General features: G+C 37.5%; 4 protein-coding genes and 1 long non-coding RNA gene across 7 annotated transcripts; 3 read left to right on the top strand and 2 right to left on the bottom strand.

Moving 5' to 3' along the window:
• Positions 1-23,495: 23,495 nt before the first annotated feature.
• Positions 23,496-24,627, top strand: LOC141641442 (uncharacterized). The gene is made up of 2 exons (XM_074450102.1): positions 23,496-24,561; positions 24,623-24,627. Exons 1-2 carry the CDS (start codon positions 23,496-23,498, stop codon positions 24,625-24,627), a joined length of 1,071 nt encoding a protein of 356 aa, XP_074306203.1.
• Positions 24,628-26,312: 1,685 nt separating this feature from the next.
• On the top strand, positions 26,313-33,988 carry LOC141643104 (peptidyl-prolyl cis-trans isomerase FKBP20-1). Of its 3 annotated transcripts, none has more exons than XM_074452134.1 (7): positions 26,317-26,462; positions 27,930-28,059; positions 28,443-28,576; positions 28,675-28,754; positions 29,046-29,138; positions 29,234-29,378; positions 33,779-33,988. In XM_074452134.1, exons 2-6 carry the CDS (start codon positions 27,951-27,953, stop codon positions 29,376-29,378), a joined length of 561 nt encoding a protein of 186 aa, XP_074308235.1. In that variant the 5' UTR covers positions 26,317-26,462; positions 27,930-27,950; the 3' UTR covers positions 33,779-33,988. The 3 variants fall into 3 exon arrangements, with proteins under 3 accessions (XP_074308233.1, XP_074308235.1, XP_074308234.1); XM_074452133.1 differs by lacking the exon at positions 33,779-33,988 and adding an exon at positions 29,644-29,991; XM_074452132.1 differs by lacking the exon at positions 33,779-33,988 and having other exon boundaries at positions 26,313-26,462; positions 29,234-29,613.
• LOC141643103 (laccase-17-like) lies at positions 30,395-33,456 on the bottom strand. The gene is made up of 6 exons (XM_074452130.1): positions 33,248-33,456; positions 32,993-33,144; positions 32,386-32,630; positions 32,102-32,230; positions 31,029-32,006; positions 30,395-30,830 (listed from the first exon to the last, which is right to left on the bottom strand). The coding sequence occupies exons 1-6, from the start codon at positions 33,359-33,361 to the stop codon at positions 30,700-30,702; spliced, it is 1,749 nt and encodes a 582-aa protein (XP_074308231.1). The 5' UTR covers positions 33,362-33,456; the 3' UTR covers positions 30,395-30,699.
• Positions 33,989-34,498: 510 nt separating the features above from the next.
• LOC141643102 (E3 ubiquitin-protein ligase SDIR1-like) lies at positions 34,499-37,003 on the bottom strand. Its single transcript, XM_074452129.1, has 8 exons — positions 36,831-37,003; positions 36,613-36,667; positions 36,399-36,451; positions 36,094-36,298; positions 35,937-36,012; positions 35,331-35,376; positions 35,062-35,190; positions 34,499-34,789 (listed from the first exon to the last, which is right to left on the bottom strand). Exons 1-8 carry the CDS (start codon positions 36,903-36,905, stop codon positions 34,685-34,687), a joined length of 744 nt encoding a protein of 247 aa, XP_074308230.1. The 5' UTR covers positions 36,906-37,003; the 3' UTR covers positions 34,499-34,684.
• A 30,937-nt stretch (positions 37,004-67,940) lies between these two features.
• Positions 67,941-69,105, top strand: LOC141630612 (uncharacterized). Its single transcript, XR_012537524.1, has 2 exons — positions 67,941-68,614; positions 68,825-69,105. It is a non-coding gene; the product is annotated as an uncharacterized LOC141630612 (long non-coding RNA).
• Positions 69,106-72,089: the final 2,984 nt, after the last annotated feature.

Genomic DNA, 72,089 nt, shown 5'->3' with positions numbered 1-72,089 from the left:
CGACCCGGAAGAAAACCCCTTAGACTGATTGTGGTTGCCTTTCTTGTGATTAGATTGGCCACCACCCTCGCTCTCAAACTTCCTTTTCTCACCACCTGACCTCTCCGAGCCATCTCCACCAACCTCTCGGCTCTCCCGGCCCTCTCATAAGCTTCCTTAACATCGCAAGGATTCCCACGGGTAACTTATCCATAATCTTAGGGGTCAACCCCTCTCAAACCTCAACGCCGATTCTCCTCACTCAAACCCATATCCTCGATACCTAGACTTCTCATTGAACCGCTGTAGTACTCAGTCACAGACATCTCAGCGGTCATCTTAAAACTGTCAAACTCCTCCCTCAACTTACTCCTCACATGCTCCGGTACGAACTTCTTTCTCACAGCCCTACGAAACTCCTCTCAAGGTATAGCAGGTAAACCTTGGTTTGTATATATCTCCTTAGCACTCACTTTCACTGTATCCCACCACTTGCCAGCTGCCTCCCTCAGATAGAACGCAGCTTTTTCCACCCTCATCTCATCAGGACAGTGAACCAAATCTAATATGTTCTCCATCTCTCTAAGCCAACTATCAAGAAGGTTAGGCTCCCCAACTCCCTTATACTCTTTCGGGTTAAACCTCGCTATATAGAGGCTGATTTTAGAATGATCAACCTCCTTCTCCTTATCCTTATCCTTATCTTTCCCCACAGTCTTTAAAGCCTCAGTAAGAGCATCCTGATGCTCCAACATCTTGACGATGTCATCCATGGTCATAAGCTCAGCTCTCGCATACAAAGCATTCTTCTTGGGCGGCATCTTGAAACTAAAAGAGGAAAAAGGGGTGGATATAAACATACGCGCCAAAACCTCAAAACAAGAAAACACGCTGCCCAGACCCTACTCGATCGAGTGCCCAAACATACTCGATCGAGTAACGGGCTACTCGATCGAGTGCCCACCATACTCGATCGAGTGCCCCAACATCAGACCCCAAACAGACCTTCTGATCTCTAACATACTCGACCGAGTAGCTAGGCTACTCGATCGAGTGACCCCCTACTCGATCGAGTGCCCGAGGTACTCGATCGAGTGCCCAAAAACACGATTCTGGACTCAAAATCGTCAAAAACCCACCCGATCAAGTCAGTCCCACTCGATCGAGTCATGCTAACTCAGAAACGCTACCCGCATGCTATATCATATGCTAACATGCTAAAACTTTATAAAACCAACATTGTATCATAACTAAGCATATAACGCTACGCATCTTTTCATACGATTCACGAAATCATTATATCATGTTATTAAACGCCACATTGTAAACATCCAACATGTTTTCATTCCAACAAGTCTACATATATCATCAACCTTCCTTTCATATTCTCAGCTTTCTACTTCTCCAACAGTTACACACACTTCATCACATTCACACACAAGTTAACCAAACAACACATACGACCTTGACACACCCCCCATGTGACCGGTTCAAAGTCGTAGGGCAAGTTCGCGACTTTAGGACGTCTCCCAAGCCTTTGCATTAGCTCCTACAACTTTTACCCCGGGTTCATTTTAATTGAATCCCTATGTTCATTAGGTTCATTGGTTACAGGTTTCAGGATCGTCTCTCTGATACCATTTGTAACACCCCCATACTCCAAGTGCCTTACCAGGACCACTCAGGTATGAAGATATTACCATCTCGGTTACCCGAGGCAATGATAATCAAATAAACAATGAAGAAACAACGTTTAAATATAAATACTTAGTGAAGGGTTACAATTCTCAAAATCAAAACCAAAAGTATAATACATGTTCTCAAACTGACTGTTTACTGTTCTAACTGAAATGTAAAAGAACTACTAAGCTACAGCGAAAGACTTCTATCATCATATCGTGGCAATCCCAGCTATCCCAGTACTCATTTCATACCTGCTCAATATCTGCTCACCATCCCCGAATGGATCACTGCAGGTTTACAAAACAACAGAACCGGGTCGGTACTAATCACACAACTCAATATATATCAACAATAAGATAAACAGACAAACTTAATCATCACACACACACACAAACCACACCAATTCCAATCATCTCAATCACCGATCGTCCACTTTGGACCCGCCACCACGATGGGGGACCGCAGCCGTACCCACCAAATCCCCGCTCAACATTATGAGAGATAACCATGTCCATTAATGTGCACATCCCTTCTGTGGCGGGTTCCACAGAAGGCGAAACTAGGGCGTGAAGCCACTCCCGCAAGTGACCCCACTCAGCCGAGGACACGCCTCGAGAAACACAGACAACAATCACAATCACAATCACAACCGTCACAATACAATTACTATATCAAAAAATCAATCTCAACACATCAACAATCGTCCCATTATGGGACTAATACAGAGTAGGAAATCCTACCTGGAAAGCACACAATCAGACGGTCTCTACTGCTGTATCCAAAAGCTTCCTCTATAAAACCTCCTCCTATCATACAACATACAAATGCTACCAAATCACATACTACTCAAAAACCCCCAAATCCCTATATTAGGGTTTAACCAAATCAAAGGAAAGACAATAAAAAGGGTACATAGATCTTACCCTCGACGCAAGGATCTCAACGGTATAACCAACGATGAGAACCGACCTTCCAAACTCCGGGAATTGCTAACGATGCGATTAGGATTAAGAACGTACTTGCTTTCTCTCTTTAACAGTAATTTAGGTTTTGCAAAAGTGTTTAGAATAATGACGACGAAGGTTATATATCTTAATCGCATAATTAACAAAACCCGAGAAAACTCCCCGTAAAACCGGCTACTCGATCGAGTAGCCAAGGTACTCGATCGAGTACCCCCTTACTCGATCGAGTATCCTAGTTACTCGATCGAGTACCCAACAGGTCAGAAACTTTTCTAAAACGCAACTTACCCTTACTCGACAGAGTAAGGCCTACTCGATAGAGTACCCAAAGACTCATAAATACGGAGTATTACACAAACTTTTTAACCATAAATCATAATCACCCTTGGTTCCATATACCATGACGGTTAAATCCGTGCCTCGGTGATATTAATTGGTTAATTATATTTTAAAGGAATTTCTATTCTTTTATTTACCATTTTAATTCATTTTTATGATACACATATTTTGACCATTATAAAAACTCGAGAAGGGATCTGAAACGAGGAAACAGAGTTGAGGATGTCTGAAGAAGATAATCAATTCTTGTTCCCCAGCCAAGCGGACCTTCTATCCAGGGATTTGATACGCGTTGCCACCCTTTCTTGGCTAGGAGTTGCACTTACATGTGCAAAAGTCTGTCAGAGTCACCCCTGTGTTGTGTCGACACTGACTTTGTGTCACATTCACGACTGCCCATTTGTCAGTCTGTCAGTGTGCGTCTGTGTGAGTCAGTATCGCAACTGTCACGTGTTGGGATATGTGTCCTCTGACAATAATGCGATCACAACTGTCGATCATGATGATCACATGTTTAAATCTCTTTTTAAGAATACATGTGGGAAGTAATATTTTACTGTCAACTGGTCCACACATATCGGTAATGATTGGCTGACTAGAGTTTGACATTACTGTCGTGCGACGGTGGTGACCAGTTGATCCCCTTAGGTCATACCTAAAGAGTGACACTCTTAATTGTTTATTTAATTGATCGTATATCGATACGAGTTAATTAAAATGCTTAAAATTGACGGATAATTTTGGAAGTAATATTTACGTGTCTTATTGTAATTTGATTATAATAAGATATGGTCTAAGTAATCGAATTGTTTTATTATTTAGATGAAATTGTTGTTTACGGAAACAGTTGAAACTGAATGAATAATTTATTATAAATACAAGACGTTGTGATTTATAATTGATAAACCGTTTTGGTACAAGTAATTATGAATTACTAAGTCGATTTTGTACATGACGTATTTTTATTAATACGTTGATTTTTAATATGTTAAAAATACATGACAATTTCACATGACTAATAACATGTGACAATTGACAAATGACAAATATAAAATGGACTTTCCATTTTATATAAGTGTCGAAATGGAGGGGGTATTAGGATAAAAATTGTGTTGATTATTTTTAAGTGGAAAACATGATCATTAAACCTAATATGTAGCCATGCACACCTAGTTGCTTTTGTGAAGAGTATCTTGGTCATGCATTGGCCCTTGCCACCCCCATACCCGGTTTTCTAAGGGTAATTATAGAGAGTTTTTCTCTCTAATTTATTCATTCACAACTTGAATAATTTTTCTAGTGTAAGAAAATATACAATACTCTCTACATCTTATGAATAATTAGATAGATAAAAATCTCCAAAAATCCTTCCTCTTGGCCGAAATACAAGAGGCAAAAACAAATAGTTTTGGGTCAATTTTAGCTAGATTAATATTGTTCTAGTACAAATAATATTAATCTATTAAGAGGTCATCTTGGGTATAAGTCTTTGGGAGGGATTCTAAGCTTCAATCCTTGTTCATCCAATATTAGGAAGCTCAAGAACAAGTAAGAAGGAGATCTTACTTGTGCCCAAAAATCCGAAATTTCTATTGTAAAAATGACGATTTCTTCTCTTGTCTTTTTAGTTTGCATTCATAAGATCTAGATTTAATTTTATGACTAAATTAAATTGTAATATATATGAATATGTCAAATAATGATATTAATAATTTCTAACAAGTGGTATCAGAGCCTTAGGTTGTTTGCATGCAAATCGGTTATTGTTTTTCCGAGTTATAAGATTAACAAACAAAACTTATAAATTTGTGTTTATTATGACATATCACGAAATTTATTTGCATGTTAAAGTTTCTGGTCCTAAAATGTATTTAGGATATTTTGGTTTATTTATGGATTTTATTGTTCATTTTATATAATAATGGCATTAAAATGTGATTTTTATGATAAAAATGTCATTTTTGGACTAAAAATAGCTAAACTTCGATTTTTTCAGTGGTTTTTGGATAGGGTTTCACATATATTATCTACTGATGGCCTGTAAATGTTCATGATAAAATGAGTTGTTATGCTCGAAATATGGATTTTTCAAGTTAAAATCGTATTTAAATGGGAAAATAGGTTAATATGAGTTATATTTCGAATCTGGTCATAGAAATTTAGTATCTTGTCACATGAAATTTTACAAGATGTGTATAAAATATTTGATTATAATGAAGTCTTTATGCATGATTTATGAATTTTTGATGAAAAATCACATAAATAATGACTTTAATTAGTAAAAATGGTAAAACATACTTCATGACTAAAGAAAAACGTCACATGTTTCATTTTATCATTTATTTCAGATCTAAAAGTGAAAAGTTGATAAAAATAATTTTTCTCATATTTTTATGGTAATAATTGATAAATCCGATAAACCGCAACATTGTTTTTCTCGATAAATTTTAGAAAGTTTTAACCTAAGTTTTTGAATATTATGAGTGTCATAGTATTTTTCCAGAATGTTCATGAGTTTAAATTTCAAAATTTGAAATTATTTGAAATTTTTATGATTTAATTTGAAGTTTATGGCATAATTTTGTATTTTAGGTCCATTTATGAACAATATTAAGAAATCTAGGTTAATTATTGTCAAAATGTTAGTGGAGACTAATTTTGAGTCCTAAGATGGTTAGGGTAATTAACTTGTACATAAATATGATTTTATGTAATTATTGTGATTTTAAAAGGTTAAATCACGCAAATCCGTAAAAACCGATTAATATACGATATTGGCTCCTTAAGGCGATTTAGCATAAAATTGGGCATGTTCATACATATTATAATGCTGCATTTTATTTATGATTGTCATATTTTAATTTTATGTAATTTTTGAATTATGTAATTTTACTTAGTATGGCCTTAGTTTTTAATTGATATTACCCGAAATGTATGGTAATATCGATTCGGTTGTAATTTATTGTGATCTCGTATCACTATTTTGTAATTTAATAGATTTATTTTATTTTAATTACAAATGTATAATAGGAAATTATGTAATTTATTATGTAATTTATTTATTCCGGAGTTCCTTGAAGACGGTGCCACTCAAGAAGGCGATTCATCGAAGAAAGTGTTGCCTTGAAATGCGTGCCAAGACCGAAGTTCAAGGGACCAATGGAGTTGGTTTCCGAATTTGTAATAGTTCATTAGATTTACTATTTTAGGAAGGCCATACTAGGATTTTATTTATGCTTTGCATTTTATTTATATGTTGCATGCATCGCTAAATCGCCATAACTAAAACATGCATTATCATTAAATCGAGTATATCGACCGTGTCAATTAAAATTATCATAGTTCACCGCTTTAGTTCACTTAAAACATGATAGATAATAAATTGACATGACCTCTCGCTTAAATAAACAATTGAGACTTAGCCTTACCAAAAAGTAGAAACCATGAAAACCTATTTCGTGAGGGAGTGCACTCGGCCTTACCGGGGTACAAACCTTGCTACGTAGGGGAAGTGGGTGATAAATGTCTATCCACCGAATTTATGTTAATGAAGAGTATTTCGGCACACCGTGCCCTAAGTTGATATGAATTTGGATCATGGACACATTTATTCGAAATTTGGGTTGAACTCAACGAAAGTATTCACGACGATTTTCGGATGTGTTTCGGGCTAGAGATAAATATTAATGTAATTTTATCGACCAAGAGTTCTAAAAGTAGAATCGATTAAAGAGTTAATCCACCAAGTTATGTTAATAAAGGGTATTTCGGCACACCGTGCCCCAAGTTAATATGAATTTCGATCTTGGAATCATTTATTATAGTTGGGTAGAGGTCACTATATAAATGTTCATATCTTGTTAAATTATTTACAAGTATGATTAAAAATGACAAATGTTAATATTTCCTTTTTTCCTCCATACTTGTAGTTCATTACAATGAATCCATCAAACGCTACTACACCGATAACTATTGAGTCTTGCCACAATATTTTTGACGACGTTTGCTTCAACAATGATTTCAACACTACTAGAGAACTTCATTTTGGGATAGGTTAGGATGGAAACATAAACTTCATCACTTCTTCTAAACCTCCTACTACAAAATCTCTTGTGAGCCGGTCTCAGGAAGACCGCCTCATAAAATCTATAGGATCTTTGTCTTTGGAAGAGAAAGATGCCAAAACTAGTGGGAGCTCAAGCAATCAAGTTCTTGCTTCCAAGGGCAAAAAGTTTAAGAAGAAGGGAAAGAAAGGGAAAAACTTCAAGCAAGTTGAAGATGAGTGCCATTATTGCTATGGCATGGGACATTGGCTTAGGAATTGTCCCGTATATTTGCGAAATATAAGGGAAGGAATCATCGTTCCAAAAGGTAAAATTCCTAAGGAAATTTATGTTATTGATGTAAATTATACTTCCACTACGACATGGGTACTGGATACCGGTTGTGGTTCTCACCTTTGTAATCATTTACAGGGGTTAAGAGACATGAAGAGGCTTAGCAAAGGAGATGTGGATCTACGCCTTGGAAATGGAGCTCGAGTAGCGGCCGAATCCAAGGGAACTTATGTATTAGCTTTGCCTAATGGATTTGAGTTGTATTTACATAATTGTTTTTATGTGCCTACACTTTCTAAAAACATTATTTCTATCGCTATGTTAGACATGGACGGTTTTTGTTTTGTCATTAAGAACAATCGTTGTACTATTTCAAGGAACGACTTGGTTATAGGCCAAGCTCCTTCCATTAATGGCATTTACATTTAGAAACCTCGAATCCGACTAATGACATCTACAACATTCAATCAAAGAAACTCAAATCAAGTGATCCAAATGAATCGTTCATTTGGCATTGTCGATTAGGTCACATAAACGAGAATCGCATCAAAAGATTAATTTCGACTAATGTGATTACACCATTTGATTATCAATCATATGGAACATGCGAATATTGCCTTCTTGGCAAAATGACTCGAAATCTTTATAGTGGTAAAGGGACACGAGCAAGTGAACTATTGGGACTCATACATACCGATGTATGTGGACCAATGAGTATCACCGCTCGAGGAAATTATGACTACTTCATAACCTTCACCGATGACTTGAGTAGATATGGGTATATCTATTTAATGAAGCATAAAAGTGAAGCTTTTGAGAAATTCAAGGAGTTTAAAAATGAAGTAGAGAACCAATTGAACAAAAGGATAAATGCACTACGATCCGATCGTGGTGGAGAATATCTTAGCCTTGAATTCGATTCACACTTGAAAGGTTGTGGTATTATATCACAACTTTCTCCTCCCAGAACACCACAACTCAATGGTGTTGCCGAAAGGAGAAATCGAACCCTACTTGATATGGTTCGATCTATGATGAGTCAAACCGAGTTACCGAACTCGTTTTGGGGATTTGCGATTCAAACCGCAATAAAATCTTTGAACGTAAGTCCAACCAAAGCAACTGAAAAGACTCCATATGAGATATGGAAAGGAAAGGTTCCAGTTCTATCCCATATAAAAATTTGGGGTTGTGATGCTTATGTCAAAATTAAAAATGACAATAAGTTGGCACCACGATCCGAAAAATGCATTTTTGTAGGATATCCTATGGCCTCCCGGGGCTATTACTTCTATAAGCCTCAAGAAAACAAAGTGTTTGTGTCTCGAGATGCTGTCTTCCTAGAAAGTGACTTTATTTCTAGGGGACAGAGTGGGAGAAATTTTGAACTTGATGAAGTTCAAGAGCCACAAACCGAGGTAGAGACGCAAGAAGATGTTCCTTCGTCGTCTAACACGGTTGTCCCTCCTCCACTTAGAAGAACGGGCCGAGTTATTCGCCATCCCGATCGATTTGTGGGACTTATCGAAGAAGATGGAACACTCGATGTGTTGCTTTTAGAAAATGACGAGCCCGCCTCCTACAAAGCCGCAATCTCTAGTCCAAATTCCTCCTTATGGCTTGAAGCCATGAAATCCGAGATGGATTCAATGCATGAAAACCAAGTTTGGAATTTGGTGGATTTGCCTAAAGGGGCAAGACCTCTTCAATGCAAATGGATTTTCAAGGTCAAGAATGGCATAAAAGGACATGATGATGTCTACAAAGCTAGGCTAGTGGCAAAAGGATTTACCCAAGTCTAAGGTCTCCATTATGATGAAACCTTCGCCCCCATAGCCATGCTAAGATCCATACGGATTTTGTTAGCGATTGCCGCATTTCATGATTATGAAATATGGCAAATGGATGTCAAAACCGCTTTTCTAAATGGGTATTTAGAAGAGGAGGTGTACATGATACAACCCGAAGGTTTTGTCGATTCTAAAAATCCTAACAAAGTGTGCAAACTTAAGAGATCCATTTATGGTCTTAAGCAAGCATCCAGAAGTTGGAATCATCGATTCGATCATGTGATAAAAGAGAATGGTTTCACTCGAAGTGTTGAGGAACCATGTTTATACATGAAATTTAGTGGGAGCAATGTTGTGTTCCTAATCTTGTATGTTGATGACATACTACTCATTGGAAATGATATTCCAATGTTGTCTTCCGTTAAGAAATGGTTAGGTAACCACTTCCAAATGAAGGATTTAGGAGAGGCACAACGCATATTAGGTATCCGGATCCATAGAGATAGATCCAAGAGGATATTGGCACTAAATCAAGAATCTTATGTTGATAAGATTCATTCTTCGACGTTTCAGCATGGACAAATAAAAAAGGGGATTGGTACCTATGGTAACTGGGACGATATTGAGCAAGTCTCAATCACCCTCCGAACCCCATGATGATGAACGCATGAAGTTGATCCCTTATGCTTCCGTTGTTGGATCAATCATGTACGCCATGATATGCACACGTCCTGATGTCTCGTATGCCTTGAGCATGATGAGTAGATATCAAGGAAATCCAGGTGAGAGTCACTGGATAGCCGTCAAGAACATCCTTAAGTACTTGAGAAGAACTAAGGATTCTATCTCAGTGTTTGGAGGAGACACCGAGCTCCGTGTTAATGGTTAAACGGACTCAAGTTTCCAAACGGATAGAGATGACATGAAATCACAAGCTGGTTTCGTTTTCATGCTCAATGGTGGTGCCGTTAGCTGGAGAAGCTTCAAGGAAGCTGTGATCATGGATTCAACAACGGAGGTGAGTACATTGCGGATCGAAGTCGCCAAGGAAGCAGTGTGGATCAGGCAATTCACGGAAGGTCTAAGAGTAGTACCTACCGCCAATGATCCTATCACTCTCTATTGTGATAATAGTGGGACAATCTTCCAAGCTAAAGAGCCAAAGTCTAGTAATAGATCTATACATGTACTTAGAAAATATCATGTAATTAGAGATTTCATTGAAAGAAAGGAAATTGCGAAATGTAAGGTTAGGAAGGATAATAACATAGCTAATCCGCTCACCAAGCCTTTATCGCAGGCTAAGCATGATGGACATGTTGCGTCCATGGGACTTAAACGAGTACCAAGTTTGTGTTATATTTTGAAATGAATTAAAAGTGTTATTTTGTTCCTGTTCATAATCGCATTTGTCTTTTATCTTTTCTTTATACATTGTTACATCCAAACGGTTTGTAGTGACAATTGAACCCCGTTAAAGTGAACACGGATTAACATAGTATTTGCCCATATTCACTTGTATGAGGTGACGTCTCGAAGTGAGTAGAGTGTGATGCGATTGATGGCAAGTTCAAGTACCATGAAGTCATGTGAGATGACTAGTCGATCACATAGGCAGACTGTTAGGAACACTTTGTCGGGCTAATGACCGCTTATAGAGTTCTGGCAAATTTATATAGCTTGGTCGTGGCGAGAGCTACTATAGTATTCTAATGAGTCGATTCTTTTGACTAAAGACTGTTCGCCTAAGATGGCACAGTTTCAGATTAACTTTGATTTATGTTACTACGACCTTCGTAAATGGAGTCAAATGGGCATATTTTGGGTTATGATGGTTGTGGCTAGTCGAAGGGAATGAGTGCGATAGGAATTGTCCACCCCTTGTCAGGGTTATAACAATATCTCAGGGCCACTCGAGGAGTAATGAACTAGAAATGTGTGGCCACGCTCGGAAGGTATCTATGGTAGATAATTTCGGTCAATCAGTTATTCTTCAGATCGAGGAAACCACTCTCGATATGAGCACTTGCAAGTACGACCTGAAAGACACCTTGAATTGAGTGGGAGATAGTAATAGGACAAGAGAATTGGTGACGCACACTTGTCGAGGACAAGTGGGAGATTGTTGGGATATGTGTCCTCCGACAATAATGCGATCACAACTGTCGATCATGATGATCACATATTTAAATCTCTTTTTAAGAATAATGTGGGAAGTAATATTTTACTGTCAACTGGTCCACACATATCGGTAATGATTGGCTTACTAGAGTTTGACATTACTGTCGTGCGACGGTGGTGACCAGTTGATCCCCTTAGGTCATACCTAAAGGGTGACACTCTTAATTGTTTATTTAATTGATCGTATGTCGATACGAGTTAATTAAATTGCTTAAAATTGACGGATAATTTTGGAAGTAATATTTACGTGTCTTATTGTAATTTTATTATAATAAGATACGGTCTAAGTAATCGAATTGTTTTATTACTTAGATGAAATTGTTGTTTACGGAAACAATTGGAACTGAATGAATAATTTATTATAAATACAAGACGTGATTTATAATTGATAAACCGTTTTGGTACAAGTAATTATGAATTACTAAGTCGATTTTGTACATGACGTATTTTTATTAATACGTTGATTTTTAATATGTTAAAAATACATGACAATTTCACATGACTAATAACATGTGACAATTGACAAATGACAAATATAAAATGGACTTTCCATTTTATATAAGTACCGAAATGGAGGGAGTATTAGGATAAAAATTGTGTTGATTATTTTTAAGTGGAAAACATGATCATTAAACCTAATATGTAGCCATGCACACCTAGTTGCTTTTGTGAAGAGTATCTTGGTCATGCATTGGCCCTTGCCACCCCCATACCCGGTTTTCTAAGGGTAATTATAGAGAGTTTTTCTCTCTAATTCATTCATTCACAACTTGAATAATTTTTCTAGTGTAAGAAAATATACAATACTCTCTACATCTTATGAATAATTAGAGAGATAAAAATCTCCAAAAATCCTTCCTCTTGGCCGAAATACAAGAGGCAAAAACAAATAGTTTTGGGTCAATTTTAGCTAGATTAATATTGTTCTAGTACAAATAATATTAATCTATTAAGAGGTCATCTTGGGTATAAGTGGGAGGGATTCTAAGCTTGAATCATTGTTCATCCAATATTAGGAAGCTCAAGAACAAGTAAGAAGGAGATCTTACTTATGCCCAAAAATCCGAAATTTCTATTGTAAGAATGACGATTTCTTCTCTTGTCTTTTTAGTTTGCATGCATAAGATCTAGATTTAATTTTATGACTAAATTAAATTATAACATATATGAATATGTCAAATAATGAGATTAATAATTTCTAACATCACGTGTCTCCAATCTGTCAAATCACATATCTACGAGTAATAAGACCCGCCTTTAAGCTTCGCAACATTCAAAACTTCTATCTCCCTTCGCGTGAGATATTACATGTTAGTTGTTTATATGCTAAATGATCACATGCTTATGTGTTTACGTGCTTATATGCTTGCATTCAACGTGCTTGTCTATGCGACTGCGGATTTGTGTGGTCACTAACCATGCAGATAATCTTGACAAGACAAACTCACTCCAACTGAATGTTGGGTTCTTCCCAACAAACGACGACCCAGCAAGTCCAAGGGCTTTAACCCCGTCGATTACATGGCATACGCTACCTCCCAGCGGGCAGCAACTCATATCCCCGGCGAGTCCTGAGAAGTTTCTAACTCCCCAGCGAGTGCCGGTTTTCAAATGGAAGTCACACAGGCTATTCTCCACAGTCGATTATTCGACCATGAATGGCTGGCGAGCCTCAACGCACTTTCAACATGGCTGGCGAGCCTCGGAACGCACCTTCAACATGGCTGGCAAGCCTCAGAACGCACCTTCAACATGGCTGGCGAGCCTTACACCGCACCATGGCTGGCGAGCCTTACAACGCACCGCGGCGGGCGAGCCCCTTCACATCCGCATCAAGCTGGCGAGCCTTTGTCCGCAAACAAGATGCAACTCAAGGACGTATCCCAAATATGTCTCGGGTACAAATCCTTATCACAGCTGGCGAGCCTTTGTCCGCAAACAAGATACAACTCAAGGAAGTATCCCGAAGATGCCTCGGGTACGACTCCTTATCGCGGTTGGCGAGCCTTTGCGTGCAAATGATTCAAGGACATATCCTGAAGATGCCTCAGGTATGACTCCTTCCTATGGCTAGCGAGCCTCAAAATGCACCGCCTTCAACACCGACTGGCGAGCCTTTGTGCGCAAAAGATTCAAGGACATATCCCGAAGATGCCTCAGGTATGACTCCTTCCTATGGCTGGCGAGCCTTTATACGTAGTCTAATGGACTTTAAACGACCCGAACCGGAAGTCGACAGACTCAAAACTGTTCCCAATGGCAGGTCCTTGACTCGAATCCCCGAGTCGCCTCGACGTCGCCCTTCCCGATGGCAGGTCCTTGGCTCAAACCTTTTTGAGTCGTCTCGATGTCGCAATGGTCTTCAGGTTGTAATCTTCGATTGATTTGGAGATCATACTTTGACTTTCGCTCTGTCCAAGCCTCAGTCAAAGTGGGGGCTCTGTAGATACCCAGTATTTGCACCTTCTAAAAACCACCCAATGATGATCGGACTATAACGTGTTTTTGATATGCGTGCGTGGATTGGCTATACATGAGACGGTTTAATGCACTACTCAAATATGAAAAATGATTTCAAAAGCTTTAAACTTCATTTGCATTAAAATAACACTATTTAGAGTTAAAACCGTCTTCGGACCCAAAACCGACTCAGAAACCCGCAACTCGAGTCAACCTAAGTCAAACCGAGTCAAACCAAATCTCGAATGTCAAAATAATGCCATGAATGTCTTTATCATGTCATTTGTATTAAAATGACCCTAATTAGAGTCAAAACTGACACCGGGCCAAAAACCGACTCCAAATTCAAATCCCGACTCACACGGGTCAAACCCGAGTCAAGCACACAAAACACCTACCTCAAGTAACACCTAAAATCATCTTATTAGATGCCCATATTGTTACACGACATCCTATTTGATTACCACAAATCAATAATGGATTGAGATTAGGCCACGTCCAAATTGAAAGGGACAGTACACCCCATTGAGTCACGGGGTGGCTCGCGCCTAAAGCAGGTGTCTGCTTAGCCTCTAAGCAAACACAACCGACCTACAATCCCACATTTCTCTATAAATACCCACCATCACACACCACAATCGTCACGCGAGAGTCCGCCCCCTCCTTCTCCCTTAAACTTCTAGAACCGACTTCCTAAGTCACAAAATCGACACGTGTTTACGACCTACCGATCGTAAACACAAGCCTTACACATATTGTTTGGTACCGTCGTCGTGCATTCGACCGACCCATTCGACCAACTCAACTACATGTTTTAATTAACATATTTTCAACTCATTTTCAAAACAAAATCCTTTTTTAAGGCACTCTTTTTAAACTTCTTGATCGTGAGTAGTCGCTACGAGAAAACATGTCTCTAAAGTCGTCTACGTCGCAAAATATCAATACACGTAAGTTTGAGGGTGTAAACAACTCACTTTATTTTATGTATTTACTGTTTTTATGAGTCTATAAGCATGAACATTGCATAACACGATTCAAATATAGGTTAGACGAGCCAAAACCGAGTTTTGGCCTGAGACAGGAGCTCCTTGCTATGCAGGGAGGTTCGCGCCTCATGTAGGTGTCCAGGTCAGACTCATCAGTGTTTGTTCTCATCTTTCCTCTTTATTTTATTTCTTATTTGCAATCGGTTTTTATCATTTCAAATGTTTTAAACCATTTCTATGACAAAATTTTTAACCATAAATCATAATCACCCTTGGTTCCATATACCATGACGGTTAAATCCGTGCCTCGGTGATATTAATTGGTTAATTACATTTTAAAGGAATTTCTATTCTTTTATTTACCATTTTAATTCATTTTTATGATAAACATATTTTGACCATTATAAAAATCATCCTTGGTTCTTTATACCATGACGGTTTATTCCGTGACTCGATGATATTAATGGTTAATTACATTTTAATGGGTATTTTAACCCCCTTTTATTTTATTTACCATTTTTCTCATTTGTTTACATTTGTAAATATATTAGTCATAATTCATAATCATCCTTGGTTCTTTATACCATGTAGGTTTAATCCGAGCACGATGACAAACTTGACTAATTACAAAGAAATGAACTTAACATGATTAGTTCAAGTCAAACATTTTACATTTTTATTTGTAAACTATGCTTTTCAAACTTGCAAATCCGACAACGAAAATTACTAATATAATAGTAATTATTCCGAGTCATGCAAATCATACTTGCAAATTATTAATCACAAAAAATGGTTTTAAACAACCTTTTTAACAACCAGGAAACGCCCTTTGGTTCGCCCCATGGCTTGCGCCCCAAGAGGCCCTCTGCTTTCATATTTCAAAACCTGGGCATAGCCCCTTACCTCGCCAATAGGCTCGCGCCTTAACAGGGCTACCTGGCACTGTTCTGCCTCGTTTTTATCACTTGTCTAGGACGATCCCGATTACGGTTAATCCGAATACATGACGGATCAGATTGACAAGCTTACGTTTTTACACTTTGTCATTTGACACCCTTTTTGAATAAATGGATCGTGTTAAGCATCATAACCCGAATTTGGTAAATGAATGTTTAATTTCCGTTCTCACATGCAAATCAACCATAAATCCAACTTGACATCTTATGCTTGATATTTGGATTAACAAACCGACTTAGAAAGCTCACATGTTAGGTTAACACTTTTGGATGTGCATTCATGCATTTACACCGTTTTATCAACTCTTGCACTTAAACAACCACGATCGATCAGTAGAGGCCGCTAACGCGGGCGGGATTGGGTGTCTGATTAAAGGGCTTCCCAATACGTACCCTCACCCCTTACTCAGAACCTTTGGATAGTGGATGGCCTTATCCATGGCGCACGAGAGTCATTTTAGGCATAGAATGCTAAAAGGGGGACGAGTCCTTATCTTTAGTACCTATGTCAAACCCTGCTTTGTGCTTCGTTTGGCCGAGGTATAAAGTGGATTTCGATCGGGTTCCAAGCATCCCACAAATGCTTGGTGGCGACTCCAAACATCTCTAATCGTTTCAAGACCTTTACCAAGACGAAACCGACCAATCTAAAACGATCTGTTCGAAAGCATTTTTACGCCGCCAAGCGTGGCTTTCAAAAGACCGCTACATGTCCACAAATTGGCCTAGCGTGCAGGTGGCCCGCGACTACGGACCGGTAGGTGGACCCCCAAATCCACAGACCGAGACGTGGCTCATGTCCACACATGTGGTGGCTTTACTACTTCAAATTATGGCCAGTTAGGATTAACAAGTGTTTCAAATTTATTTAGCTCTCAAACCAGTAAGGTATTTATATCATTGAGCCAACTCTCAGTCCATATTGGATATGGACTTCACTAAGGAAGAAACAAGCAACATAACGTTAGATAACCAGTAGAGAATTGTGACATTCTGAACCAAATACCAACAGCAAAAACCAATTCACAATAACAGAAACCAAATCCCAACAGACCCATCTCTCAGTACATAATGGACTTCACTAAGGAACAAACAACAAATATAACAGAAATCAAATCCCAATAGATACTCGTAATAACAGTCGTAAATTAAATATTTTCCTAACAGTTTAAAACAAATCACAGTAACAGAAATTAAATCCCAATAGATACTCGTAATAACAGTCGTAAATTAAACATTTTCCTAACAGTACATTACAAATCACAATAACAGAAATTAAATCCCAATAGATACTCGTAATAACAGTCGTAAATTAAACATTTTCCTAACCGTAGATTACAAATCACAATAATAGAAACCAAATCCCAACAGATACTCCTAACAACAGTCATAAAATAAACATTTTCCTAACAGCATACACCAAATCAGAACAATAGAATACCATACAAAATTTATGAACTAAGGAAAATCAAATAAAACAGAAACAAAATATTATCAAAAGTAAATGAATAACGATTTAGAAAAAGTACCTCCATATTTTGGCTTCGTACTATATTTGCAAGCATTCTCTTCTCAAAGTTTTTGAAGGCAATCGACTCCTCAACAACCCTAATAGGAACATCGACAGTCTCTTCAACCTTTAACCTCTTATTCTTCATTTTTTCAGTGAATCTCGCGACATAGTTATGGAATTTTATTGAGCTTGCTGATTGAGGCTCATTTTCAACTTTCAGAGGCGATCTCAGAGGAGATCTACAAACATCATCAACAGCAGCACCGACCTCACCGATCTCAGGGATCTCTTCATGGTCAAGCGTATTAGGAACACAGAAACCAAGATCGTCAAACTCAGTTTCCCCAACTTGAGTCCCTAAATCATCCGAACTCAAAGAATCAGAGACACAAGTTGTAGGGGGAGGTGAATTAGGAGGAGGTGACTCATCATGGTTAGGATTAGGTGAGTTAGGGACTGATTTGAACTACAAGAAAAATGAGTTTGGGCGACAAACCATTTTGTCGCACAAAATCCTATTTTCGTCGCCCATAACCTTCTGCAACGAAATTTTGGTCGTCGTGGGTTCGTCGCCCAATGCTCGACGCCCTTGATCATATGTGCAACGAGCATGTGTTTTGTCGCCCGTATGAATCTTTGGGCAACGAGCTTGAATTGTCGCCAATATAGGTACTTTGTGCAACGAATAGGGCTTGTTGCCCATGTATCCATTATGGGCAACAAAGTGTTTTGTCGCCCAAATGAATTTTTGTGCAACGAACACAACTTGTTGCTCATGTATCCATTATTGGCAACAAAGTATTTTGTCGCCCTTAATCGCAATTACTGCAACAAAAGCATGAATCCTTGTTGTAAAAGAAAACGTTGACTCAATATTTTCGTTGCCCTATGTATTCTTGCATATATGCTCAATTTTGTTCACATTAAAAATGCAATACACAATTCCTTTGCAGGACACGCACATTGTCGTTCATATTTCCGGTCGAACTCTAGCAAATTCATAAATACTTATATAACAATAATTAGAACAAAATATGATATGCTTCTTATACAAATTTGATTCACCTAAAAACAAAAATTAACGTACTAAAAAAAAACCCTCAAGGAAAGCCATAAATTTATGTTGATGCAATAGATCGAGTTTAACAAAATAGAATCCCAATGCTAGGGTGGTAAACCAAAAAAGAATTTGCAACGATGTCAATTCAGCCACCAACATCACTTGTCCAAAAAAATATCTGAAAGCTCCACGAAACCTTTGTGTTATACCATGAGCATTAACGCCTCCTCCTATTATAATAAGACGTAAAATATTACAATAAGTATTGTTTGATAGCACAAGTTAAGACATTGGCAATATATATTTCCTTATGCTATACATAGAATGAGATAAATGCACTTGTAGCAGATTTATTTCCTTATGCTACTGATTTTACATAATGCTCTAATAGGATTTCTCAAAATTAGCTGCTTCCACTAAATAAAATACTGGATAAGCACCTAAATATTTCCAGGGACATTTATGACAAAGGGATTCAATTGCTACTAGATAGCTTGTAAGTAGCTTTCTTCAAAGTGTGTGTCACTGTATGTGTGTGGGGGTGAGTGTTAAACTAGTTTCCTACCAAAAGAGTAGCTTCTGTTAAGCCTCCATTTGTGATCAACTTCAAAAACTTCCGATAACCAACATCGCACCATTTGCGACCATGGAGCAGTCTTTTAGATTCTGTGTCCTTGTGACAACACGGGCATGCAAGAGTTCCTTTTGTGCTCCAACCAGACAAATTAGCATAAGCTGGAAAGTCATTGATTGTCCACAACAACACTACTCGTATACTAAAAGTCGTTTTGGTATGAGCATCAAAAGTTTGTACACCATTATCCTACAATTCCTTAAGTTCGTCTATTAGAGGTTTCAAAAAAACATCGATATCATTTCCCGGAGCTTTAGGACCCGGAATTAACAAAGATAGCATAATGTTGTCACTTTTCATGCACATCCAAGGAGGTAAGTTATATGGCACAAGCATTACTGGCCATATACTATATCTTCAACTCATTCCTCCAGGATTAAATCCAAATCCATCAGTTGCTAAACCTAAGCGAACATTACGTGCATCAAGAGCGAAATCTGGGAATTGCTTATTAAAATCTTTCCATGTTTCTGAATCGGATGGGTGTCTCATTACCTCATCACCATCATTGTCATCATTACTGCCCCTATTTTTATGCCATCGCATATAAGTAGCTAACTTTGAAGAGATGAACATCCTTTGCAACCTTGGAATCAGAGGAAAATGGCGTAAAACCAATTGAGGTATACGAGTTATTTTTCAGATGTTGTCATCATCTGACCATTCATCACACCCTTGCACAACTTTCTCCTTCCATCTAGAGGCTAAACATTTAGGACATTTTTCTTCATTTGCAAATTCTTTTCGAAACAAAATGCAATGGTTGATACATGCATCAATCTTAACATAGTCTAACCCAAGTGCTTTTGTATACTTTTTTGCTTCATAGGCACTTTCTGGGAAATTTTTATCATAATTGAAAGCCCTATGTAACGCCTTTAATAACATTGAAAAAGAATTATCAGACCACTTATTTGAAACTTTGATATGTAATAATGAAACAATGAACTCCAATCTCTTATAAGTCTCACAGCCAGTATACAACATAGCCTCCATATCATCAACTAACTTATCGAACACCTTAGAAGCATCGACATCAGGTATAGAGGTCCCAACCTCAATGGTTTCCTCTTCTCCATCAACAGTAGGATGATATAGTTCCAATGATTTGTTGCATCAAATACCAATGGAGCCATGTCATCAAATGGCATTTCATCATCCTCACTACTTAAAATCTCCCCTTGATTTTCATCTTCACTACTATAATTTAACTCCTCACTTTTTCCGTGGCTAACCCACGGGTTATAACTAGGATTGATGCCATAAACTAGTAAGTGACATTGCATGGTCTTTCGATTATGGGCAAAACACAATCTACAGTTCAAACATGGGCATTTCGACATTGTTTCGACACTGTTATCCTTAAAAGCAAATTCTAGGAACTGGTCGACACCAGCTTTATACTCCGGTTTTCGCTTATCCTTTACCCCATTGTGATTCATCCAACTCCGATTTCTATTCATTCTTGACCCGAAAACAGAAAGCAAGTTAGTAAAAAAATATTGAATTGAGACTAATTAGAAAAGGAGAAAGCTTACTGACCAAAAAAAGCTAGGATAAAGGGTCCATTTTTGGGGACTACCCACAATAAAAAAATTGGTAACCAGTGAGTTGTATAATGAAACGGAAAGCCAAAAGCACAGAAATACAAGTGAAACTGTTAAAAAACTTTGTATTCAACAACAATATTAGTTTAGTACATTATGAATTATCTTTAACAAAAAAAAAAAAAAAAAAAAAAAAACAATCTACTGAGTTTTCAACTCCATTGGAAATTCTCTATACTTCTACTTATTTAATAGAATTAATCGCTGAAAGTGGCGACTCAAATCATGCCATTCTAAATATAAAATTGTGAAATTTTTTCGAGGCCGACAAAATGGTAGTATTAAATTACAACTTGTGACTAATAAATTACCTCTATATGAAACATTAAGTCAAACTACACAACAAAATTGACAATTAAAAAGATTAGGATTACAACAACAAATTTTAGATTGATTAACAACACAGCTTTGGACATACACATACACTTATATAATGGACCATTACTTTATTTTTTCCATTAAACACTTACTACTTTATTTTTTCCTTTTGTTTATCAGGATAACCACTAAACAATCGCCTCATACACATACATATACACTTATTTATTTATTTCAAGTATTTCATTTTTCCATTCTTGAATCTTAGTATTATTTGAACCAATTATTGTATAATGAATCCCTTATCAAATTCAGGGAACTGTTAAGTTGCTCAAATGGAGCTCCGAGATGTGACAATCGATGTGACGACGACAACAACAATGACAAAGATACAAACAATTCCCTTAGACACTACTACCAATAATTCAACTGGCAACAATCATAATAATAAAGAACAAACCTGCTAAATTAAGATAAGGAAGGAGATATTAGGGTGATCTGATGAAGAAATCGATAAAACGAATGGTAGATTCTAGAGAAGAGAAATTAGGGTTTTGAAATTTGGGGAAATTATTTAGGTGGGAATTCTTTGGGGGGAAATAAGGGGACTTATTTGGGTGTAGCGTAAATTATTTGGGTGGGAATTATTTGGGAGGAAATGTTTGCGCCATTTTTTTCACAGCAAAGGCGACAATTAAGTGTAAATTGCAGCCTATAAGAAGTTTAATGGCGACAAAAACTAATGTCGTCGCCGAAAATTTATAATAAGGCAACAACTATTTGTCTCGTTGCACAAAGGGTAGCTTTTAATGACGAAAATAAGTTCGTTGCCTATGTTAATATCATTGTGCAACAAGTTTAATATTTGTTGCCCATGTTAAACCATTTTGTCGCCCAAACCACTTTTTATTGTAGTGTTGGATTCATCAACTTCATCATCTGATGAACCAAAACGGTACCAGTCAAGAACACATTGCAAGCACTCGTTGGAACAATTTGCATGTGGCTTTTTCATCATGAACAAAGATGAAGATTTGGATAGTAATGAATGATAAGAAGAGATTTATGAAGGTTGAATCGTATTTTGATAGTTACTGGAGCAGATCTGAAAGGTTTAGAGAGAATAGAGTTGAAGGCGGCGTTTAGAGAGGGAGACTATTGAGGGAGATTAGGGTTAAAGTGGAAGGATCTGGAACAATAGAGAGAGAGAGGAGAGTAAATAAGGAGGGGGGTAGTTAAGGGGATGAGTAAATGTGGAGATTTTTGGGGATTTTTGAACGGTTTTGGGGGTATATGAGTGGGCCTCAGTTTTTTTTGGAGGGAGTAATTAGTGGGTTGGATTGGGTTAGAGTGGGTTTTGATGGAAAATTAGAATGGACCAATAATGACATTTTTTGTAAATATTGAGTTTTGATTAGGATAAAATGGGGATATTATTTGCCAAATAAGAAAAGTGGTAATGTGGATTTGAGTCCGTTTTTGAAATAATGCTCAAAAATAAAAGAATTGTCGTTTTGGGTCGGTTTTGAAAACAATTATCGAAATGGTGTCCACGTAGGCTCGTTTTTGACGAGCCTGTAGGAGGCTTAAACACGCCATACGTATTGGCGTGTTTACTTCAATGAACACGCCATACGTAATGGCGTGTTTAGGCAGTCCAAAAAACTAAACCAAAGACAGAAGCTGAGAAATATTATCAAAGGAAACACGCCATACGTAATGGCGTGTCTTGAGAATAAAACACGCCATTACGTATGGCGTGTTTAAGCAGCCCAAATTTCTGACCTGAGTCTAGTAGCTGCAAAATAGAAGAAAATAGAACACGCCATACGTAATGGCGTGTCTTAAGAGACAAACACGCCAATACGTATGGCGTGTTTAGGCAGAATTTTTTTTTTTTTTTAGTATATCCGTCCCTCCGTCCCTTTCTACTAAACAAAACCTTCATTATTTCGCCTCACAAAGACATACCGCGATAGAACAAACCTCAACAAACCTCACTCCCCTTCTTATTTCTTCACCTCACACTCATCTCCTCGTGAATCTCCGGCGTATCTCCGGCATTATATTGGGTTTTTGCTATTCAAATTATACATTCTACCTAATTAGCAAGGTAATTTAATTCTTTTAACTTATTTAATTTCATCTTTTGAATGTAGATTTTGCTTATTTTGTCTTGATTGTTGGTAATTATGTTGTTTTGTGCCTAGATCTACAACTTATATGTGTTAATTTAAGGTTGTTAAAAAAAAGCCCCAAATTTTCGAAACCCTAATTAGGTAGGATGAACGATTTCTGATTTTTAATTGTTGTTTAGGTATGTATTTTAGGGAAATTAGGTTATTGGTAGTTGATTTATACTAAATTTGTTCAATTTTTTTTTATAGAATGGAAATTTGTGATTTTCCTCTTATTTGTTATTGGGATGGTGAAGTGTTGGAGCAAAATGGATGTGTAACCTATAGAGGAGGGAATCAATGTTTTATTCTAGCTAGTACAAAGATGACATATCTTGAATTAGTTGAAGAGATTTATAAGGGAATTGGTGTTCAAAGTTTGGGTACTCAATTGAAGGTAATGATGAAATTTCCGAGTGCTTAGGGTGTTTCAAAATTGTTCCTCTTAATAATGAGGGAGCCTTTAAAGCGTTATGGGCAAGTATTCGTCATTCACATGCTCCTTCAATGGACATATTTGTAGAAGTTTCTACTAGTCAAATTGTCATTCCTACACCAAGTATTAGGCTAGATGATGTTGCTCAATTTGTTTCACTTGAAACTAATTACGTAAATGAAGGGGAATTTGATGGTAACTTAGAAGGTGATGAGATTGATGAGGAATTGGCAATACTTGATGAGAATTTGTTGGCAAATGAAGAAGATGGTGATGATGATCTTGTCTTTGCTAGTGCTCCCATCGTTGAGTTTAATAAGATTGATCAATTAGATGAGGATGAATTGAATAGCTGGAAAACTTGGGAAAATATGGTAAGATATGAACATGGGAAAGAGTTTGCGGTTGGACAAGTGTTCCCAAACAAAGCTTCACTTAGCGATGAGGTGACATCATATTGTGTTAAAGCAAATCAATTTTTCAAAGTTGCCGAATCAAAGCCTAATACTATTACCTTCAAATGTGGCCGGATTCCTACACCATGTAATTGGCGGTTAAGGGCTACACAAAAAGACTTTCATTCTGAAGTTTTTACCATTGTGACATACAAAGGTCCTCATGATGAGTCTTGTGTTTGTGACATGGTACCTCAAGACCACATGAATTTGAAACGAGCATTCATAAGTCATGAGATTCGTAACCTTGTTGAGGGAGATTGGGGATATAAAGTAAACTCTGTTGTTACTTATATTTTAGATAAGTATGGTTACACAATTTCATACACCAAAGCTTGGAATGCAAAACAAAGAGCAATTGAGGAAATATTTGGAGATTGGGATAAATCATATGAGTTGCTACCTCGTTTCATGCAAGGCTTAAAAGAATCTAATCCTGGCACTATTGTTCAATTTTATACAACACCAACAACTAACCCAAATGTGCAAAAATTCAAGCGTGTTTTTTGGGCATTTAAACCATGTATTGATGGCTTTGAACATTGTCGGCCAGTTTTAAGCATTGATGGAACCCACTTATATGGAAAGTTCAAGGGAACAATTTTGACAGCTATGTCAATTGATGCTAATAATCAAATTTTCCCGGTTGCTTTTGCTATTGTTGAAGCCGAAAATACCGATAGTTGGCCAGTGATGGCCCCTATGATTTGTTTCGACATTGTTGAGTGGCATTTTCCAAATAGGGTAGCTCGTCAATTTGGGTGGAAACAAATTATCCCGTTAAACTCGATCTTAGAACCAAAATTGCACAAAGTAGACAAAAGGGGTGCCTCTTCACGGAATTGGATTGAAAAACATCAACCCTACATAGCAAATTGGGTTAGGAGGGGTGATTTTCGGTTTCGTGGTGAAGAGGATGATATTGAAATGAACTACTTCGACCCCTACATGGTTTGGTACCGGGATCGCACTATTCTTCGCTTGAACCCTTTTCCCCCACAAGCTACTTATCAAGCACCCTTTGGAGCCACAGAATATCTTGTAAGTACACTTTAATATACTTGTCTTAAAATTCTTAACCAATATATCATAAAATGTGATTAGCTTATACTACTTATTTTGTTTTAGGCGCAAGGTTTCGTCAATGTCCATAATACATGTGATACGGAGCTTCGACAAATGCCTCTTGAGGTGCCTCCACATTTCCGGACAATGGTTTCACACCTACGGGACTACTCCTCTCAATCGCTTGAACATGTAGGCTATTCCCATCTCCTTCAACCAACCGTAGAACCAAGGCAAGAAAGTTCATCAATGGTTCAAGAGTCCCTCAACTTAATGAATGTGGATGACGATGCACCATTGGTTCAATACACAAGGAGGGGTAGACGCTCGAACTCATCCATGCCGGCTAGACACTCTATGTCTTCCATGCCTTCCATGTCTTCAATGCCGGCCATGTCTTCAATGCCTTCCATGTCTTCAATGTCACCCGTCAATGAAGAAGCCGTCAATGAAGAAGGTACCCCGGAGCCTAAGAAAGGGTTTTGGAATCGCCTTCGACGAAAAAGCAAGAAGAAGACTTGAGGATATGATGTAATAGTTAGAAGATTAATGGTTTGTTTGACATTTTAGATGGTTAATTTCTTTGACATTTTAGTTGTAAAACTTAGATTTTAATCCCCTTGTGCGAAACATATGTGTTGTGTAAACTCGGTTTTTATTTATAATAGGCAATGGTTTGTGTTGTCCTTTGCATTGTTGAGCATTGTTGAGTTTGGTTTTCTGTTTTGGCAAAGGAAAGATACGGACGAAGGGAATTTGTGCAGCAATGAAAAAAAAAAAATACAACTGGCTAAACACGCCATACGTATTGGCGTGTTTAAAGAGGAAGACACGCCATTACGTATGGCGTGTTTAGTTTTTGGCAATTTGATAGTCACTTTGGAAAGGGGTTGGAAAATTGGTCTTTGAAACCCGCCATTACGTATGGCGTGTTTTGTTCTCAAGACACGCCATTACGTATGGCGTGTTTCCTTTGCTTATGTTGTCCAGCTTCTGTCTTTGGTTTAGTTTTTTGGACTGCCTAAACACGCCATTACGTATGGCGTGTTCAGTGAAGTAAACACGCCAATACGTATGGCGTGTTTAAGCCTCCTACAGGCTCGTCAAAAACGAGCCTACGTGGACACCATTTCGATAATTGTTTTCAAAACCGACCCAAAACGACAATTCTTTTATTTTTGAGCATTATTTCAAAAACGGACTCTGTGGATTTGAATGGATGAAAATAGTATAGTGGTAATGTGGAGTTGAATGGAGGGAGTATTTGACATTTTGGCCCGTTTTGAAGTTTAGCAGTGGCCATTGGGCGTGAGTGCGTGAGGCCGTGAATGCGTGACGAACTTTATTTATTCCCAAGTCCCCACGAAAAGATTCATTTATCCACTGACTTTGGTGATTGTTATGGCCTACGCTCTTCACTACTCATCGTATCCGTCTCCTTTCAATTTCTCCTCCTCCGTTGCCGCTGCCGCCGCCACCGTCATCATCGGAACTATCAGAACCTCCGACACTTGAACTGTGAATTCTTTTTCTCTCACAAATACCTTCAATCCGATTTTCCTAACTATTTTTTAATTCATTTTTGTACGTGTTTGACCTAGTTTACCACTCATTTTCTGATATCCTATTTATCTACTTTGGCTTAATTATGTGCTCTAGATGGTTCCGCTCCGTCCCCGTCATTTGTTTACCTTCGATTAAAATACCTCTTTTTTAGTTATGGTGCTCTATTTCAGTCAATGTTTTATTCCACTGGAATTGATTTTTTTGGGGTTTTCGAAGGAAATTATGTAATGTTTGCTTTCGTAAACACTTATATGCGCTACGCGTGCTAAATTTATGTACAGACAGTGGTTTCATCATCGTTTATTCGCAACGGCCATTCCGTATCTGATTTTCAGCAACATTTTCGTGCACTATACTGCTGATTATTCTTGTCCAATTGTGTTTTAATAAGCATTTGTATGCGCTGCGGCTTGGTATCCTGGTATGTAGAATATCATTATTGCAGACCTTGTTACTCTGACTCGGCTCTATGTGTCGGAGTATCAGACACGGTTATTTTCAGCAAATTTTTCAATCTTTTGGTCTAGAATGATGTCGTGTCATGTTGAACACGTGACTAAAGTGAAGCGTCTGGAGTAACATAGATTAGGGGCTCATATTTGAAACCCCCTCGATACGGGTCCAAATTAGAATTTTATTCAGTTAGTGTTTTCATAAACTTTTGAATGATTGTATGGTCTGGACGTTTGGATTTTTCATTGGTGCGAGTGAAATTGTATCTAGGTGGTGTTGGAGACCAAATTTTGAATGCATTTGTTAATTTTGATCATACTATGTAATTTGTTAATTAAATCTATCAAATTTTGTGGAAATATGTGGGTTCTGCATGGGTTAGTGAGATTATTTACTGTTGTATTATGTTTCACTCCCCTTTTGTTTTTCACTTTTTGTTTTCTATTTTTTTCGCATTTTTGAGGTGTGCGTTCACCCATGGACGGTTCTAAAGGATGGTTCATGTCAGCCGACCACAAATCATTTTGGGATTAAGGCTCTGATGTTGTTGTATGTACCAAAATATATATGAATGCTATATTGCTTATTTTAGAAAACCAGCTACTCTTTGAAGAGTCAATCTGCATCGGTTGACAGGGTGGATTTCTTTTTGGAACCTTCTCCACCGTAGTCGACAAAGCTTGAAAAAAGAGCGGAACTGTTGGAGTTGAACTGGCAGTAGTAATCCAACTTCGTTTAATATTAAAGAAATTTAAGTCCGTCTTTTTAAGAGCTGATTTCTCATCTATTTCTATAACTGATCGTTTGAGGTGGAGCATTTGCTGCTCTGGTTAATGTGTAATTGTGTATGCATGCTGTTTGTTGATTCCGTTTTCATAGGAAATTTGTTCCCTCTTACCTGCTCATTGGTTTTGGCAGTCCTGAAAGCTATATATCCATGTGTATGACTCAATATTTTTCATATAGGCTTTGGAAACAACTGGAAGTATGACTGATGCAATTGATTTAAGTGGCGATGGTGGTGTTTTGAAGTCTATTTTAAGGCGAGCAAAAGATGATGCCGTTGGCCCAACAGAGGATTTGCCTGTTGTGGATGGTACTTTTTCTGTTAAATTTTGCCATATATAATTCAAATAATGTACATTTTCCGACTATTCGTTATTTCTGATGGACTGGAAAACCTAAAAAAAGTGGAGCAATGAGCTGCTTCTTCAAGTTTGAGTTGTCCTCTAATGTTTGCCATGTGCAAAACATATGGTTAATTCATCCCTGGCAATGGGGCAAAAGCAATTGCTTTTACTTAACTAAAGTCACCTTTTGCATTCTGTTCTAGCATGAAATTAAGGAGTTTTTGCAAAAATAGTTCTGTAAACTGCTGGGTCTGCGGCAGGATGGTATTTTGAATTTTTTTAGTTAGTTTTGACATATTGAGTAATTTGCCAACTTTTTTGATGGCTTAAATGCGTCTTTATTGAGCAGTCCACTATGAGGGTGTCCTTGCGGAGACAGGTGAAGTTTTTGATACTACGCATGAAGACAACACTATCTTCTCCTTCGAGATAGGCAAGGGCTCAGTAATTAAGGCTTGGGATATTGCAATCAGAACAATGAAGGTATTAATAGTCTTTGCCATTTCTTTCCCTTGTATTATATGGACAATGGAGCCTTGAACTATTTCCCAAGTAAATTTGAAACAATTCGATCTTCCCAGGTGGGTGAAATAGCCAAGATTACTTGCAAGCCAGAGTATGCGTATGGAAGTGCTGGCTCACCACCTGACATACCTCCCGAGTAAAGTCACGCCCCTCTTAATTCGATAATTTCATTTAATCAGTAAAGCTCTTGAGAGTATAATCTAGTGCCACAAGGCATCCATGAAATCATAACCCAAAAGAAATACCAAGAGCGCTCTGACAAAACAATGCTAATATCTGTTCACGCATTAATCAATCTCATAAATAGTAGTACATGTTTTGGTTTAAGCAGATGTCTAAAAGTCTGGAAAGTTTAGTTTCTCCCTTCTATTACTTAATTCAGTTTTGTGGCCCTGAATTCATGCTCTGCCGATGTTCAACAATATAGGGCAACCCTTATCTTTGAGGTGGAACTATTAGCCTGCCGGCCACGCAAGGGTTTAAGCGCCGGAGGTGCTGCAGATGAAAGGACCAGACTGGAGTAAGCATATTATCGATTCTAGTATTTTATTTCAATTTTGGCCTATTTTATGCCTCTTTTGCTGTATTAATGACACTGGTATCAATGAACACAAGGGAGCTGAGAAAACAAAGAGAAATGGCATCTGCCACTAAGGAAGAAGAGAAGAAGAAGCGGGAGGAAGCTAAAGCTGCAGCTGCTGCTCGTATCCAGGCTAAGATGGAGGCCAAGAAAGGGAAGGGAAAGGGCAAGGCGAAATAGGTATATTATGCCTTTTTTATCTCTCATATGAACAATTATAAAAATGGTTTAATTTGCATTCTTGTTCTAGAGACGTGTGATGGTTCTTCGGACTAGTGTTTTGCTTTAGATGGCTGTATGGCACTGTTTTGTAAACCGTAGTATTGTTTAAATTTCTAAACAATGTAAGACGGTCTTTTTCCAATCTGCTCACTACTTGTATAAAATTAAACCATAAGTTGGATTTCTTGACCAATCAACAAACAAACTACTGGAAATATTTCAGAATGGGGAGAGCAAAAGAGTAAACACTTCAGACAAAACGTGAACAAGCTAAGACAAGTGGCGTGAAACCATCTAACAGAACTCTGGTCTATGAAGATGTTATTCTTAGCTAACGCAATGTAATGAGGGAAATAATTGTAAAAAAACATCCCAGTGATGTTTCAACATTTAGCAGATCAGTTGGGGATGTAATCGAAGGGTTTAGTGGAAGAGGGTAAGTTGATTGTGAACTATAGTTATTTCTGGAGCTTGTGTGTTTGGAGTTTGGATTAGAGCTTGAGGAATGATAAAACGTTAACTGTGACTTTGTTGGTGTAAATGTAAACACAAGACGTTTCTCTTTCTGCTCTGAAGCGTAGGTTTAGATTTTTAATCAAAGTTTGGTTGAGACAAAATATCATACACCCTATCGAGGATGAATCACGAAATTAACACTTCAGTAACCAGAGAATCCGGATACTACTGCTAGCTCTATCTGTGATAATTATTCGTAATTCACAAGCTATTGCTTCTTGGTTGTACCTTTGACTTACCATATAAGGGAGCGTTTAAGGATATTGGGTTGATGTTGTTATTGCTGTTTCTGCAAGATTATGCTGAAAGCTAGACCAATCATTCTTTCCTGTACTTAGGCTTAGTCTGTACACCACTTTTAATTAGTTTAGGTTGAGAGTACGCAATTCGATGTAGAAGGATAATCACGTCCTGTTTATTTATTTGTCATTTTGGAAAAAAGAATTAAAATCTTAGGATTTTGGAATTCTTTTGCTTGATCACTCAACTTATAAAAGTCAGGAAGAAAAATACATATTGATAGAATACAAAAGTACAACTCTTTAAAAGAATCCTACCAGGCATGGCTAAGCATGGTAGCTACTAGCCTGTACATTGCTCTGAGTGAGGGTGGTTAGAACAGTATGGTAATTGGTAAACACCGCAAATAAAATAAGAACAAAGAAACACTCAATTATTCTCAAACACAACTGTCGGAAAATTGAAAAACACTCAATTATTCTCAGCGACACAACCCTCGGAAAATTCCGTAGAAAACTTGTTGTCAGCACTTCGGGAGATCAGCAGGTGGTGGAAGCAGCTTTTGATTAGGCAGCTCCCCATCTAAGACCACCCAAGCCATTTTCAGTCCCCAACTGGTGTGAACTTCCAAGTGGCAGTGCATGAACCATACCCCTAGCATACAATTTCCATGATTAGGTTAGTCAATTGACCATAATGGTTTACATCATTGGTTACTAAAATAACAGAGTGTATTGATAAGACATAACCGTAAATTGACAGTGTTATGAGCTTTCTAGTCATTTAGGTGAGTTTTTCAGTCGGGTATCTAAAGTTGTGGCGAATCCTACATCATATGTTAGGACAACTTACCAGGATTATCTGCAAAGAATCGTATGGCGACCCATCCTCCGGCAGGCACACCAACGGTGTTCCTCTCAACCGGATCAACGAGGTTGAACTTAGCAGTGTCTTTCTTAGGATCGAAATTTCCGAACCCTTGACCAACCACAAAAAAATTGAATCCATGAAGATGAAGGGGATGGCTTTCCGCACCAAGAATGCTAGTATCTTGCATGATTAGCTCCACGCTCGTGTTATAAGGAAGAACAACTGCTTTTGTTCCATTCATCACCATAGTGTTGTTGGGTGGTGTACCAGTGTAGTTAAAGGGAATAAGTGGCGAAGAAGGGAAGTCGGTTGTGTAAACTCCTAGTGCATTTTGTAGGGAGTGACTTTGGAGAAAATGGGTTTGTAGGAGAGCTTTGGTGGGCATGACAAAGGAGATATTGTTAACCGAAGCACTAAACATAGTTTTGTTTTGTGGTCCTTGACAAGTATGGTTTTTCGGGCATGGATTTGTTCCTAATCCAACCGTGAAGAAGAAGTGTTTGTCAACATGTTTTGGCACATTAGCGGGGTACTGAGTATTTGCTAGGCTTCTAAGCTTGTTAGTATAATTGGTAACAAATTTGGTGTCTCCTAAAGCAGGAAGAGAAGGTTTGAAGAGAGGAAGGTTTTTGTTTGGAGTTGATTTTAGTGGGTGATGGTATTGCAGGATTCCGGCAACAGTGGAGTTGTCGAAAGTGCCATTTCCTGTAACATAAGGTCGAGCCATCATGAGGAAGCGAGCATTGGGGTGATAATGTTTCGTCTTGAGAAGAATGTTGGATGTTTGCCCCGGAGTTATGATGATTGTGTCGGTTTCAAAAGGCTTGACATAGACAGCATCAACGTCGACTACCGTGAGAGTGTGATTCGCAATACTGAAGAAAAGTTCGTCATTGAGTGCAGCGTTGATCAACCTTAGGAGATAGGTTTTGCCAGGTTTCACGTTCAATTTGAAGGTGTCTACATGAAAAGGTGAATACGTTAGTGTTTTGACTAGGCAACGCATACACAAATCTCCTCATCAAATCATAGTTTTCCGACATCCTGAAATGTACCTTTAGCCGAGCAGTTGTACAATGGTCCAGGAAGACCGTTTATAGTGTAAGCATCCGATACATTTGGGCCACCTCCGGTTTGAAGAGCTTGTGTAATGACAGCTTCAGGATCTGCATTCCACCACTCTCCTGCAACCGTCAACATAAGATACAAAGTCAATGTGTCACTCTACTTACAGTTTACCCATCTGCTTTTCACTACTCTCCTGCAATAGTGTAGGTGTTCGAAATAAAAGAGCATTTTTCGGTATCCCATTTGTGGCTCATAATAGTTGGCAACGTACCGAAAATGACAGGAACTTCCTTATAGGGCTGTGGAAATGGATATGGGACACCGAGTTTAGGGAGGATAATGATGGGGCCATAAAGAGTCGATCTGAGCCAAGAAATGTGGGCATGCCACCAAAGTGTGCCTCTTTGCCCAACAATGGTGAAGTTGTATACATAAGACTGCCCAGTTTGTATGGGGCATTGGGTTATATATGCTGGTCCATCAGCCCATCCACTTCGAAGCTGTCTGATCCCATGCCTGTTCACACAACTCACACACGTCAAACTTTGACATAGCTCTTACTGAGTAAAGAACGTTCTTTCGAAGCCTTGCTTTTGAGATAATTCGTGTTTGTTTTGTTGCGGAAGTTGGGGATTAGTTCAGTTGGTTCGAGATCATGGTGAACTCGGATTGAGCAAGTACACCAAACCCTTGAAAAGGAGTTGATGACTCTTATGTGATACTGTGTTTCATCTCTGCAATGTGATGCATGCGAAAGGATAGTACGAAACTCACTCGCAATTCGCAAATGCCGTATTATTATGCATTACTTAATGGTTTTCGTTCCTATTGGTCATACTTATTTTTTAAAGATATATGAGTATGTTATAGATAGTTACCAGTGGATGGTAACATTATTTGGGACATGGTTAACAACTTTAACAACGAGCCTATCACCCTCTCGTGCAACAATGCGAGGCCCGGGAAACTGGCCATTAACAGTGACAATACTCTTGGAATGGCATAATCTTGTCACATTTTGCATTTTGATCTACAAGAAGAGATTTCAACAACAATTTCGTTAGAGAAACATACATAACGATTACCATAATTACGAATAAATTTTAGAGATTAAGGTAATTTATTTCAAGTACATCAAACTTATAGTTCCTAGTGATGCCAGTGTAAGTTGCCTCAACAACATTGTTGGAAAGCATCAAGCTAGCAATGCTCGAAAGAGCAAGGAGCAATAATCGGAAAGCCACCATAGTTATGGCAAAACGAGAAGCTTAAAGAGCGTGTTTAGAGAAAGACGATGAGAGAAGTAGCTTGAGGATGATGATGATGATGATGGATTATGCAACTGTTGAACTTATATAGGATGTATGGAGAAAATTAGGTGAAAAAATATATGGAAATGGAGGTTCCAGCATGAAGTGTGGACCAATTAGGTTGTTAGATTGTTACTTTTAGAGTGATCGTAAAGTCTATTGTTGTATAGATTACATATATTCTATCCACAAAATTTACCAAGTATCGTATAATTGGCTCAATTTCAAGTTGATGTCAACCCTTTTTCTGCAAGTTTTGGTTAACATGTTTGTGATGTTAACTCTTGTTGGTGATCAATGCAAAAAAACACTTGAGTGACTCGTGTCTTACTAGTGACTGATTAAATTGTGCAGCGACCTAATTTAGTCGATCGATCACGGGTAGTTTGGTCTAGATTGGAGGGAATATAGCAATACATGTAGGAATGTCAGTCTTTGGAGACATTGGTAAGTTGATCTATTTTGTCGACTTTTTTCAATTTATGTTTGTATAATATAATATTCCGTAATAATAATTACTGTATTACTTTTTAAATGATTCCCACTGTTGAATAATACCGAAAACTCTGTGCTTAAGGAGTACTCCATTATTAAGTGTAGGGAGATCTCCTACATTCACGTTTGCATTGCATGGTTGCAAGGTCTACCTCCGTACAAGAGTGCATTACAAAATACTACTACTATTCCTAAGTCTTAACATACGTTCATCTGAAAATAGTATTAGACCAAATACCATACCTTTAAACAGTTTATTATTAAGCTTGAAATTTGGGAGAGACTCATCACTGCAAGTTTCAAGCTTACTCTCAGAATTATAAACAAATACGGAGTATTAAATTATTAACTAGAAAATAATGTATATATACGATGATGGCCAATTACATACTATTAAGGATTGTGATCGTTTTATTAGTTCACTTTTAAAGGTACGCTAAACAAATCTCCGCTCTTGATTTTACATAAAAAAATGTTGCCAAATTAAAGCAGTATCAATCAAATTTCACAAATAATTTACACTTAGTACCCGTCAATGTAGCGATTTGAATTTCATAGTATTGTTTAATTTTGATAATAGGATAAATTATTTTATTAGAATAGAAAAATCCATGAAACAAATACTCCTTATCTATCAACTCAGAAATTAGCATGAGCTACACAGCTTCACAAAAGAATGGAATCAACTTGAATCTTTTTTTTTTTTTTGGTATGTGTATATCTGTGTCTACAAGTAATAATAAATGAAGGCATTCGTAGTGAAAGCTAGATTGTATATGAATCTTGGTGCCAACCAGCCTCGACCTTAAATTTGCATACAGGACACGTTCCCTTTCGGCTAAGCCACGAGTCTATGCAATCAGCATGGTACTGCATAAATGAGAAGAAACTAATTGAGATGCAGAAGTATGTTTGTTGGTTATAGTGCATCTGGTAATAATAATGGTACTGATTTGCTCCCATGTTTCAACCTCTTCTAGTAGACTTCTTACGATTTCCTTTTTATGAGCAACTCTGATATCATACAACAATGACATAGCTAGTCTCATTCTTGATCAACCAATGTAAGCGAAAGCTTATTACAGTTCAGCACTTTGGCTATTCATGCATACACAGCGAAAGCTTGTACGAGAAAAACTCACCTGGTGCAAGCATGGTAAGCTACGGATGAGTTCTCCATCATTCACTTGCTCCAAGCATATGCTACATGTTAGTTCATTTTCAGAGCTTCCCATACAAGTGTCTATATTGATCGCGATGTCCAGCTGCCTCTGATTTAGGAGAAAGTTCAAATTTCACTTTTCCATTCAAAACCAGAGAACCACCACTTCCATGTTTTTTTTTGTCTCATTTTTCAAATTTTCATTCGCACATGAAATAAATACTAGTGAGTTTACAGTAATGAGAGTACCTGGAGCGGTGAAGAAGGCGATGCTGGTTGGAATGCTCTTATGTTACTGTGAAAGAGGAAGCTTATTAAATGGAATACACACTCAGAAACTAAACAACTAGCACAACACACAAATCAACAAAACACATTCCAACTAAAATAGTCCTTTTAAGAGACTAGCAATCGTGGTAGTTCATAAAAATCGAACAAAGTAGTATAACCCTCGACAGCAGAATGTATACTGAAGACCAAATCACTTACAGTAATCAGCCAGACTGGGAGAAGGTGGATTTTCAAATTCGTTTATGATTGCGTTAAGCATGTAGTCGAGATTTACACCAAGAGTAATGCAAAACAAACATTGTGATTTAAGATGGAACATATATATAGCTAGAAAGCAATTTAAAGAAAGTGGAGTATACTACATTGTGATTTAAGATGCTGCAAATGATCTTCCAAAGACCTATATATTACCTACTTGATGCAGTGCTAAAAATGCTTACGCCAAAAAAACATATTTTAGTAAAAAATAAAATGTAACATATTTTAGAAAAAGATCCAGCAGCTAGGCAGGAATATTGAAATGAAATAATTCTGTTATAAACACAAAATAATCAGATATCTAACCTTTGGGGACGAGGAACTTTATACTTGTGGAGGGGAAGAACGTGTATCTGCTCCTCGCTCAAAGAGTAAGAGTAAGCTGTAGGCGTTCTCAAAGAATCATATTTTATTCTACGAAATATAAATACAAAAGAAACACATTTTCAACATAAGTAAGTACCTAGATCATCTAATTGTTGGTCCAGATGAGCAAGCTGTAGCTGAAGGTGTCGCAGATATGCAAATGCAGTCGATGGTGGCATTTGCAACCAAAGTAGATCACTAGCTGCTATAGCATCTGCTCGTGCCTGAGCTTCAAGTTGTTGACATGTTGCGTACATTCTTAGGATGGTAGCCATAAAAAAGAAGCCAAATACAAGCCAGAGCTTCATATCAAGTCAACCAACAGGAAACATATCAGATTCCTAACAACTCACTCGCAAACATGTATGCAAATCATCAGCTTGCATTAGATAAGAAGTCTACCAACAAATTTGGCGAAACTTGTTGACAATTTAGTACAACCAAGAGCAACACCACTGCCACAACAAAATTAAGCAACGAAATCAATCAACCCGTAAAATATCATCAGAAGAGAAATACATCAGGATATGATTGGTCTCACATGTGAGAATGTCTCGTACAAGACCCGCTAATGGTTAAAATCTATAAAATGAGAGATCAAACAAAAAGGTATTACCGGTAATAAGGAATGCAAACGAGTTAGTATCAATCGGCCTGGCTGCATGGATACGCTGATAACGCCACGAAAAAAACACACATTCAGCTAAACATTAATGTCATAACAAACATTCACAAAAACCTGTATTTTAAGTTTATGGAGTTTGACAAAAGATGACATGAAAAGGAAAAACTTTATTTTAAGTTTCTCCATTGCTAATGCTCTAAGCAACATACCACATGTTGCTCCGGGGCTATCGCAGGAGATGAATTTTCGATATCAGCTCGAGTCCCTCGAAAAATAAAACTCATGACTGTTTACTTAACCAAAACCAAGATCAATCTCAAGTTTCTTTGCAGAACAATGTATAGTACTGTAACAATCAACAACTTATTGCATACAATGAACCTGCCACTTAAACCCAACATCTATAACTTTGCAATAAATACAAATACATTATGATTTAAAATAAAGGGGCAAGCTTAAAAGGTTCTATTTGAGTAGTACAAATGTATAATTAATATGATCCCAACGTATAACCCATCAAACACCCCCTTTTTCCCACTTTTAATTTATTTTTTCCTCATTCCAACTCTGTAAAACGCCCTAATATTAATTAAGTTTAAAGTGATCATTTGATATTAATTTGCATTAAGTCTATTAAGATATATTTTTTTAAAAAAATTTGAAAGACCTGTGATTTAAATAAGCTCGTAAATAATATAATTCTCTTTAATTTTCTTGGTTATGTTAATCATCAAATATTAACGCCATGAATAAGTTCAAGGAAATGAAAGAGAGTGAGTTGAGCTCAATTTCTGCAATTGAACATTCTAACTTGTGTATTACTTAGAGCTGACAAACAGATCGGGTCGTATCGGGTTCGTCCTTAGAGCTGACAAACAGATCAGGTCGTATCGGGTTCGTCTTCGTGTCACATGTAAACGGGTCACAATCCCTCCAACCCAAACCCGACCCAATTAAATCTCGTGTTGTGTTCGTGTCGACTCACTTACATAAATGGGTCATAAGGCCTCAACCTTAACCCGTTAATTTCGTGTCGGGTTCGTGTCGTGTTTTCGTGTACATATTTTGAAAGTTTAAGTATATTTATGTGGAGGAGGTTCAAGAAAAATTAGGATTAATTTAGTAAACAGGTCATTCGTGTCGGGTTCGTGTTTAGAGAGGTCAACCCTAACCCAACCCAATTAAATATCGTGTCGTGTTCGTGTCGACCCACATACATAAATGGGTCATTAAGTCTCAACCCAAACCCGTTAATTTCGTGTCGGGTTCGTGTCGTGTTTTCGTGTCGTGTCATTGTTTGCCACCTCTAGACTATTACTCCCTCCATTTAACAATATTTCTCCCATTTTATTCACTTATACAGTATAATACTCTGTTACTTTCGGTTAAAAAAAAATTTAGTGAAAGATTAGTTTTTAATAACATATTTAACGATGTAATACATCATGTTATAAAATATTATATTTCAAAGTTTATTTATCGTCAAAGTTGTAAAACTTCACCTCCAAAAAGGTATTGCGGGATAAATATAAGTACGTAGTTGCTCATTTATGGTCAAGTTTTACTCTTTCACAGACTTTTTGCCACAACCTTTTCATACCTTACCTTCTTCTAATCAAATTCTCTCTTTCTCTCTCTTAAAATTAATCAAATTACTCGATTAATAATGGTAATCCTCATAAACAAGTAATGATTCTTAAATCCCATTTTAATTAGTTGTTGGAGTGTTGGTTAGGGATGATTGGAGAATTTGACTTGTTATAGTCTTATTTGTTGTTGTGATTGACTTTTGACCCTTAACCATTGGTGAAAAACTTTTAGGTTGGGAGTGATACCACCTCATTTAGACTAGTTGTCGACCTAGGTTGAACCCGAGAGGGAGAATCAAGGGAGGGTGCCTTCAATCTTGAGTTTGAAATCGACTCTCGAGAGAGGGAGTGGGATGACTTGGAAACCAACGCGGGTTTAATAACCTTGACCAATACTCGGGTACTCGAGTATTGAATTAGGGAGTCCGAGTCACGAACCCGGGAGGGAGGTGAGTCGGGATACTAGTGTCCTATTGTGAGCCCGGGAGGGAGTTAGTAGGCGAATTAGAGGCGTTTTCCCCCTTACACTTCACCTTAACGACTAATTAACGAGATTTATCATAGTAAATAAGCATGTTGGTGGACAAAATCGGATCCTAGGCCTTTATTTATTTGTTTAGATCATTGTTATTTCTATTACTTGCTTTCTTACTTTAGTTGTCTTAGTTAGTTATTAATTTAGTTAATTAGTTTAATAACAACCAATTTCATGATTCGCGTAGATAACTTATAATTTAAGACAAAACTAGTATTCAACCTTGATCTCCTCGTGGTTCGACCTCGACTACCCTTACTAGTTGAGAATTTGTTTGATTGGGTACGACGACATCTACCCACTATCAAAATGGCAAAATCATTGATTACTTCATTGTATCAAATTAAGATGTAGTCAATTGTGTGCAGGAGATGGTTGTAGCGTCCACCGAATTTATTTATTAATGTGGATGTTTTCTGTGCGTCCGCATTGGTATCTCTATTGCTCCCTACTCTTTGCAAAACTGTTATTCTTGGCATCTAGTTGTGATTGTGGGTGGCATGTAATTGGGGAGAACAACTCCAATCATTTATTGGACGAGAGAGCAGTGCACTTTGTAGTGGCTGCTCTAATGGCATAGTGGTGGTCGGGCATTACAATTGTATATGTTCAAAATATAATTTTACAGAATGTATACAATTAATTGAAATTGAGCAAATAAGTGTGTCCATGAAAATGTATTTGATGTGTGTGTAGGGAGGCGAGTAAGGAGTAGCGGTGGTCGGGTATTAGTGTGGTGGGTGTCGTCCATAAAGGGGTAGTGGAATTCAAGAGGAGAATTGAATTGAGAGAAAATTGAAAATTTGGCCCTTGAAATAAAAGGGGTAAAATGTTCATTTCCGTTTATAAAAGAGTAAAACTCGTCCATGAATGAGCACCACCCTATAAGTAAAGGGAGTATTGAAATTTAAATTATGTAAACAATCTAATTTCTAGATTACTTATGAGAGTTCACAAGATATTAACATAGAAAATAAATTTTCGCAATTGCTAAAATCCCACACAAACTCTTACTATGGCCTTGTTTGGTTGCCTTTTTAAATCATGAGAATTGAAAAATCTCATTACAAATAGAGAAGAGTGTTTGGCTGCCAATTATTTGGCAAAATGTAGGCATTCAGTTTTCCTAGGAGTTTTGAATGCCTACATGATTGGGGAATTGGATCTATGATACGCTGACACGTGGGTTTGTGGCCGTTTTCCGTATTGATACGATACGATACGCAATACGATACAAAAAACGTATCAGATACGCGTATCGTATATGCGATACTGATACGGATCGACAGTGAGCAAAAGAGTAGCAAAATCTGGAAAAGCGACACATACATGGAACTATGGAAGACGAAGGATGCGATACGATACACCTTCCGGAAGAGGCTGATGGAAGAGGAAGAAGGGTTCCTTTCCTTCTTTGCTTCATCTCTTTAGTAAATATATCATACATGGAAATATGGAAGATAAAGATGAAATGGTTTCTCGATAGAAAAGAAGGCTAGAGATTTTTTTGGGGAGTTTAAATAAAAAAAATAAAAAAGCAGTTCTGAGAAGTGAGAGCACGCCGCCTGCAATTCTGTCTGATATAGAGGAGATATTGACATATGTGATATGGTTTATAGTCCATTAGTCCATGTACGAAGTATTAATAAAATGTATATTGTATGTTATATTAATTAATTAATTAACTTTGGTCGAAAAGTGGGTACTCTCTAAATCCTTCTTTTTTCTTTATAAGTTGTGGGACAGTCACTAATCCTCATCCTTTGACACCTACCTATTCTATTAATTGTCATGATTACAACTCTCTTTCCCTTCCATCGCCACCTGCAAATAGTAGTCATAAGACTTCAAATCACCCGTCTTCTTTTCCTTCCCAGAAAAAAAACGACTCCTTTTGTATTACAAATATTTTTCTTGGGATATCATACAAGTGGGTTCAAATCTTTCTCCTTCAATTTTTTTTTTAAATTTTATTATTTATATGAAGTATTGTATCCGTGTCCAAACAATTGGTCAAGATACGCTATTGACCGTGTCCAGGTATCTAGCTAATCTGAAATTGGTGTATCAGATACGCGGATACGTATCAGGTCAGATACGGTGTACCCGAGTCCGAGTAACACAAAATTGGATTACCTACTCCCCTTAGGTAGTTGGCAACTCCGGTGGAATTCAACTCCTACATGCGTAACCAAACGACTTTTCCGAATTCATGTGAATTTGCATACAGGAAAATAATTCACACGAATTGAATTTTTCTGTGTCAATTCAATTCTGGGATCAACCAAATGAGGCTAATATCCTACACATTTTCCCCAATTATTCCGTTATTACTCTTCTTACAAAAGAAATTAAAAAAAACAAAAAATTAAACAAAAACCGACCAACTCCTCTCCATCCCCAAGTCTCGACCACCCATCCCTCAACCTCGACGACCACCATGCATCATCGACCACCTATCTCGTGATCACGAGTTTAGAGAGCGTCAATTTTTTTCTTAAAACTAAAGTTGATATAAAATGGTCAATTTGACCCACAAAATGTTTCGGAATTCGTGGCTAAGAGATAATGTCAATCAAAATTTATTCGATCGAAAAATTTGACAAACAAAAACTCTTGACTAGAGTTTAGAAAGAGCAGATTTTTTCTTACATCCGTGTTGTTTAGCACAAACTATGGTCATCAAAGTTTCCTGGTTCTAAAAGCGAAATATCAAATGTAAAATGACAAACTTTAAGAATACTACATAAATTTTCAGAAGATAAAAATATTTAATTAACAAACATTATATTTCAAAATTTTCATTTTTCCACCTATAACCTTGCTCCTAAGGGTTTACTCATTCCACCACTAAGATGATATCCTTATTCGCATTGCAAATAGTAGTTCAAATAATATCAATTCCAAGTTATAACAGAGATGTAAAATACAAGAGGCGCTTGAACTAAAGCTTAACTCGAGTCCAATTTCTTTATTTCTTTTACCATAACAAATCAGTTATTGTCCAACGGACTGATTCGAGTCCATATAAAACTCAATATTATCAATTATTGAAGATTATGTGGGAGATCGTGAAGGTACTATACCCCTAATTAGATACCTCTAATTAGTTACTAAATTACATGTTAATTTAGTCTTAGTGATCTAGTTACATGCATGCAAATAAAATGACATAAAAGATGAGAAATCCTTACATAGTCTTAAGGAAAAATTGGGCACAACAGAAGGACTCCTTCCTTGTGTTGATCTTGTGCTAAAAACTCAAGGATGATCCTCCAAACCCAAATCACCAAATTAGGTGATCTCCTCTAAGATGCATCCAAGATTAGCTCAAGGATATCCTAATTTACTAACTAGATAATATTAGGATATTCTTGTATAATATGTATAATATTATTACATTAATAATATTAGTAGATGTATATTATTTTTATGTGATCTTATTTGATGAGGTTTGATCAACTTTTGATCAAGTGGCTTCATGAAGAAGATGAAGTTTTTCCTCTCTTTTCACCTTATTTGGGCCGGCCAAATAGAGCACTTATAGGGTTTTTTTTTCTCTTAAAAATCAACCCATTATGTGTGGAATAAGGTGGGTATTTATATTGTTAAATGTAAACAATTCACATACAATATATAGTGGGATATGTCTAACCACATGATGATCATAATCATCTCACAAGTGGCGGCTCATAGTGGACTTTCGGGTCCATTTCGATTTCCTACATTTGTCCTACAAATGCTTATAAGTCGTATATTAATTATCTTATATAATTAAATATTAATTTAATTATTTAACACTTCAATAATATAAATTAACAAATAATGCCCACCACAACTTTTAAGTATTATTAGACCATTTTATCAATATAAAATGTGTCCCATAAAACTTTATTAGCTAATTTTACAACCTCTTGTAAGTTTAATTAGCTAATTACCTCCGCCTCAAAACAAACACACATACCGTAATACTTTAGCTAATTAATAATTAATTAGTAGACTATCGTATAACATTTACTAATTAATTATCGTATAATTAAATAATAAATACTCTTGGTCTGAGTTCGTAACTCGTCATCAAAAAACAAAATCCCCTGGCTAATCATAAGTCAATATTATACAAGAAATTAATTAAATTGTATCCATATACAAGTAATTAATTATTCCATTTTGAGCATCATCCTATAGGTGTGACCGAGAGGGATCAACTGATCACTGCCGTCATACGACAGTAACGTCAAACTCTAGTCAGCCGAGCGTTACCAATTTACGTTAATCAGTTGACAAATAAAATATTATATCCCTGATATTCCTTTTACGAGATTTATTATGTAGACGCACTATTGTGGAGGACACTACTCCAACAATCTCCCACTTGTCCGACACAAGTGTGCACTACCAATTCTCTTGTCCGTTAAATCTCCCACTCAATGCAAGATGTCTTTTAGGTCGTTCTTGCACGTTATCATATCATATAGTGGTTTCCTCGATCAGGAGAATGACTGTCTAACCGGATAATCTACGGTAGATCTCATCCGAGCGTGGCCACGCATTTCCAGTCACCTCTCCTCGAGTGGCCTTGAGATAATAAACCCTGACGAGGGTGGACAATCCTGTTGACCTATTTTCTTCGTTCGATACAGATCACAATGACCCAGTAAATGTCCTTCAGCCTCTTTTTACGGTGCGACCTAGGACAAAAACCAAAGCCACCGGAAAACCGTACCAATTAGACAAATAGTCGCAAGTCTAAAGAATTGACTTGAAGGAATAAATAGAAATCCTTGCCACGACCAGGCAACATGAGGATTCTATGAATGGTCACTGTCCAACAGATCGTCTCAACAATCTGCCTATGTAATCGACCAGTCATCTTTATGACCCTATGGTGGTTGAACACACCATCAATCGATTTACAATCTAGTCACTCCGAGACGTCACCTCATTAAGTAACTAGGGACCACTACACAATGTTAATCCAGTTCACTTTAATAGAATTCAACATTGTCAATACGATCTATTTGGATAAACAAAATATATAAATTAAGATAAAACTGAAAAACTAGAGTTTATACACTATAAAAACTCAAATGATGAATGTGATTATCATATATGAAATAATTAATATAATATCTAATTATTACATATCTCATAATCTACGCTAATTTTGGCATTCGTCTTAATCCCATAAAAGCTACATGACCATCATACTTAGCCTGCGATAAAGGCTTGGTTAAAGGATCTGCAATATTTGCATCTGTTCCAACCTTACAAATCGCTATTTCTTTCCTTTCAATATAATCTCTAATTACATGAAATTTTCTTTGTACATGTCTAGATTTATTACTAGACTTGGGCTCTTTCGTTTGAAAAATTGCCCCACTGTTATCACAATAAATTGTGATAGGATCTTCGGCTGTCGGAACTACCCTTAGTCCTTCAAAAATTGCCGAATCCACACAGCTTCTTTTGCAGCTTCAGATGCTGCAATGTACTCAGCTTCCGTTGTAGGATCTGCAATGACCGATTCTTTAAAACTTCTCCGGCAAATCGCGCCTCCATTTATCATAAATACAAAACCAGCCTGGGATTTCATATCATCCAAATCTATTTGGAAACTGACATCTGTGTAACGTTTTACACATAACTCAGTATCTCCTCCAAACACTAAGAATGAATCCTTAGTCTTTCTCAAAGTACTTAAGAATATTCTTGACGGCTATCCAGTGACTTTCACCTGGATTGTTTTGATAACAACTCGTCATACTTAAAGCAAACGAGACATCGGGACGGGTACAGATCATAGCATACATGATCGATCCAATTGCAGAAGCATAAGGAATCGATTTCATGCGTTCAATATCCTCAGGCTGAGTAGGACACTGTGACTTACTCAAAGTAATCCCATGTAACAGCCCCATACACCAAGGTGCCTTACCAAGACCACATAGTGCATGAAAGTGCTACCATCTCGGTTACCCGAGCCAATGTATATCAAATTGACCATAAAGAAACGTACTTCATTAAGTAAACGAGTTTAAGTGATTACAAACATAAAAAATCTCAAAAATGTTAAATGAAATACAAATGTTCCAAAACCAAATCCAACTAAACGAAAACGAGTTTAAAGACACAGCGGAAGACTCTAATGACACGTGGTGACTCCATCCCAGCTATCCCTCGGGCAATTCATCTCAATCCTGCTCAATAACTGCTCACCATCACCGAATGGATCACCACAATTTTCAAAACATTTAAATGAGGTCAGTTACTGATTACACCAAACAAGATACAACACACAGATCACCCAACTCCGTCATATCTCCACACACCTGACTACACACTAAAGTGTGTAGTCCTGCCAGAATATCCGTCGCAACAGATATTCCACACCGCCAGTGAGGGACCACAGCCGTACCCACCAAATCCCCGCTCATCTATTCCGAGCGAAAACCCAAGTTCCTTAATGTGCACATCCCCTCTTGTGGCGGGTTCCACAGAGGGCGAATCAAGGGCGTGAAGCCACTTCCGCAAGTGATTCCACTTAGCCGAGGGTGCGCCTCGCGAACCACAGACAAACACAACCAACCAAATTACACAACAACAATTACCAATACGATAAAGATTAACAATAGTAAACAACCACAACAATCCACCATCAAAACCATGTAATCAATAACCGAGTAGGGACACCCTACCTGGAATAAGTAAATCACCAAGACCGTCACAATCAGCTATTCAGAACTGCTCCTCTACGAAAACACCTCCTATAACCACACAATCATATAATTACTATCTAATACACATCATACTCCCAAAATCACCCAAAATACCCAATTAGGGTTTCAATCAAAATCAACGAAAAGACATAAAAACTGTACAAGGATCTTACCCACAATACGACGAACTCAACGGCGTAAAGAACACAACGATTCGACGACTCTAGCCTTTGGGATTTGATAGCAATGCGAAGAAGAAAGCAACGTAACTTGTTTAGGTTTTTGTGAAGTTTAGAACAAGGTAAAAAGTGAAAAAGAACCTGACGGAAGTGTTTATATATCCTTCTCGCATTGCTAACAAAACCAGGCAAAATAACCCGTAGAACCTACGTACTCGATCGAGTAAGTCACTTACTCGATCGAGTGACCCCTACTCGATCGTGTGCCACACTTACTCGATCGAGTACCCATCAGACAGTGTACTGTTTCGTAACCAAAACTCACTTACTCGACAGAGTAGGCCTTACTCGATAGAGTACCCAACAGTACAGAAAACCGTAGTATCATAGTCTTCCCTCCTTAAAAATGAACTTCGTCCCCGAAGTTCAAACCCATACTAAAAAACAACCATACTAACTCGATCAGGACACAACAACGCAACCAAGGACTCAATACAAAACCCCAACCACAACTCAAACCGACTCACAATAACTACTAATTGTACAAAAACTAACATAAAACCATACCAAAACCTTATTCGCTCATCTCCTACCCCCTAAAAGAAACATGGTTACGTCCCCGTAACCACACATACCCGATCAAAAAGAGACGGCTACCGTTCCCTCATAGCCTCTTCCGCCTCCCAATTAGCTTCCTCGACCTCATGATTAGACCATCGAACCTTAAGCAACATCGTTTCCCCGGACCTAGTTTTCCAAACCTTGCGATCAAGAATCTGTTTTGGCACCTCAAGATAAGACAAGGATTCATCCAACTCGATGTTCTCCACCTCTAACACATGGGAAGGATAACTCACATACTTCCGTAACTGAGACACATGGAACACATTATGCATCCGATCCAAAGCTGGTGGTAAAGCTAACCAGTAAGCAACCTCTCCCACATGATCCAAAATCTCATATGGTCCTATAAACTTCTGGCTCAGCTTCCCTTTATTACCAAACCTCAAAACCCCACGCATAGGAGATACTTTCAAAAGAACCTTATCCCCAACCTGAAACTCAATGTTGTAGGGTAATATCCGTATAATACCCTTAAATTATAGGACTATAACGTAAATTTAATATGCAATTTATTGTCATAAACGAAAAACAATGAAAAACGATAAAGCACAAGAATTAACCTTCGGTCCTAGTGCAATTCGGTAATGAGAGATCAAAGTAGACCTCATCCTAATTGTTGCACCCAAGATCGTCTGAGAATATGCCCTTGTGCTAGAAATGTGTTCTCTAATTGCCTTGCAATATTGAGAGAACTTGATGTGAGTTTTCTTAAGATGTGAGATCTGAATTTTGAGAGGAAAAATGTCTCTCAAAACCCTAATTATTTTTTACAAATGAATGATTAGGGCAAAAGGAGAGAAAGCTCTCCTTTTGTGCTTGGGTTCGGCCGTGAGCTTCAAAATGATGAGAGTGGGCTTTCCACTTTCTCTTATTTTTAACTCGTGGTACGACCCGAAATTCGCTAAATGTATATGACACGGTTTTATTATAAATCGTCATCGGTTATCGGTTATTAAAGCATCAACTAATAACACGGATTAGTTGAAGTATTAATACATGTCCGACAAAAACGATATTGTATAATTAATTCAATATACATTAATCAAATATAAATCGCTTTATATTTAATTTACGAATTAACCGCTTAATTCGTCTTAGCCATTTTTATTTAATCCGTATTAAATAATTATCTCAACATCGCGTTTGACTAATTATTAGTCAAATAACTCGGACTAACTGCTTAGTCAATTTTCTGGCATCAACATGACTGTATTTTCATACCGTCACATCTCTCAAACGTATCCTATAGGTGTGACTTTTAGGGACCAGTTGATCACCGCCATCTGTATGACAATAACGTCAAACTTATCTAGCAAGCCAACCGTTAGTGATAAACGTGGATCAACTGATTATAATACAAAAGTATACCCTTTGATCCTTTTAGAGATTTATAAGTCCTTGCACTAACTGTAAAGGACACCAGCCCCAACAAGCTCCCACTTGTCCGTACAAGTGTATGTGCAATGACGTTATCCGCACTAACTGGAGGACACAGCTCCAACAAACTCCCACTTGTCCGTACAAGTGTATGTGCGATAACCGATTCTCATATTCATTTAAAATTTCTCCCACTCAATGTAAAACAATTTGCAGATCTGGATCCGCAAAGGTCGTATTTTACAATCGATCTGTATCTAGAGTGGTTTCCCCGACTAGAGAGTAACTTAACTGATAAAACGCATTCGTATTCGAGCATGGTCATGCATTTCAGTTACAGCTCCTCGAGTGGCCCTGAGAAATATCGAGTACCTGATAAAGGCTAAATATTTCCTTCAACTCGACTCCTTCCGATCTAAGCACAGCATGAAATGACCCAGAAAAAATCTACTTGGTCCCCTGTTACGGATGACCGTGAGAAAGAAACCAAAGTCACCCAAAATCTGCCTTAGTCTCAAGAGACAGTCGATAGTCAAAAGAATCGACTCTTAGGATCACCATGGAGGTCCTATCCATGACCGGGCACCGAATGTTATAAAACATTTAGGACTCCACGTCGATGTCACAATTGTGTCCTACGAAATATCCGTATAAATCGCCTCTGTGATTGGTCAGTCAACTGGTTGACTTATGGCTCGTTGAACCCACCATCAACCAACGTCACAAAATAATTACCTTGAGTTATCAGCTCACGTGGGCAATTAAGGACCAAAAATATAATGTTTGTTCAGTTCACTTTGTGGTGTTCAAAATTGTCGTACAAAACCACATGAAAAACAAAATATATATAAATATCAGAACGATGATGTCGTATAGAGTACATAAGGGAATGAATCTAATCCATAAAAGAGTACTACAACTTAGGAACACGTTTAATTCCCATGGAATTAACATGCCCTTCATGCTTATCTTGTCGTAATGGTTTAGTGAGAGGATCTGCTATGTTATCCTCAGTAGCAATCTTTTCTATCACTACTTCCTTTTGCTCCACGTAATCTCGGATTAGATGAGCTTTCCGTTGTACATGTCTAGACTTGTTGCTAGACTTAGGCTCCTTAGCTTGGAAGATGGCATCTCTATTGTCGCAATAGATGGTGATCGGGTCATTCGAACTAGGCACTACAGATAGTCCTTGTAAGAATTGACGCATCCATATCGCTTCCTTTGCAGCTTCAGACGCGGCATAGTACTCGGACTCAGTCGTAGAATCTGCTTGTAACACTTTGTTTGGAACTCTTCCACCGATCGCAGCGCCATTAAGAGTAAAAACGAATCCAGACTGAGATTTTGAGTCATCTCGATCCGTTTGGAAGCTAGCATCTGCGTAACCGGTTGCGCATAGCGTTTGATCGCCTCCATAAGTCAATGCCCAATCTTTAGTCCTCCGTAGGTACTTAAGAATGTTCTTGACAGCCATCCAATGTGATTCACCGGATGTTTGTTGGAATCGACTTGTCATACTCAATGCATATGCCACGTCCGGACGTGTGCATATCATGGCATACATGATTGATCCTATAGCCGAGGCATAAGGAATCCGTGTCATGCGCTCTTTCTCTTCCGGTGTCTCGGTGCCGAGACTTGCTCAAATGCACCCCCGGAGCCATAGGAAGAAACCCCTTCTTGGAGTTAGTCATGCTTTGAATCTCTCTAGGACTTTGTCTATGTAAGACTCCCGATCGAGAGATAACATCCGTCGTGATCTATCTCGATAGATACGGATGCCCAGAATTCTTTGTGCCTCACCCAGATCTTTCATCTGGAAATGGTTTTTCAACCATACTTTCACCGAAGTTAAGAGAGGTATGTCATTCCCAATCAGGAGTATGTCATCGACATACAATATTAGGAAGACAATCTTGCTCCCACTCGACTTGATATAAAGACATGGTTCCTCGACCGATCGAGTAAATCCATTTTCTTTAATCACTTGGTCGAAGCGATGATTCTAACTCCGAGATGCTTGCTTAAGTCCATAAATGGAACGCTTAAGCTTGCATACTTTCTTAGGATGTTCTGGATTGATGAACCCTTCGGGTTGTACCATGTACAACTCTTCCTCCAAAAAGCCGTTTAAGAAGGCGGTTTTCACATCCATTTGCCAAATTTCATAGTCATGAAAAGCGGCAATCGCTAAGATAATCCGAATGGAACGCAAAGATGACTACGGGTGCAAAAATTTCATCGTAGTGCGGACTGGCACTTGGGTGAAACCTTTAGCAACTAGTCGTGCTTTATAGATATCTTGTTGACCTTCCACAGAATGCTTTATCTTGTAAAGCCATTTGCATTGAAGGGGACGAACCTTAGCAGGTAAGTCAACAAGATCCCATACGTTGTTCTCATACATAGAGTCCATCTCGGATTGCATGGCCTCAAGCCATAGCTTTGAGTCGGAACTAGTCATGGCACCTTTATAGGTTGCGGGTTCACTACTCGTTAAGAGTAGAACGTCATCTATGTCATGATCCTCGACCATACCAATGTATCTGTCTGGAGGAATAGAGACTCTTCCCGACCTCCTAGGTTCCTCAGGAATATTAACCGCAGCCGGGATTGAGGGAACTGGTTCCTCCAATGGTTGCTCGGTATTTGGTTCTGGAATCTCCGACAGGTCGAAGGTTCTATCACTCTTTGCATTCTCGAGAAATTCCTTCTCCAAGAATGTCGCACTAGCCGCAACAAAAACACGTTGTTCGGTTGGCGAATAGAAGTAATGACCAAGTGTTCCTTTAGGATAACCTATAAAGTATGTCTTGACCGATCGCGGGCCGAGCTTATCCTCGTGTCTCCACTTGACATAAGGCTCGCAGCCCCAAACCCGTATAAAGGACAAGTTAGGGACCGTTCCCTTCCATAGTTCATATGGAGTCTTGTCAACAGCTTTAGACGGACTTCGGTTGAGTATTAGAGCAGCTGACAGAAGAGCATAACCTCACAATGAGTCAGGCAACACGATGTGACTCATCATGGATCGAACCATATCAAGTAGTGTTCGATTTCTCCGTTCGGACACACCATTCAACTGAGGTGTTCCAGGTGGAGTTAACTGTAGGGCAATCCCACAGCCCTTAAGGTGTTGATCAAACTCGTGAGAAAGATACTCGCCACCACGGTCCGAGCGCGTGTTTTAATCTTTACGCCCGAGGTTACTGTACCCGATTCTCGGTATTCCTTGAATTTCTCAAAGGATTCACTTTTGTGCTTCATTAAGTAGACATAGCCATATCTACTTAAATCATCCGTGAAAGTGATGAAATACCTATAGCCTTCTCGTGCGGTGATTGACATAGGCCCACATACATCCGTATGTATGAGTCCTAATAGGTCAGCAGCGCGCATTCCAACACCTTTGAAGGAAATTCGAGTCATCTTACAGATGAGACATGATTCACACGTGCCAAATGATTGAAAATCAAAAGCCGAGATAGCTCCATTTTTGATGAGCTGTTTAACGCGTTTCTCATTAATGTGTCTCATACGGCAGTGCCATAGATACGTTTGATCTTTGTCACCTACCTTTATCTTTTTATTCATTACGTGTAATATTTCAGTGGTCTGATCTAAAACATAAATTCCGTTCATGGAGACTGCCTTGCCATAAATCATATCGTGTAATGAGAAAATGCAAGTATTATTCTCTATTACAAATGAAAATCCAAGTTTGTCAATTGCAGAAACTGAAATAATGTTTTTGGAAAGACTGGGTACATAATAGCAGTTATATAAAAATAACTCAAATCCTCTAGGAAGCTGGATCACATATGTTCCCCTCGAGACGGCAGCCACTCGTGCTCCATTCCCGACACGCAGGTCCACCTCACCCTTTACGAGGGGTTCGATGTTTCGGAGCCCCTGCACATGATTACACAGATGAGAACCACAACCAGTATCAAGTACCCAAGTTCCGTAACTTGCGTGGTTAATCTCAATCATATGAATAAATGTGTTCTCTAATTGCCTTGCAATATTGAGAGAACTTGATGTGAGTTTTCTTTAGATGTGAGATCTGAATTTTGAGAGGAAAAATGTCTCTCAAAACCCTAATTATTTTTCACAAATGAATGATTAGGGCAAAAGGAGAGAAAGCTCTCCTTTTGTGCTTGGGTTCGGCCGTGAGCTTCAAAATGGGGAGAGTGGGCTTTCCACTTTCTCTTATTTTTAACTCGTGGTACGACCCGAAATTCGCTAAATGTATATGACACGGTTTTATTATAAATCGTCATCGGTTATTAAAGCATCAACTAATAACACGGATTAGTTGAAGTATTAATACATGTCCGACAAAAACGATATTGTATAATTAATTCAATATACATTAATCAAATATAAATCGCTTTATATTTAGTTTACGAATTAACCGCTTAATTCGTCTTAGCCATTTTTATTTAATCCGTATTAAATAATTATCTCAACATCGCGTTTGACTAATTATTAGTCAAATAACTCGGACTAACGACTTAGTCAATTTTCTGGCATCAACATGACTGTATTTTCATACCGTCACATCTCTCAAACGTATCCTATAGGTGTGACTTTTAGGGACCAGTTGATCACCGCCATCTGTATGACAATAACGTCAAACTTATCTAGCAAGCCAACCGTTATTGATAAACGTGGATCAACTGATTATAATACAAAAGTATACCCTTTGATCCTTTTAGAGATTTATAAGTCCTTGCACTAACTGTAAAGGACACCAGCCCCAACAAATGTCACGGCGATGTAGGTCTGAATAATTCTTTTGTCGATCCCGGGCCGCTTTCATCTTTTGTCTAATCACCTTAACATGTTCTATCATCTCCTGTACCATATGTGGTCCTAAAACCACTGCCTCAGCTCTATCATCCCAGCAAATCGGGCTCCTACACCTCCTCCCATTCAAAGCCTCAAACGGTGCTATCCCAATACTCGTATGGTAGCCATTGTTCTAAGAAAACTAAACTAAATCCAACCTATCTTCCCTACTACCACCAAGCTCCATCACACAAGCTCTTAACATATCTTCCAAAGTCTTGATAGTTCTCTATGTCTGTCCATCTGTTCCAGGATGAAAAACAGTACTCATCATACAACTCTTACCAAAACCGAGAAATAAACCTCGCATCCCGATCTGACAGAATGTCCTTAGGGACTCCATGTAACCTCACCAAATGTTTCCTGTACCCATTAGCCAACTGGACCTTACTCCATGTGTCTTTCATAGGAATAAAGTGAGCTGACTTAGTCAAACGGTTACTATCACCCATATCATGTTGTTACCTTGCTGGCTCCTCGGTAAACCCACTATAAAATCCATAGAGATAGATTCCCATTTTCCACTTAGGTACCTCAAGAGACTGAATCTTACCTTGTGGTCGTCACTGCTCTCCCTTAACCCTCTGACATATCCAACATCGAGCCACGAACTCAGCTGTTTCTCTTTTCATCCCAGGCCACCAGGAAGTCTTCTTCAAATCTCTATACAGCTTGTCACCACATGGATGTACTGAATACAGTGTGCAATGAGCCTCTGTCATGATCACCTTTTCAACTCCTCCATCACTAGGAACACACCATCTCCTATCAAACCGAGCACTCCCATCTGTATGAATAGAGAACCGAGACACTGTCCTCTTCTCTACTCCAGCTCTCCACTCCTTGATCTTAGGATCAAGAGCCTGTTTCCTGCGAATATCCTCATAAAGATCTAGCTCCACTGTCAAGTCCCCTCTAGCATCCTCTTTTTGTATCACATATATCCCTATATTCCCCACCTCATCTCTCAACCTCATCAAAGACATAGCTGTGCATAAGGAATGCACACTCTTCCTGCTAAACGAACTGCCACCAGGTTTGCTTTCCCTTCATGGTATATGATATCCATGTCGTAGTCCCCTATCAGCTCTATCCACCTCCTTTGTCTCATGTTCAACTCCTTTTGAGTAAAGATGTACTTGAGACTCTTGTGATATGAAAACACCTTAAAGGTCTCCCCATAAAGATAGTGCCTCCAAATCTTGAGAGCAAACACAACTGCACCCAACTCTAGATCATGTGCCGGGTAGTTCTCCTCATAAGGCTTCAATTGCCTAGAAGCATAGGCAATGACTTTCCCATTCTGCATCAACACACATCCCAACCCATTCTTTAAAGCATCTCTATATACCTCAAAGTTCTCACACCCTTCAGGTAAAGCTAAGACTGGAGCTGTGGTCAAACGCTCCTTTAATGTTTGGAATGCCGTCTCACAACTTTCATCCCATCGAAACCTGTTCTCTTTCCTCATCAACGTTGTCATAGGTCTGACGATCTTTGAAAAGTCCTTCACCAACCGACGATAGTACCCTGCCAAACCCAAGAAACTCTTGATCTCCGCCACATTCTTCGTTGTTTCCCACTTAGACACTGGCTCTATCTTTGTTGGATCTGCAGAGACACCATCCTTAGAAATCACATTCCCTCAGAAAGGCAACTTCCTCGAGTCAGAACTCACACTTAGTCAACTTTGCATACACCCGATTGTCACGCAAAGTTTGTAACACCAACCTCAAGTGCTTTTGATGCTCCTCATTAATCTTAGAATAGACTAAGATATCATCTATGAACACTACCACAAACCGATCCAAAAACTGATTGAAGACTCGGTTCATCAAATCCATAAATACTGCCGGTGCATTAGACAACCCAAACGGTATCACCACATACTCATATTGACCATACCTTGTTTGAAAAGCTGTCTTCAGTATGTCCTCATCTTGAATCCTCACCTGATGGTAACCTGACCTCAAATCAATTTTTGAAAAGACTCATGTCCCACTCAACTGATCAAACAGATCATCTATCCTTAGCAAAGAGTACTTGTTCTTCACTGTAACCCTGTTCAGCTCCCTGTAGTCGATGCACAACCTCAAACTCCCATCTTTCTTCTTTACAAACAGAACTGACGCTTGCCACGGCGATAAACTAGGTCTAATGTATCTCTTATCTATCAAATCATCCAACTGCTTCTTCAGCTTTTCCAACTCTTTAGGACCCATGCAGTATGGGCCTTAGCGATTGGTTCCGTCCCTGGTTTCAGCTCCACATTGTAATCTATGTCTCTCTTCGGTGGCAAACCTGGTATCTCTTCCGGAAAAACCACTGGGAACTCTCCCACCACTGATATCTAATCAGCTGTCGGATCCACCTTACTATGGTCTTTCACATGGCACAGAATCAAATGACACCCCTTCCTCAGATAAGATTTCATTGTCACCGCTGTAATCACTTTGACTGTGGGTTTGACAACAAAACCACGATAATAAGACACATTAACTCCCTTAGGACCTCTCAAAGAGACTCTCTTTTGGTGACAATCTATTCTAGCCTTGTACTTACCCAGCCAATCCATACCAACTATCATCTCAAAACCATCCATATGAAACTCTAACAAATCCACTGGAAGGACAAATTGCCCAACTATCATAGACACACACTTAATACAACCTCCCACAAGATACTGACTCACCCGACGATATAAAAACCTCATCTTTTACAGACTCAAACTGTCTCAAACCCAAAAGCTTAGCATGACTCGACGATATGAAAGAGTGTGATGCCCCCGAATAAAACAAAACAAAGGTAAAAACACCATTAACAAAAACGGTACCCATGATCACGTGAGCATCATCCTCAGTAGCTTTCTTGTCCATTATGAATAACTTGCCACTGGTCTTTTGTCCACCTCCTTGGACTGTACTAGCAGAAGTAGACGGCTTGGCAGCCGACCCCAAGTTATTATTAGCTGCCGGTTTCTAATAAGAGTTACTTCCATTGCGGTTACATCCACCGTTGTCACTCTGACCTGCTTAGTCATTCCATGACCCAGCCGGCCTGTTGCTCGCATAACTCTGAGATGGACATTGTGAGAAACTCCCCTGCGATGTGTTGGAATATGTGTCCTCCGACAATAATGCGATCACAATTGTTGATCATAATGATCACATGTTTAAATCTCATTTTAAGAATACATGTGGGATGTAATATTTTACAGTCAACTGGTCCACACATATCGGTAATGATTGGCTGACTAGATTTTGACATTACTGTCGTGCGACGGTGGTGATCAGTTGATCCTATTAGGTCATACCTATAGGGAAATACTCTTAATTGATTATTTAATTAATCGTATGCCGATACGAGTTAATTAAATTGCTTAAAATTGACGGGTGATTTGTGAGTTAAGTTTACGTGTCTTATTGTAATTTTATTAAATCAGATACGGTCTAAGTAATCGAATTGTTTTATTACTTGGATAAAATTATTGTTTACGAAACAGTTGATATTGAATTGAGATTGAATGAATGATTTATTATAAATACAAGACGTTGTGATTTATAATTGATAAACCGTTTTGGTACAAGTAATTACGAATTACTAGTCGATTTTGTAAATGACATATTTTATGAGTATGTTGATTTTTAATATGTTAAAAATACATTACAATTTCATAAGACAAGTAACATGTCACATATGTCACAATTGACAAATGATAAAATAAAATGGACCATCCATTTTATGTTAAAAATGCCGAAATAGTGGAGGGAGTATTATGTTTAAATTGTGTTAAATATTTAAGTGGAAAACAATATGATTACACATCTACTTGTAGCCTTGCATGCCTATTCTTCTTGGGTAGAAAAAACAAGCTCATGCATTGGGTTATACTCTCTCCTCCAACCGGTTTTTCCAAGTGAAAAACATAGAGTTTTCATCATTTATTTATTCACTTCTTCAACATATATTTTTCTAGTGTAAGAAATTATATACTCTCTACAATATGTGAAAATTCTAGAGAAATAAACTCACATAATTACTCCCTCTTGAACCGATTTTTCAAGAGCAAAATTATAATTTTTGTGTCAATTTTATAGTAAGACTTATATTATTTATAGTACAAAATAATATTAGTTATTAAGAGATTTCCTTGGGTATATGCTTTTGGGAGAGATTCTAAACTTGAATCTTGTTCATCCATTATTGGAAAGCTCAATAACTAACAAGAAGGAGATCTTGTTGGTGCCCATAAAACCGAAATTATCATAGTAAGGGTTGATGATTTCTTCTCTTTTAATTTAAGTTTGCATGCATAAGATTTGTAATTTATTTTACGACTAAATAAATTTTAACATATATGAATATGTTGAGTATAATGAGATATAGATTTCCAACAAGCGGTATCAAGAGCCTTAGGTTGTTTGCATGCAAATCGGTTATAGTTTTTCCGAGTTATACGATTAACATATAAAACTTATAAATTTGTGTTTATTATGATATATAACGAAATCAATTATGCATGTTAAAGTTTCTGGTCCTAAAATGTATTTAGGATATTTTGGTTAATTTATGGATTTTTATTGTTCATTTTATATTATAATGGCATTAAAATGCGATTTTATGATAAAAATGTCATTTTTGGACTAAAATTAGCTAAACCTCGTTTTTTTCAGTGGGTTTTGGATATGTTTTCACATATATTATATTTAGATGACCTGTAAATTTTCATAATTTTATGAGTTCTTATGCTTGAATATGGATTTTTCATGATAAAAATCGAATTTAAATGAAAAATAGGTTAATATGAGCAATATTTCGAATCTGGTCATAGAAATTTAGTATGTTGTCACATGCAATTTTAAAAGTTGTGTGTAAAATAATTGGCTATAATGAAGTCTTTATGCATGATTTATGAATTTTTGATGAAAAATAACATAAATAGTGACTTTAATTAGTATAAATTGCTAAAACATACTTCATGGCTAAGGAAAAACGTCACATGTTGCATTTTATCTTACGTTTCAGATATAAAAGTGAAAAGTTAATAAAAATAATTTTTCTCATATTTTTATGGTAATAATTGATAAATCCGATAAACCGCAACATTGTTTTTCTCGATAAATTTCGAAATTTTTAACCTAAGGTTTTGAATATTATGAGTGTCATGGTATTTTTCCAGAATGTTCATGAGTTTAAATTTCAAATTTCAAATTTATTTGAAATTTTTATGATTTATTTGAAGTTTATGGCATTATATTGTAATTTTAAGTCCTTTTATGAACAATATTAAGAAATATAAGTTAATTATTGTCAAATGTTAGTGGAGACTAATTTTGAGTCCTGAGTTGGTTAAGGTAATTAACTTGTACATAAATATGAATTTATGTAATTATAGTGATTATAAAGGGTTAAATCACGCAAATCCGTAAAAACCAATTAATATACGATATTGGCTCCTTAAAGGCGATTTAGCATAAAATTGGGCATGTTCATACATATTATAATGCTGCATTTTATTTATGATTGACATAATTTTATTTTATGTAATTTTTGAATTATGTAATTTTACTTAGTATGGCCTTAGTTTTAATTGGTATTACCCGAAATGTATGGGAATATCGATTCGGTTGTAATTTATTGTGATCTCGTATCACCGTTTTGTAATTTAATAGATTTATTTTTATTTTAATTACAAATGTATAATAGGAAATTATGTAATTTGTTATGTAATTTATTTATTCCGGAGATTCTTGAAGACGGTGCCACTTAAGAAGGTGATCCCTTAAAGACGGTGTTACATCGAGATGCGTGCCAAAACCGAAGTTCAAGGGACCAATGGAGTTGGTTTCCGAATATGTAATAGTTTATTAGATTTACTATTTTTAGGAAGACCATACTAGGATTTAATTTATGCTTTGCATTTTATTTATATGTTGCATGCATCGCTAAATCGCCATAACTAAAACATGCATTATCATTTGACCGAGTATTTCGACCGTGTCAATTACAATTATCGTTCACCGCTTTAGTTCACTTAAAACGTGATAGATAATAAATTGACATGACCTCTCGCTAAAATAAACAATTGAGACTTAGCCTTACCAAAAAGTAGAAACCATAAAAACCTATTTCCTGAGGGAGTGCACTCGACTTTACCGGGGTACAAACCTTGTTACGTAGGGGAAGTGGGTGATAAATGTCTACCCACCGAATTTATAAAGATGAGGGTTGTTTTCGGCTTTATCGATGCCCAAGTTGATGTAAATTTGGATCATGGACACATTTATTCGAAATTTGGGTTGAACTCAACGAAAGTATTCTCGACGGTTGCCGGATGTGTTTCGGGCTAAAGATAAATATTAATGTAATTTTATCGACCAAGAGTTCTAAAAGTAGAATCGATTAAAGCGTTAATCCACCGAGTTATATTGATAAGGGTTGTATTCGGCTTTACCGATGCCTAAGTTAATATGAATTTGGGTCTTGGAATCATTTATAATAGTTGGGTAGAGGTCACTATATAAATGTTCATATCTTGTTAAAATTATTTACAAGTATTATTATAACAATGAATGTGTTGTTTTCATTATTCCGTTATCGTATTGTTCTATTTCTTTACCTCAAATTATACGATATCATTTCGATTTTTAGTTCAAATCTCCATCAAAACATCGTAATGAACGACAAAATTTGAATTTTTCTTCTAAAAACTTCGTATTATCCATTGTAAGGATCTCTTGTGAAGAGTATATATGAAAGTTATTCGTAATCAAAAGGGTTTTTGATTTTCGACTAACATATCTACTTACAATGAATGGTTTCTCATGTGCTTAATTGAGTTAAGTATTTTGAAACGTTAAATCATTTTGGTGACTAGATTTGTAAGAAATCGTAATAGACCAAAATACCGCAACCACTTCAATGAAAGTTTTAAGACTAAACAAACGAATGAAGAGTAGTCTTCATGAATATAATTTTTCTTCTCAAAGCAAAGACTCATTGAAATGAGTGGGAGCATTCTCTTAAACCGTTAAGAAAAGGATAAGGTTTTAAAGAAGTAAAATTAGAATGGAATTGATACAAGGTAATGTTAAAAGTGAAGTTATTGAGAATAACGATACTAAACCTATCAATCCCGACCGATAAAGTTTCCATTGTCTTAATTGTTGGACGCTAGAAAGGAAACTACCCCAAATTATTGAAGAATCAACAAGTTAGTTGTGGGACATCTAATGGGACCTTCTTCTTTAAATGTTTATTTGATTAACATAAATTTGGCTAGTACTACTTCGTTAATATTAGAAACCAGTGGAGGTATTCATCATTGTATTTGATACATAGAATGATTAGAATATGACGACTAGCAACAACGATGTTGAGAGATAGAGTCATTGTGAACTCAATCTAGTTTTTGAGTTTAGAGTTGTACTTAATTGTGACTATTAAGTACATAAACTCTAAATAAGAATATAAACTTGTTAAGATACAAAAGAGGTTTCACTTTTGTGACCCTCTACACCATGATTTGATGTATGGCTAGCCCATTATCAAGGTGATTATATTCTAAACCAAACTAGAATGACACATCATGTAGATGATGTAAGACTCAAATTGGTAACTCAAGATTAAACCTTAAATTCTGGAATGATAAACGCAAAGAGTTATCGAGTACTCTTGAAACCATTAGATTGTTAATCTTATGGTATATGCGTATCTTGTATTCAAAACAAGATGTCTCGTGCCTTTTGGTTGAAAAGGAGATCGAGGTTGTAAATCATTGATCCAAAATAGGTTGATCATTTTCTTTTACCAACGATTTAAGTTGATGCTAATATGTTCACTTAATAAGGTAAATAGAGAAATCTTTGAAGAAGTTCAAAGAGTTCAAAGAATCACGATTTAGTCATGATGGGATTATCAAAGCGAAGACTTTGATATACGCCAAAAGAAATGTGATATAGTATCACAAGTTAATCTCTCTTAGCACGCATTATGGGATAATGTGTGGTTGGATAAGAAATCAAACGCTATTCGATATGGTTTGGACTTCAATCAAGTTACTTTGAGTTACTTGATCCTTTTGGGGATTTTATCATTTTGTCTAAATTATTTTTCCACTAAATATAAAACGATTCATATGAGATATGAAATGGTAGGGTACCATACTTGTATGTTTTCAAAAGAAACAAATGCTCATTTTTCTTACTATAATCACGAGTACAACGGGATTGTGGCTCGTGAAGCTGTCTTTCTAAAATACAAGTTTATTTCTATAAGACAGAGTGGGAGAAAATATTCAAGAGCCACAAATTGTATTGTGTCAAAGGATGTTATGTCGCAAGAAACTGGTCTTTCTTGGCTACATGAGACGTTTTGTGTAAAACGTTGTTTCTTCAAAACCTAGGAAGTTAAAGTCGTCACTTGTTGAAGATGCTGAATTCATGTTACTTTTAAGAAAGTAAAAGAGCTTACAACTTACAATGAAATTGTTTGATTCAAGTTGATTACTTCTGGAAAGTAATGAACATTTGACTTACATGAGAGTGTTTAGGTCACAACTCAATACAAGGCTTAGAGCCATGAAAATCTGAAATAAAAGGCTTGATTAGTTGCAAAGGGTTTTGCACTAGTTGAAATGCTTAAGTCTATTTGGATTTTCTTAGGAATTGTGTTACATTATGAGATATATATAGCGAGTGAATCTAAAACCCACTTCTTCATAGAAGGAATGTATTCAATACATGTTATGAGTTTTGTAGATTCTTACAATCCTAAGATAATGTGAAACTTAAGAGAGGGTCTTAAGTAGGACATCAATGAGTTGGAATGAATGTTTTAATCATGTTATAAAACCTTTCTCGATAAGTCGAGAAGTTGTGTTTATACATGAGGTTTAGTGGGAGTTACGGAAATTTTAATTAGTCTAATATGTGGATGACATATTGATCATTAAGAATGTTTACGACTTTTGGAGTAATATAATACATCTTTAATATCCAGATTTATGTAGATAAATCCACATGACATTAGCGTCAAATAAGAAGTCTTATGTTGATAAGATTCATGACTAGTTCAATCAAGTTGAACATATTTGATTGATTCCATTTGCTTCCGCTGCCACATCAATTAAATGAGTAATGATGTATAACATTTCATATACCTTGAGTATGATTAATTGTTTCAAATCGAATTTAAGTAATAGTTACCAAGTAAGCCATAAAGATTACCCTTAAGTGCTTGCAGAAGCATTAAGGATGTAATGCAAAGTGTTTTTGATGCAATTAACTAATTTGTGTAAGGGTATTACACAAATGACAATTGACAATTGAGATTGCGAAAGGTTTCAGACAAAACCATATTCAAAACACGTGAAGATGGTTAAGGAACCATTGTGGCTATGTTATTTAAGAAATAGATTTGCTAGAATCGTTCTAGGCAATAAAGAACAATGAGAGATATTTACAACGGAAATTGAGTACACTTGCAATCATGAGATGTGCAAGAGAATGGATCCCGCACACTGTGAAAACAGTGGGAGCTATTCTAAGGCTAGAGAGCTTATGTCTTGATTGGATCTAGACACGTACTCAGAAAATTTTGTAATGCAAATGTATACATTACAAAGGAAAACGAGTATGTAGTAAGGTTGAGTAAGGTACAAGAAGTTGATAAAACCTACTAACCAAAGCCTTCTCATAGGCTTAACATGATGAGTCATGTCATTTCAATTGGATTGAGATGGACAACTACATACATGATGAAAATGGATTATAAAAATATGAAGTAGTAATCAAGTATTGACTATTCATATGTGATAATCACATTTGTCGTTCGAGTTTTTAAATCTAAAAACTCCTTTTATACCTTGTTACATCCAAACGGGTTGTAGAGACAATATTGAACCCCGTTAAAGTGAACCCGGATTAACATGGTATTTGCCCATAGTCACTTGTATGAGGTGACGTCTCGAAGTGACTAGAGTGTGATGCGATTGATGGCAAGTTCAAATGCCATAAAGTCATGTGAGATGACTAGTCGATCACATAGACAGACTGTTAGGAATACTTTGTCGGGCCTTATGACCGCTTATAGAGTTCTGGCAAATTTATATAGCCTGGTAGCGGTGAGAGCTACTATAGTACTCTAATGAGTCGATTCTTTTGACTAAAGACTGTTCGCTTAAGGTGGCACAGTTTCAGATTAACTTTGATTTGTGTTACTACGACCTTCGTAAATGGGGTCAAATGGGCATATTTTGGGTTATGATGGCTGTGGCTAGTCGAAGGGAATAGGTGCGATAGGAATTGTCCACCCCTTGTCAGGGTTATAACAATATCTCAGGGTCACTCGAGGAGTAATGAACTGGAAATGCGTGGCCACGCTCGGAAGGTATCTATGGTAGATAATTCCGGTCAATCAGTTATTCTTCAGATCGAGGAAACCACTCTATATATGATCACTTGCAAGTACGACTTGAAAGACACCTTGCATTGAGTGGGAGATAGTAACAGGACAAGAGAATTGGTGACGCACACTTATCGAGGACAAGTGGGAGATTGTTGGAATATGTGTCCTCCGGCAATAATGCGATCACAATTGTTGATCATAATGATCCCATGTTTATATCTCATTTTAAGAATACATGTGGGATGTGTAATATTTTACAGTCAACTGGTCCACACATTTCGGTAATGATTGGCTGACTAGAGTTTGACATTACCGTCGTGCGACGGTGGTGATCAGTTGATCCCCTTAGGTCATACCTATAGGGAAATACACTTAATTGATTATTTAATTAATCGTATGCCGATACGAGTTAATTAAATTGCTTAAAATTGACGGGTGATTTGTGAGTTAAGTTTACGTGTCTTATTGTAATTTTATTAAATGAGATACGGTCTAAGTAAATCGAATTGTTTTATTACTTGGATAAAATTATTGTTTACGAAACAATTGATATTGAATTGAGATTGAATGAACGATTTATTATAAATACAAGACGTTGTGATTTATAATTGATAAACAGTTTTGGTACAAGTAATTACGAATTACTAGTCGATTTTGTAAATGACATACTTTATGAGTATGTTGATTTTTAATATGTTAAAAATACATTACAATTTCATAAGACAAGTAACATGTCACATATGTCACAATTGATAAAATAAAATGGACCATCCATTTTATGTTAAAAATGCCGAAATAGTGGAGGGAGTATTATGTTTAAATTGTGTTAACTATTTAAGTGGAAAACAATATGATTACACACCTACTTGTAGCCTTGCATGCCTATTATTCTTGGGTAGAAAAATCAAGCTCATGCATTGGGTTATACTCTCTCCTCCAACCGGTTTTTCCAAGTGAAAAACATAGAGTTTTCATCATTCAATCATTCACTTCTTCAACATATATTTTTCTAGTGTAAGAAATTATATACTCTCTACAATATGTGAAAATTCTAGAGAAATAAACTCACATAATTACTCCCTCTTGAACCGATTTTCCAAGAGCAAAATTATAATTTTTGTGTCAATTTTATAGTAAGACTTATATTATTTATAGTACAAAATAATATTAGTTATTAAGAGATTTCCTTGGGTATATGCTTTTGGGAGAGATTCTAAACTTGAATCTTGTTCATCCATTATTGGAAAGCTCAAGAACTAACAAGAAGGAGATCTTGTTGGTGCCCATAAAACCGAAATTATCATAGTAAGGGTTGATGATTTCTTCTCTTTTAATTTAAGTTTGCATGCATAAGATTTGTAATTTATTTTACGACTAAATAAATTTTAACATATATGAATACGTTGAGTATAATGAGATATAGATTTCCAACACGATGATCTCTGAAAACCTCTCCCCACCGCACTAGTACACTCATACCTCTTGTGGCCCATACCACCACAGTTATAGCAAGATATACGCCAGCTGCTACTACCACCACCACGACCACGCCCATAGGAAGCTCCACTACCAAAACCTGATCCCGATGAGTAAGCCCTCGCCTGGTTGTGGTTACCCCTCTTGTAACTGGACTGACCACTACCCTCACTCTCAGCCTTTCTCTTCTCAGGACCCCTCTCCTTGTTTTCCTTGACCATTTCGACCAATCTCTTAGCTCTCCCTGCTCGCTCATAAACTTCCTTAACATCTGTAAGGACCCCAACTGGTAGCTTCTCCATTATCTTGTATGTCAACCGCTTCTCAAACCTCAGTGCCAAGTTTTCCTGATTCAACCCCATATCCTCTGCATACCTAGACTTCTCATTAAATTTATGATAATAATCAGCCACAGTCATATCCGGAGGCATCTTGAAATCATCAAACTCCTCTCTCGGCTGAACATGTTCAGGTACAAACTCCTGGCGCATAGCTCTCTTAAACTCACTCAATGGTATAGCTGACTTACCCTACCTCACATACAAGTCTAGGCACTCTCCCTTACCTTGTCCCACCACTCTCCCACAGCATCTCTCAAGTAGAACGTAGCTTGTTCCACTTTGAAGTCCTCGGGACAGTGAACCACATTCAAGATGTTCTCCATCTCCCTATGCCAATTGTCGAGCAAAATTGGCGCACCGGTACCCATATACTCTTTTGGGTTGAAGCGGGCTATCATAGTGCTCATCTTGGCAAAGTCCACCCCGGCTTCTTTATCTTTCCCAAACTTCTTTAGGGCATCGGTAAGCGCATCTTGATGCTCAAGCATCTTGACTATCTCATCTACACTCACCTCTTGCGCCCTAGTGTATAAAGCAGATCTCTTTGGTGGCATTTTTTAAGCTATAAGAGAAGAGACAAACGTAAACCCATATCCCATGGCTCAACGCGTATATGACCTGTACAAACACACTCGATCGAGTTGCCCACTTACTCGATCGAGTACCTAGACTCCAAAACTTGACCAGAGCGTACCACATAACCAACTCGATCGAGCTCCATAAGTACTCGATCGAGTAGCCCTCACTCGATTGAGTACCTGACTTACTCGATCGAGTGCCCCAAAACAGCAGCAACTGTCGAAAAATCATCATATACCCCACTCGACCGAGCTCAGCCCACTCGATCGAGCCCAACCTACTCGATCGAGTATCCCCCACTCGATCGAGTCATGCTGACTCGTTAGCTACCTGCATGCTTATCTCAACTACTTTTCACAACTATATACATATATATATATATATATATATATATATATATATATATATATATATATATATATATATATATATATATATATATATATACACACACACACACACACACAATAAACGGAACATCCTATTCACATGTAACTATAAAGCCATATTATAAATCACCATCATGCAACATCATTGTTCACAGCAACATATGATCAAATAACCTACTTCACCCTTCACCACCACATCTTTAATTCCTTCACAGTCATTTATCCATCAATTCATACCACACATTATTCGGTATATGCAATAGAACTTAAATAAACACATAGCGATCCCATGACACCCCATAGTGACCGGTTCAAAGTTGTAGGGCGAGTTCGCGACTTTAGGACGTCTCCCAAGTCTTTGCATAGCTCCTAACAACTCCTACCCGGGATCATTTTATTTTGACTCCTTAGATTCATTAGGTTCATTAGTTAAAGGTTCCAAAATCGTCTCCTCATACCACTTTGTATCACCCCAATACACCAAGGTGCCTTACCAAGACCACCTAGTGCATGAAAGTGCTACCATTTCGGTTACTCGAGCCAATGTATATCAAATTGACTAAAAGAAACGTACTTAATTAAGTAAACGATTTTAAGTGATTACAAACATCAAAATTCCCAAAATTGTTAAATAAAATACAAATGTTCCAAAACCAAATCCAACTAAACGAAAACGAGTTCAAAGACACAGCGGAAGACTCTAGTGACACGTGGTGACTCCATCCCAGCAATCCCTCGCGCAATCAATCTCATACCTGCTCAATAAATGCTCACCATCCCCGAATGGATCACCATAGTTTTCAAAAAATTTAAACGGGGTCAGTTACTGATTACACCAAACAAGATACACAAGATACAACACACAGATCACCCAACTCCGTCATATCTGCACACACCTGACTACACACTAAAGTGTGTAGTCCTACCAGAATATCCACCGCAACAGATATTCCACACCGCCAGTGGGGGACCGCAACCATACCCACCAAATCCCCGCTCATCTATTCCGAGCGAAAACCCAAGTTCCTTAATGTGCACATCCCCTTCTATGGCGGGTTCCACAAAGGACGAATCAAGGGCGTAAAGCCACTCCCGCAAGTGACTCCACTCAGCCGAGGGTGCGCCTCACGAACCACAGACAAACACAACTAACCAAATTACACAACAACAATTACCAATTCGATAAAGATCAATAATAGTAAACAACCACAACAATCCACCATCAAAACCATGTAACCAATAACCGAGTAGGGAAACCCTACCTGGAATAAGCAAATCACCAAGACCGTCACAATCAGCTATTCCCTCTACGAAAACACCTCCTATAACCACACAATCATATACTTACTATCTAATGCACATCATACTGCCAAAATCACCCAAAATACCCAATTAGGGTTTCAATCAAAATCAACAAACAGACATAAAAACTGTACAAGGATCTTACCCACAATACGACGAACTCAACGGCGTAAAGAACACAAAGATCCGACGACTCTAGCCTTTGGGATTTGATACCAATACGAAGAAGAAAGCAACGTAACTTGTTTAGGTTTTTGTGAAGTTTAGAAAAAGGTAAAAAGTGAAAAAGAACCTGACGGAAGTGTTTATATATCATTTTGCATTGCTAACAAAACCCGGCAAAATAACCCGTAGAACCGACTTACTCAATCGAGTAAGTCACTTACTCGATCGAGTGACCCCTACTCCATCGAGTGCCATACTTACTCGATCGAGTACCCATCAGACAATGCACTGTTTCATAACCAAAACTCACTTACTCGATAGAGTACGCAAAAGTACAGAAAACCGTAGTATTACATCCCACTACCTATCGGCAGAAATCCTCTCTTAGAGTTTATCATATTGAACCGATCAAGAATCTTATCTATATAAGCCTCTTGACTCAAAGCTAAAATCCTTTTAGATCTATCTCAATAGATCCGGATACCTAAGATGCGCTGGGCTTCTCCCAAATCTTTTATTTGGAAATGATATCCCAACCATTCCTTTACAGAAGTAAGCATAGGTACATCATTCCCGATGAGTATATTTTGAAGTAAACTATATATTTTGAAGTAAACTATATATCAATTTATTTATTTTGGAAATTTATCTTCATTTCCCATTTTCATTTTCCATCTTGTATTCCACTATATCTTCATTTAGCACACAAGCATTAAACATTGAAATTAAATATTTAGATATCATAATAGGACGAGGTTTTAGAAGATTAAGGTAGTAAAACACAAGATGAAACACGGAAGTGGGACAGAGGATCCAAACTCTACTTATTGGGCCCGAGTGTGTCATATAATTAACATATCCAATAATATAATCAACTCCTCCTATCTTCTAACTCCCCATTAAGCATACTTTAGACCACTAATATCATACTCACGCCCAAAATTCCCATAATTTCCAAAATTAACAACAGAAACCCTAATAATTTCCATCTTTTACATACCCCTTCTCCCAAACGCACTAATCCTCCATCTTTAACTTCAATATTGATCCTCCGTTTTCATCGCATCCTTTTCAACCTCCCTTTGTTAATCAACTTTATGAAAGTAATCATTCATCGTCATGATGACTGTCTCATTTAGAGACCATATATATATTGTGGTGTTGATTATTTGAGTTCACTTATTTTGCTTGATTATTTTCAATGTTAAAACCGTTGGCGAATTATACTCATGAATATACTTACAACCGCACTTCAAAATTCTTGTTTTTCATGGATTTACTAATTATACAACTCTTGAATTTGTGCCATACTGCAGGTAAATTAATTGGCTATTTGCGCAAAACTTGAGATTACTTTGTCCGTCGATTCTTTTATTGTTTCGTAATAGTGGGTTAAGGCTACGCACCTGTCTTTGATTTTTAGTCGATATATTGTTAATGTTATCTTTCCGAAGGTATTTACCCATTTATTAACACTGCAGTAATTTTTTATTTATGAATGACCTTCAAATATTTGATCATTTTTTTCGTACCAATTTTATTGGTTGACCCTTTAATTTATATTCAGTTTTATATAAAGCTTTCTTCTTATCTTCTACCAAGTGATGAATGTATCATCGTATTATCTTCTTACCTTCTCTTCTCATTGCTCAACTCTTTTGTAGGTTTTGGGGCAACACTACGAGAAGTAGGATTCAGTGACATTCTTACCACATTACACTCTACAGAACACGAACTTAGGACTACTCAAAAACTACTCAATGCACGCACAAAAGCAAGTAAAAAAGCTCAAGGACTTGAAGAGGAATTGAAAGAGTTTATTCCAATGGAGCTATTAGATTTCAAAAGTAATATGGCTTGTATGTTAGAAGTAACTTCAATGTAGTGACATCTTTATAAAGACACCCAGCTTTCCATCTTATTCAGTTGCACGGAATTGTGAAAAGCAACTATATAAGAGTTTAAATACGTATTTTAGTTTTGTGCTTTTGGTTGAATAAGGATTTCTCTCCATTTTTGAGATTGTGTTTTGTACCATTAAATGGTGATATATTGAGAGTGACAATTATTGTAACATTCTGTTTGATGTTTATGAGTGTCTTGATATTGGATTTTCTAGTGGATAATATGTTAGTGAAATGGAGCTAGTGACGTTTGTGGATGGTAGTTGGTAGTGTATGGAGTTAGTGTCGAGAGAGGCTATAATGTGGTGGATACGATATCGTGAGTTATGTTGTGGAGATGGACATAGTTGGTGGAGTTGGTGTTAAGAGTTCATGTTTTATAGGTTGGGGTTTCGTTTTGAGTTCTTAGTTGCGTTGTTGTGTCTTGGTCGAGTTTGTATGTTTGTTTTGAGTATGGATTGAACTTCGGGGACGAAGTTGTTTTTAAGGAGGGAAGATGGTAATACTACGGTTTTCTATGTCTATGGGTACTCTTTCGAGTGGGGCTTACTCTGTCGAATAAGTATGTTTTTATACGAAACAGTAGTCTGTCTGATGGGTACTCGATCGAGTATGGCACTCGATTGAGTAAGGGGCACTCGATCGAGTAAGTTACTTACTCGATCGAGTAATTGAGTCTTGCGGGATATTTCAGACGGATTTTGTTAATAACGCGTGATTAGTATAAAAAGATTCAGTTTTCACTTTTCTAGAACCTTTCAAGAGAGAAAAAGAGTTACGTTGTTCTCCTTCTTCGCGTTGTTAGCAAATCCCAAGGGCTAGAATCGTCGGATTGTCTTGTTCTTTACATCGTTGCGATCGTCATGTCGAGGATAAGTTCCTTGTATAATTTAAGTTGGGTTTCGTTGAGTTTATTTAAATCCCTAATTGGGTATTTTTGGGGGTTTTGAGTGATTTATATGAATGTGGTAGTAATTGCATGTATGTATGTTATAGGAGGAGGCTTCGTTGAGGAAAGATTCTGATTAGCTGCTAAGACCGTCTGTGGTGTTTGCTTTCCAAGTAGGGTTTCCCTACTCAGTATTGGCTACATAAATTGTTGGTGATTGTTGTTGTGACTGTTGAACAATTATAATGTTGTATTGGTTTTGGTGATATTGATAGTATGTTGTTGATTTATTGTGTAACTGTCTGTGATCTTCAGGGCGCATCCCTGGCTGAGTGGAGTCACTTGCGAGAGTGGCTTGACGCCCTTGATTCGCCCCTTGTGGTTCCTGTCACAAGGGGGATGTGTACATTAATGAACTTGGGTTTATCGCTCGATGGAGATGAGCGGGGATTTGGTGGGTGCGGCTGCGGTCCCCCACTGGCGGCGTGGAGTACTTGTTGCGATGGGTACTCTGGCAGGGCTACACACTTTAGTGTGTAGTCAGTTGTGTAGAGATTGGAGATGGAGACTGTAGATTGGTTTGAGCTGTTTGTGTTCCGGTTTCATTGTGGCTATTGTTTTTGTGTAATCAGTACTGACCCCGTTTAAATGTTTTAAAAACTGTGGTGATCCATTCGGGGGTGATGAGCAGTTATTGAGCAGGTATGAGACGATGCGCATGGGATAGCTGGGATGATTCATCACGTTGCAGTTTTAGAGGTCTTCCGCTGTTTCCAACATTTTGTAGTTGTTTAGTAGTTGATAGTTTTGAGAATCTTGTTTTTCCTTTTAATAGTTTTTGGAGTTTAGGTTGTATCACTTAAACTTTATTATCTTTTAAATACGTTTTGTTATTGTCTACTTGAGTATCATTGCCTCGGGTAACCGAGATGGTGGCGTTCTCATACCTTACGTGGTCCTGGTATGGCACTTGGAGTATGGTGGTGTCACAAAGTGGTATCAGAGCGACGATCTTGAAACTTGTAACTAATGAACCTAATGAACATAGAGAGGCAAACTAAAATGAACCCGGGTAGAAGTTGTAGGAGCTAATGCAAAGACTTGGGAGACGTCCTAAAGTCGCGAACTCGCCCTACAATTTTGAACCGGTCACCATGGGATGTGAGTCGGGATCGCTATGTGTTTACCTTATGTGCTATGTATTCATATAGGAATGAGTTATATGAATGGGTGGATACATGTATGTGGAGGATAGGAGATGTGTAGTGAAGGAAGATGATGATATGATTATATATGTTGTTGGTTGAATATATGAATGGCATGATGGATGATTTATGATCTGGCATAATAAGGAACATGTGAATAGAAATGTTGTGTCGTATACGTATATTGTGTTTGCGTAAAGTCATATAATGAAGTTATATATTTGTTTACTGCTATTTCATATGCACATGTTTGATGAATTAATTGGAAAAGATGGAGTGACAATTGTATGAGAATATGAATTTCGTAATTAAGAATGCAGTTGTAATAAAGTTGTATTAGTAACATGGGAATAAAATTTGTAATGTATAAGTATGTGTTGTTTTACGAAAGGTTATAAAGTTAAAGCTTGCTGGTAGTACATGATTGATAAGTTGAATCTTATATGGGCATGATAGATGTTATTGTTTGTTTTTGGTAGGTAGTAACATGTGGTTAGGGATGGTGGTTTTACAAGTATCGAGTCGTTATTGTTCACCTTGTTGATGTTTAAGTTGTTTGAAAGAAAAATCAAATAGTTATGTTGTTTGTTTATAGAGAGGTTGTCTTTAAACCATTATAACTTGAGATTCATAAATGATTTTAATGTGATTCCAATTGGATGTGATATCTTGTTCTTTTATGATTCTAACGATAGGTCACACGCCCAAAATGACCAAAAAACGAGTGAGATATGACCGTTTTATGAAAATTGGACAGTGCTGAGAAATACGTAGGGTACTCGATCGAGTGGCCCTCAGTCGATCGAGTGCACCTCTTGTTACTCGATCGAGTAACCCTTACTCGATCGAGTAGCCCTGGTAATTTGTTTTACGTGCCTATGACCTTCACCTACTCGATCGAGTAAGTCACTTACTTGATCGAGTGGCCTGA

This window comes from Silene latifolia, chromosome 2 (genome assembly GCF_048544455.1).
Source record: "Silene latifolia isolate original U9 population chromosome 2, ASM4854445v1, whole genome shotgun sequence".
NCBI lineage: Eukaryota > Viridiplantae > Streptophyta > Magnoliopsida > Caryophyllales > Caryophyllaceae > Silene > Silene latifolia.
This window is presented reverse-complemented; position numbering and strand designations above follow the sequence as displayed.

Coding starts and splice junctions, on each gene's coding strand:
- LOC141643103 (XM_074452130.1), bottom strand. CDS start 33,361: ATGGTGGCTTTCCGATTATTGCTCCTTGCTCTTTCGAGCATTGCTAGC. Junction 32,631..32,992: donor AATAATGTTACCATCCACTG/GTAACTATCTAT, acceptor TTGTGTGAACAG/GCATGGGATCAGACAGCTTC. Junction 30,831..31,028: donor ATTCTTTGCAGATAATCCTG/GTAAGTTGTCCT, acceptor ATTGTATGCTAG/GGGTATGGTTCATGCACTGC.
- LOC141643104 (XM_074452134.1), top strand. CDS start 27,951: ATGACTGATGCAATTGATTTAAGTGGCGATGGTGGTGTTTTGAAGTCT. Junction 28,577..28,674: donor TTGCAATCAGAACAATGAAG/GTATTAATAGTC, acceptor CGATCTTCCCAG/GTGGGTGAAATAGCCAAGAT. Junction 29,139..29,233: donor GATGAAAGGACCAGACTGGA/GTAAGCATATTA, acceptor AATGAACACAAG/GGAGCTGAGAAAACAAAGAG.
- LOC141643102 (XM_074452129.1), bottom strand. CDS start 36,905: ATGAGTTTTATTTTTCGAGGGACTCGAGCTGATATCGAAAATTCATCT. Junction 36,668..36,830: donor TAGCCCCGGAGCAACATGTG/GTATGTTGCTTA, acceptor TGGCGTTATCAG/CGTATCCATGCAGCCAGGCC. Junction 36,452..36,612: donor GTTTGCATTCCTTATTACCG/GTAATACCTTTT, acceptor TTGTTGTGGCAG/TGGTGTTGCTCTTGGTTGTA.
- LOC141641442 (XM_074450102.1), top strand. CDS start 23,496: ATGGACATATTTGTAGAAGTTTCTACTAGTCAAATTGTCATTCCTACA.